General features: G+C 36.3%; 4 protein-coding genes and 1 long non-coding RNA gene across 6 annotated transcripts in view; 3 read left to right on the forward strand and 2 right to left on the reverse strand.

The window, feature by feature from the left end:
- The first annotated feature begins 8,703 nt into the window (after positions 1 to 8,703).
- On the forward strand, positions 8,704 to 14,907 carry LOC102803711 (uncharacterized). Its single transcript, XM_078006966.2, has 2 exons — positions 8,704 to 12,015; positions 13,042 to 14,907. The coding sequence occupies exons 1-2, from the start codon at positions 8,718 to 8,720 to the stop codon at positions 13,122 to 13,124; spliced, it is 3,381 nt and encodes a 1,126-aa protein (XP_077863092.2). The 5' UTR covers positions 8,704 to 8,717; the 3' UTR covers positions 13,125 to 14,907.
- A 3,687-nt stretch (positions 14,908 to 18,594) lies between these two features.
- LOC144345881 (P2R1A-PPP2R2A-interacting phosphatase regulator 1-like) lies at positions 18,595 to 30,958 on the forward strand. The gene is made up of 8 exons (XM_085500919.1): positions 18,595 to 19,027; positions 21,851 to 21,959; positions 23,352 to 23,443; positions 23,727 to 23,778; positions 24,002 to 24,127; positions 25,993 to 26,149; positions 27,266 to 27,347; positions 27,893 to 30,958. The coding sequence occupies exons 1-8, from the start codon at positions 18,897 to 18,899 to the stop codon at positions 28,044 to 28,046; spliced, it is 903 nt and encodes a 300-aa protein (XP_085357045.1). The 5' UTR covers positions 18,595 to 18,896; the 3' UTR covers positions 28,047 to 30,958.
- A 2,281-nt stretch (positions 30,959 to 33,239) lies between these two features.
- On the forward strand, positions 33,240 to 49,560 carry LOC100369371 (ras-related C3 botulinum toxin substrate 1-like). The gene is made up of 6 exons (XM_085500920.1): positions 33,240 to 33,425; positions 37,090 to 37,206; positions 39,164 to 39,278; positions 40,060 to 40,177; positions 40,517 to 40,677; positions 48,971 to 49,560. Exons 2-6 carry the CDS (start codon positions 37,091 to 37,093, stop codon positions 49,049 to 49,051), a joined length of 591 nt encoding a protein of 196 aa, XP_085357046.1. The 5' UTR covers positions 33,240 to 33,425; position 37,090; the 3' UTR covers positions 49,052 to 49,560.
- Positions 49,561 to 50,832: 1,272 nt separating this feature from the next.
- The window catches only part of LOC100366342 (uncharacterized), a 30,543-nt gene continuing 9,286 nt past the window's right edge, over positions 50,833 to 72,089 (reverse strand). For both annotated transcript variants that reach the window (XM_085500922.1, XM_085500921.1), the window contains exons 5-24: positions 71,984 to 72,088; positions 70,221 to 70,325; positions 69,673 to 69,777; positions 66,401 to 69,065; positions 66,170 to 66,270; positions 65,465 to 65,587; positions 64,834 to 64,929; positions 63,733 to 63,924; positions 63,479 to 63,571; positions 62,900 to 63,163; positions 62,478 to 62,603; positions 60,596 to 60,727; positions 60,359 to 60,489; positions 60,131 to 60,253; positions 59,480 to 59,582; positions 58,662 to 58,865; positions 57,755 to 57,955; positions 53,395 to 53,538; positions 52,590 to 52,698; positions 50,833 to 52,274 (exon numbers count right to left, since the gene is read on the reverse strand). In XM_085500922.1, the coding sequence (XP_085357048.1) occupies positions 52,207 to 52,274; positions 52,590 to 52,698; positions 53,395 to 53,538; positions 57,755 to 57,955; positions 58,662 to 58,865; positions 59,480 to 59,582; positions 60,131 to 60,253; positions 60,359 to 60,489; positions 60,596 to 60,727; positions 62,478 to 62,603; positions 62,900 to 63,163; positions 63,479 to 63,571; positions 63,733 to 63,924; positions 64,834 to 64,929; positions 65,465 to 65,587; positions 66,170 to 66,270; positions 66,401 to 69,065; positions 69,673 to 69,777; positions 70,221 to 70,325; positions 71,984 to 72,088 (5,190 nt within the window). In that variant the 3' untranslated portion in view covers positions 50,833 to 52,206. The remainder of the gene's footprint in view (positions 52,275 to 52,589; positions 52,699 to 53,394; positions 53,539 to 57,754; positions 57,956 to 58,661; positions 58,866 to 59,479; positions 59,583 to 60,130; positions 60,254 to 60,358; positions 60,490 to 60,595; positions 60,728 to 62,477; positions 62,604 to 62,899; positions 63,164 to 63,478; positions 63,572 to 63,732; positions 63,925 to 64,833; positions 64,930 to 65,464; positions 65,588 to 66,169; positions 66,271 to 66,400; positions 69,066 to 69,672; positions 69,778 to 70,220; positions 70,326 to 71,983; position 72,089) is intronic.
- LOC146750850 (uncharacterized) lies at positions 54,788 to 56,895 on the reverse strand. Its single transcript, XR_014929873.1, has 2 exons — positions 56,786 to 56,895; positions 54,788 to 55,028 (listed from the first exon to the last, which is right to left on the reverse strand). It is a non-coding gene; the product is annotated as an uncharacterized LOC146750850 (long non-coding RNA).

Here is a 72,089-nt window from a genome sequence, read left to right on the forward strand (position 1 = left end):
TTTAACCTGACTTCCTAGTGTTTTCATCCCAATCATGTTGCCGCAATGTATTTTCATACATAGTTTTTAAAAACATTGATTTGAATATTAGTTTTTTTTTATAGTAATTATGACAATATGTGACATTGCAAACCATTAATTAACCATTTTAGAATATTTCACTTTTCTATATTTCAAGACCACTTTAATTGATTTCTATTACCCGGTAGAAGCACGAAATACAAAACTGAGACTAGTAATTTTAATTCCGTCTATCCATCCATCCATCTGTGCATATGTAGCCAATTTACAATCATTTATTGACCAATTTAAATCAAATGCAGCACTAAAACAGTACTTGGTCTTATTTGTGCACATCAATAGTTTTTTTCATGCACTTTTAGGTAAAATTTAATTAAAATCCTCATAATTGAAAATTTCTGCAACTGTCGTTTTCAATTTAACTGTCTGGGGAATTTTAACAATGCTGTTGTTTTGTATATATCATTGAGAGGTGAGAAGATGTTTATTGTCGCTTACAATGTCATTTCAGGGGATTAGAACATTGTGAATAATGAATAACCAAATTTCATATCCTGTTCATATCATGGCAGTGAGGTGGGGCTTGTGAAATATCAACCCATTGCAGAGAGGCGGTTGAATTTGCATACAGTCTCTTGTTTATTTTTTGGTGTTTTTTTCAATAAAATAAAATATGATAAGAATGTGTAAATGGCGAAACCTGTGTTAGCGCGAAAGCCGGGTTACCGTGAAATAAACGAGGGACACTCTCTTGTGACGCCTTCTACCGACATCTGTGATGATTGTCACCGGTCTGGGTTCAGTGCAAGATGCAATGATTGACAGGCTCATTAACATTCAACCAATCAGCATTAACTCGTCAAAATAAGAACTTTGCATGCTTGCATTTCACATTATTGTTTGAGAGTTGTTATTATGGCATGGCATGGCAAGACAGTGTCGAAGTTTCACTGAAAATACTAGGTTATACATCAATTTGAGAATACCAACGAGAGATTGTTGATGCATACACTTCTGGTCGCTATGTTTGTGTGAGTGTTTGTCTATCAAATCACCGACTGCCTGAAGTCAATTTCCTGACACATGCATTTTCAGGCCAGCTTTGAACAGTCTTCTGCAGTTACCAGATTTTTGTATTTTTGACCCGCATACAAAGCAAATGCATTTCTGAGTTCTCTGTGACAGTTGTGAACCTTGTTTTTTGTCTATGTGCTAGCGATGTATTGAATTTACAAGAATGGAAACATACTGGTATATGTAAGCATGCACTGCCCACCATATCCTGTGACGTCATTGAAATGCTCATTTATAATAGCAAGGGTATCAAGTCTCTTGTTTATTTCGTGGTAACTCTGCTTTCACCATTTATACACTCCCATATTTAATTTTATTAAAAAAAGATGCCAAATTATAAACAAGAGACTGTATGCTTGTCTAAGAGGTGGTGCTCTTCAAGTGTTAATCCCTGGCAGAGAGGTGGAGTTCATCAAGCGAGGCATGTCAAGTGTCAACCCATGGCAGGGAGGTGGAGCTTGTCAAGTGTCAACCCATGGCAGGGAGGTGGGACTGGTCAAGCATCTACCCATAGTAGAGGGGTGGAGCTTGTCAAGTATCAACCCATGGCAGAGAGGTGGAGCTTGTCAAGCATCAACCCATGGCAGTGGTGTGAGGCTTGTCAAGCGTCAGCCCATGGCAGCGAGGTGGAGCTTGTCAAGTATCAACCCATGGCAGAAAGGTGGAGCTTGTCAAGTGTCAACCCATGGCTGGGAGGTGGAGCTTGTCAAGCATCAGCCCATGGCAGGGAGGTGGAGCTTGTCAAGTATCAACCCATGGCAGAAAGGTGGAGCTTGTCAAGTGTCAACCCATGGCTGGGAGGTGGAGCTTGTCAAGCGTCAGCCCATGGCAGGGAGGTGGAGCTCGTCAAGTATCAACCCATGGCAGAGAGGTGGAGCTTGTCAAGTGTCAACCCATGGCAGGGAGGTGGAGCTCGTCAAGTATCAACCCATGGCAGAGAGGTGGAGCTTGTCAAGTGTCAACCCATGGCAGAGAGATGGAGCTTGTCAAGCGTCAGCCCATGGCAGAAAGGTGGAGCTTGTCAAGCGTCAACCCATGGCAGGGAGGTGGAGCTGGTCAAGCATCTACCCATAGCAGAGGGGTGGAGCTTGTCAAGTATCAACCCATGCCAGAGAGGTGGAGCTTGTCAAGCATCAACCCATGGCAGAGGTGTGAGGCTTGTCAAGCGTCAGCCCATGGCAGGGAGGTGGAGCTTGTCAAGTATCAACCCATGGCAGAAAGGTTGAGCTTGTCAAGTGTCAACCCATGGCTGGGAGGTGGAGCTTGTCAAGCGTCAGCCCATGGCAGAGAGGTGGAGCTTGTCAAGTGTCAACCCATGGCAGGGAGGTGGAGCTTGTCAAGCGTCAGCCCATGGCAGAGAGGTGGAGCTTGTCAAGTGTCAACCCATGGCTGGGAGGTGGAGCTTGTCAAGCGTCAGCCCATGGCAGAGAGGTGGAGCTTGTCAAGTGTCAACCCATGGCAGGGAGGTGGAGCTTGTCAAGCATCTACCCATAGCAGAGGGGTGGAGTTTGTCAAGTATCAACCCATGGCAGAGAGGTGGAGCTTGTCAAGCATCAACCCATGGCAGAGGTGTGAGGCTTGTCAAGCGTCAGCCCATGGCAGGGAGGTGGAGCTTGTCAAGTATCAACCCATGGCAGAAAGGTGGAGCTTGTCAAGTGTCAACCCATGGCTGGGAGGTGGAGCTTGTCAAGCATCAGCCCATGGCAGGGAGGTGGAGCTCGTCAAGTATCAACCCATGGCAGAGAGGTGGAGCTTGTCAAGTGTCAACCCATGGCAGGGAGGTGGAGCTCGTCAAGTATCAACCCATGGCAGAGAGGTGGAGCTTGTCAAGTGTCAACCCATGGCAGAGAGATGGAGCTTGTCAAGCGTCAGCCCATGGCGGAAAGGTGGAGCTTGTCAAGCGTCAACCCATGGCAGGGAGGTGGGGCTGGTCAAGCATCTACCCATAGCAGAGGGGTGGAGCTTGTCAAGTATCAACCCATGCCAGAGAGGTGGAGCTTGTCAAGCATCAACCCATGGCAGAGGTGTGAGGCTTGTCAAGCGTCAGCCCATGGCAGGGAGGTGGAGCTTGTCAAGTATCAACCCATGGCAGAAAGGTTGAGCTTGTCAAGTGTCAACCCATGGCTGGGAGGTGGAGCTTGTCAAGCGTTAGCCCATGGCAGAGAGGTGGAGCTTGTCAAGTGTCAACCCATGGCAGGGAGGTGGAGCTTGTCAAGCGTCAGCCCATGGCAGAGAGGTGGAGCTTGTCAAGTGTCAACCCATGGCTGGGAGGTGGAGCTTGTCAAGTGTCAGCCCATGGCAGAGAGGTGGAGCTTGTCAAGTGTCAACCCATGGCAGGGAGGTGGAGCTTGTCAAGTATCAACCCATGGCAGAGAGGTGGAGCTTGTCAAGCGTCAACCCATGGCAGAGGTGGAGCTGGTCAAGCGTCAGCCCATGGCAGAAAGGTGGAGCTTGTCAAGTGTCAACCCATGGCAGAGAGATGGAGCTTGTCAAGCATCAACCCATGGCAGAGGTGTGAGGCATGACAAGCGTCAACCCATGGCAGAGGGGTGGAGCTTGTCAAGCGTCAGCCCATGGCAGAGAGGTGAAGCTTGTCAAGTGTCAACCCATGGCAGAGGTGTGAGGCATGACAAGCGTTGACCCATGGCAGAGAGGTGGAGCTTGTCAAGTGTCAGCCCATGGCAGAGAGGTGGAGCTTGTCAAGTGTCAACCAGTGGCAGAGAGGTGGAGCTTGTCAAGTGTCAACCCATGGCAGAGAGGTGGAGCTTGTCAAGCGTCAACCCATGGCAGAAGTGTGAGGCATGACAAGCGTCAACCTATGGTAAAGGGGTGGAGCTTGTCAAGCGTCAACCCATAGCAGAGAGGTGGAGCTTGTCAAGTGTCAACCCATGGCAGAGAGGTGAGGCATGACAAGCGTCAACCCATGGCAGAGAGGTGGAGCTGGTCAAGCGTCAACCCATGGCAGAGAGGTGGAGCTTGTCAAGTGTCAACCCATGGCAGAGAGGTGAGGCATGACAAGCGTCAACCCATGGCAGAGGGGTGGAGCTTGTCAAGCGTCAACCCATAGCAGAGAGGTGGAGCTTGTCAAGTGTCAACCCATGGCAGAGAGGTGAGGCATGACAAGCGTCAACCCATGGCAGAGAGGTGGAGCTGGTCAAGCATCAACCCATGGCAGAGAGCTGGTGCTTCTCAAGCGTCAACCCATTGCAGAGAGGTGGTGCTTGTCAAGCGTCAACCCATGGCAGAGAGGTAGAGCTTGTCAAGCGTCAACCCATGGCAGAGAGGTGGAACTTGTCAAGTGTCAACCCATGGCAGAGGTGTGAGGCATGACAAGCATCAACCCATGGCAGAGGGGTGGAGCTTGTCAAGCGTCAGCCCATGGCAGAGAGGTGAAGCTTGTCAAGCGTCAACCCATGGCAGAGAGGTGGAGCTTGTCAAGTGTCAACCCATGGCAGAGGTGTGAGGCATGACAAGCGTCGACCCATGGCAGAGAGGTGGAGCTTGTCAAGCGTCAGCCCATGGCAGAGAGGTGGAGCTTGTCAAGTGTCAAGCAGTGGCAGAGAGGTGGAGCTTGTCAAGTGTCAACCCATGGCAGAGAGGTGGAGCTTGTCAAGCGTCAACCCATGGCAGAAGTGTGAGGCATGACAAGCGTCAACCTATGGTAAAGGGGTGGAGCTTGTCAAGCGTCAACCCATAGCAGAGAGGTGGAGCTTGTCAAGTGTCAACCCATGGCAGAGAGGTGAGGCATGACAAGCGTCAACCCATGGCAGAGGTGGAGCTTGTCAAGCATCAACTCATGGCAGAGAGGTGGAGCTTGTCAAGTGTCAACCCATGGCAGAGGTGTGAGGCATGACAAGCGTCAACCCATGGCAGAGGGGTGGAGCTTGTCAAGCATCAACTCATGGCAGAGAGGTGAGGCATGACAAGCGTCAACCCATGGCAGAGGTGGAGCTTGTCAAGCGTCAACCCATAGCAGAGAGGTGGAGCTTGTCAAGTGTCAACCCATGGCAGAGAGGTGAGGCATGACAAGCGTCAACCCATGGCAGAGGTGGAGCTTGTCAAGCGTCAACCCATAGCAGAGAGGTGGAGCTTGTCAAGTGTCAACCCATGGCAGAGAGGTGAGGCATGACAAGCGTCAACCCATGGCAGAGAGGTGGAGCTGGTCAAGCATCAACCCATGGCAGAGAGCTGGTGCTTCTCAAGCGTCAACCCATTGCAGAGAGGTGGTGCTTGTCAAGCGTCAACCCATGGCAGAGAGGTAGAGCTTGTCAAGCGTCAACCCATGGCAGAGAGGTGGAGCTTGTCAAGTGTCAACCCATGGCAGAGGTGTGAGGCATGACAAGCGTCAACCCATGGCAGAGAGGTGAAGCTTGTCAAGCGTCAACCCATGGCAGAGAGGTGGAGCTTGTCAAGTGTCAACCCATGGCAGAGAGGTGGAGCTTGTCAAGTGTCAACTCATGGCAGAGGTGTGAGGCATGACAAGCGTCGACCCATGGCAGAGAGGTGGAGCTTGTCAAGTGTCAGCCCATGGCAGAGAGGTGGAGCTTGTCAAGTGTCAACCTATGGCAGAGAGGTGAGGCATGACAAGCGTCAACCCATGGCAGAGGTGGAGCTTGTCAAGCATCAACTCATGGCAGAGAGGTGGAGCTTGTAAAGTGTCAACCCATGGCAGTGAAGTGGAGCTTGTCAAGTCTCAACCCATGGCAAAGAGGTAGAGCTTGTCAAGCATCAACCCATGGCAGGGAGGTGGAGCTGGTCAAGCGTCAACCCATGGCAGAGAGCTGGTGCTTGTCAAGCGTCAACCCATTGCAGAGAGGTGGTGCTTGTCAAGCGTCAACCCATGGCAGAGAGATAGAGCTTGTCAATTGCAACCCATGGCAGAGGTGTGAGGCATGACAAGCGTCAACCCATGGCAGAGAGGTGGAGCTTGTCAAGCGTCATCCCATGGCAGAGAGGTAGAGCTTGTCAAGCGTCAACCCATGGCAGAGAGGTGGAGCTTGTCAAGCGTCATCCCATGGCAGAGAGGTGGAGCTTGTCAAGCGTCATCCCATGGCAGAGAGGTGGAGCTTGTCAAGCGTCAACCCATGGCAGAGGGGTGGAGGTGGTCAAGCATCAACCCATGGCAGAGAGGTGGAGCTGGTCATGTCAAAACCCATGGCAGAGAGGTGAAGCTGGTCAAGTGGCCACCAATGGCAGAGTTTACTATGAACCCCAATTGAAATAGCTCAGTAGTACAAAATATTGCACCAAAATTTGAATGTTAAAAATTCATGAGGTTGAGGGTGAAGACAAGATAATCAGACCGTGTTGGATCAGAAAACACATATTAACTTCATATGTAAAATCATGTGTTAAACGAATTCTATTTCTGACTATGACACCAGATGAACCCCCTGCCCTCAGTTAGTAAATCACTAACGTTTCACAATATACACAGCATATGAAAACACTATTCAAAACATAACCAACAGAGGGGAGAATCAAAAAAAATAGTCTGATGATTATAAGTATTGTACTGCAATATTTTTTATTTTATTTTACCCCCCCCCCCCCCCCGGTATTATTTTTTTCTGTGTACATACATAATATTTTGTGTGTTAGTTTAACTATCATTACATACACAGGTACTGAAAAATAAAAAATAAATGAAATTGGATTAAAATAATATTAAAGATATAAAATATATTTAAACAAGTCATTACTGTGTCAATTAAAATCAATTACAGATGTAGATTATAATTAAATGTTGCAGGATTATTCAGCATGTTAATGTGTTACCCATCGACTTTGATCAAAATCACCATAGTCATCTCAGAGAAACGGCTGAATTAAGAATTGAATAGCCAAAAAAAAATTGTAAAGTTTATCAAAAAAAGGGGAGAAATTATGTAAAAAAACAAAATTGCAGCCAAGCAGCAAAATTTGTTCGAATCGCAAAAAAAATTTATCATCATACCAACCTTGATCAAAATCAAAACCTACTGACACATTTGAGAATCAAAAATAGCAAATTTCATGTCTAAAACACACCTGTAAAATATTATGTCTTTGTGTATGGTTTGAATGAGATCAGTCAAAGTAATAGTCCCTAATTTTGGACTTTGTTCGAAACAGAGACAAAAAATAAATTCAAAAACAAACTACGATTCTATGTCTATGTTAATCAAATTGAGCGCATGTTTAATGTTGATTGAAAACTATTAAAGGTATATTTCTCCAGATATGTGTTCTCTAGTCTTGATGACTACAACACAATGAAATACAATAGAAATAATGACTATTAAACGTACTAAACATTGTGACACAGAGCTATAGTTTAGGCCATTTTTGGGCAAAAAAATACCATTTTTTTTTTTATTTACTTAAAAGCGCCCTCAACGTCGATCTTTTTTGAAACCCAGTTTTTAATTGGCTACAGAGCACTGCTACCCAGAATCCAGGTGAGTCCACGGGTTTCATCTGCGTTACATTTTCTTTCCCTCCGGGGATTGTGTTAGAGTCAATAAGTAAATAAATAAAACAAATCGTATCAGCATTTTACAGTGTGCACCACATGTTCAGTCTTTGTAGCACAAGTGCTATAAAATAGCTAGTTTCCGGCGTCCTTTACGCAAAACGAAAAGAAAATCTGTTGCTGGCGCAGAGAACGCCGGGAACCATCCAAACTTTGACCTTTGCTTGTTCTCGCGTGATTTGATACAGCCTGGAAATAAAACGCATCTTATCTTCATTTCATAAAATAATAATAAAAAGAAAATCCACTGCAAGTACAGTAAGCGTATTCTGACATAAAAGCATTTTCTGACTGTATTTTAAATATGAGTTTACGCTGGAACTGAAAATGACAGACACAAGATACGAGATTTAGATTAATGTCGTAGTGGGCGCGCTGTTTAACACAGGATTAAAAACTCGGAAAATGCAGACTTGACCCCGATCTGTATTGAATACGCGAATAAATATCGTCGCGAGGTTTTTAAACCTGAAATTGTGACAGACGTGTTCTTATATCGAAGTACAGCGCAATATCTGAAGGTCAGTATGTCATAGATTCTAAAATTTGGCAAATACTGGTACTAGTGGCTTACCTCGGTTTTAATTTCTTGACCGGCTTACAACACGATAATGTACTAGTATATATTATCCCGGACTATTAGATGCAAGTCAATTGTCAGTCGCAATTAATTAAATTATTTATGTTGCACTCGCTCTAAATGATAATAATAATAATAATAATCTTTATTTGATATTTATGAAAATATTGTAGTTCCATTTCGAAACTTTTGTTTAATGAATTATTCCACATTGATAATTAACTCGGTGTTCTTTATTCTGATTTTATTTACATCAATGTGTTGGATATTTCATGCCTTTGATTAAAGTTTCTCAAAATGGCTTAGCACTCTTGGACACACTCATCAACATGTAAAAAATATTATTGATAGAATGACCAAGCAAGTTGACGAGCCCCTGTATAAGTTATTTTGTATATATTTTAATATATTATTGTCGCTCAGAAAAAAAGTCACTGGAAATAATCAATATTTTCTCACCATGCAGGTGAAGTATATATGTTATAAAGCAACATATTCTTCTTTACAGGTACAAGGTGAAATACAATCATGAACTCTTCAACTGTAGCAGCAGGGGAGACTGGACAAGATATAACAGAAATTGTAATAGAAACACCAGAAATTGACAGGCTTAGACACCAGACAAGACTTTCCGGTAGTAGAATACTGCATTCTGTATGTGAAGTATGTGGGTATGAAGCCCCCAGTCATGCTTGCTTGGTAATACATATGCGCACACATACAGGTGAACGACCTTTCAAGTGTGACTTGTGTGATTATGCTGCGGCCAAGAAATGTAATTTAGTTCGACACAGGGATACCCATTCTGAAAATAAGTTGATGTGTGCGGTATGCAACACTTTGCTGAAAGCCACCTACCTGAGAACTCATTACAAAATGAAGCATCCAAATTTGCCAATTCCAGATAATTTTGCAGAGATGCCGCAGAGTATTGTTGTGTACGAGGAATCACCAAGGGGAATGGTCTGGACAAATGAAAATGGCGAGTTACCATCAAATGCCAGCTTTGCCACGCCTATCCAACAGACATGCAATTCTCGTGATTCAAAAAGAGAAACTGTGGAAACCTATCAAGGTGAACAGTTTTGTGCCCCTGATAAAGAGAGTTTTTATCATGCTACCAGTATCCATGCTGAATATGGTTCAACAGTTCCCAGTAATACAACTACAGATATAACATATGTAAATTATCATAAAAGTTTCACTCAAGAAAATTCACCAGTTCAGAACAGAGGCTCAAGTGTTAATGAAGACCAGAATCCAGTTACACGTAATCTTCCAAACACGCAATGGTCAACAGCAAATGCAAGCTTTGCTTCGAACAATCCTCCCCCTAATGCTCAAAATATACGCGAATTACCACATGATCTCCATGTTGGATTGTTATGTGACACTGTTTTAGCGTTCATTAAGAATCACATGACAGGATGTAGTCACTGTGGTCCAGTTTTACAGCACAGACAATCAGCAAGGCAAGATACAAATCCAGGAATTCATCCAATTCACATACAAACTGACCATCAAGCCAGGCAATCAGGAAGTCGTGCAATTCATCTACAATCAGACCAAGTCCAGCAGTCATCAGTGGATTCAGATCGTTCTGTAAGAAGTGGTGAATTGAAGTCTCCTTCCAGAATTACTGAAAAGCAGTCTAGTAGTGTCCAAAACCATACTGACAATTTGCATCATAAACCTGAACAAGATAATGTTGAAAACATGATTGGTGGTGAAGGTCAAAAAAAGAGATCAGGAGACGATATTGATGTTGGTAAAAACAAGACTCCTATTACAATAAAGTTAGAATGTATTGAAAAACAGACGCATGAAAAACAAAATGATCAAGTTAGTAGTAAAAAATTTACTGCAGAAGGGAAGAAGAATGATGACTGTTTGCAAGGTGATGATAACGCTGAAAATGTAGATCATGGTGCCGGTAATGTTGATGTTGCTTCTGCTTCAGCTTCGCATCACATCGATGAAAATGATATTGCAGATGACGATGATGATAATGAAACCATAGATTTGGACTATGAACCTGATATACTAGGAGAAAGTGGTAATGAGGATGAAATTGGTGGTGCTGATGACCCCAGAGATGAAGACTATGAACCTAAATCTGGAAAACAATATCAATACAAGTATAAATACAAATACAAATACAAAAAATCTGGCAAGTATAAATGTGAGAAGTGCGGACTGGTAACTCTGAACTCTGCACATTTAAAACGCCACATGAGATGCCATCTGAGAATCCGTCCATTTAAATGTACCATATGCTCATTCAGCACTTCAACTGGATGGAATCTGAATCGCCACATGAAAAGCCATAAGAAATATTCTGAATTAATCTCTTGCCCTCATTGCTCTTACCATGGAATAAAGCAGTCTACTGTCAACAGCCATATCAGCACAGAACATCCAGGGGAGAAAAATAACACAGCAACTCAATCTGATGAAGGGAAACTGCACATTTGCATACACTGTGAGGAAAGGTTCACATCTACACAAGAACTTCGGACACATTCTGTAAGTATGCATAAAGGTGAAAAATGGAAATGTGACCACTGTGACTACACTACTAACAGATATACTAATGCTAGACGTCACCAACAGAAACATGTCAAAAAAGTGATAAAGAATCCATCAACTGTGGATGAAACTAAAAAAAACGATTCACATGTTGCAAATCAACAGTGGAAATGTGACCAGTGTGACTACGCTACAAACAGATATAGTGCAATAAAGCATCATAAGGATGTCCATGATAAGCTTGGACACAAGTCTGTAACCTGTCCTACCTGTAAATGTGTCTTCCTCAGTATTTCATACTTGCGTAAACATGAACTACAACAACATGGGAAGATACCTGAGAAATACAAATGCACCTACTGTGATCAGTCATTCACATGGGAGATTGATCTGCAGTTTCATAAATACCTGCATGAACAAGAGAAACCATACAAATGTCCTGACTGTTTAACTACCAATAAGTCTATTGCAGGTCTAAAGAGACATTATTTTAAAGATCATCACCCAGAGTACGGTAGATGCAGTGCTAAACGCACATTGCTGTGTCATTTATGCGGATATCATGCTATTTCAAAGTTCTTTTTGACAAAACACATGAGATCTCACACTGGTGAGAAACCTTACAAATGTGATCAGTGTAACTTTGCCTCTGCAACCAGTTTCAGTCTCACAAGGCACAAAGCAACCCATAAGTCTACAAATCCATATCACTGCTCTGAGTGCTCCTTCATAACTAATGCTCAGGGCTTACTTACTAGACATATTAGAGTGTTCCATGGGCGGAAAGATTTCCAGTACAGCCATCCAGATCACAACACGTACATTTGCGATCAATGTGCAGCAGTGTTTCATCGTAAATCTGCCTTTGTTACCCACCAACGAATACACAGTGGAGAAAGACCTTATAAATGTAGTAAATGTAATTCTTCTTTTCGTGATAAGTATGTTTTGAAAAAACACAACTTGGTTGTACATGAAAAGTGTCGACCACATGTCTGTCAAATATGCAGTTTTAGTACAACAGACTCCTGGAAGCTGAGACAGCATGTACAGAAAAAACATGGAGTACAGAGTGGAATGATGAGCAAGATGCTACAGCAGCAACGTAGGGAAGATCAGAATGCTGCCATGACTATTTTTGGGACTTTGCAAGAAGAGAGTACGAGTAGCAATGGTCAGGAGTCAACAGAAAGTAGTGATAATCAAATCAGTATTGACAGCATGGAAACACAGAATATGAATACAACTGATCCAATAATGCTGAACCATCCTTCTCCAACTTGGGCACATTATAATGGTGAGACTGGTATTGTAATTATGTCTACAGAGAAATAATATTAATGTTTGGCAGGAAAATTAGTGTTAAACTGTCATTTTAATATGTGATAAATTGCCTCCAAAACCAATGACATACAATTCTTAAGGAAAAAAAAATGGGTGCATCATTTTCAGATTCTGAAACATTTACAGAGAAAAACCTCACCTTAAAATTCTCTGCTATGTGGCTCATGATGACATCAATGCTTATGATATTATGCATCAGTTTGTATGGTGAACATCAGACATTTTCAATGTTCCTGAAGTATTTTTAACACTACCAATTAATTTGTTAATACTGAGAAAAGTCACATGACTATTACTTTTATCGCATTAATTCTGTCTTGAGGCATAATTTTCAATTTCACATTCAAAAACATTTACACATGCAGGAACGTTTATTTTTTTCAAAACAAAACTGATGTGAAAAAAAAAATTCAACAACTTTAATTCAAACAAAATTCATTCAACAACTCAAGCCCTGTGTTTTTTCGATGTTCTTATAACTGTTTATGACCACTGATTGACAACACTCACTGTAGAGTGAGAAAAACAGAAATCATGGCATGTGACGGCACTTTGCTGGAGTTGAAAATCGATCAGGGCAAATTACTGCTTTACATTTGGAATGTAGTTTAGTAAATTTGCATAAATCACACTTATATTAAGGCCACATATTGACGTACAGACAAAATTGTTTCTAAACAATTCAGCACTTTGCAAAATCATTACAAAAACAATTTACAGTCATCATTGTATGGCTAGTTTCAAATTGAGCATGTGCAATATTATGAGTTTCCCATCAACTGTGTATTGTTCTAAACACTTAGACCATGAGCATGTATGTTTGTGTCTGTGTGTCTTTCACAGTATGCTTACAGTGAACACATTGAGTACGGCATCTAATTCCAATAACATAGTCTGCTGTGAAATCATCTGTTTTTCTTATATGACACGTATAATTCATCAAGAGATTATTACATAATTTTTTTTTTTTCTGTTTTAGCATCCAGCGCTGCTATGGATATGATAGGTATGACAACACAAGCATTTCCATCAACGTCTACTACTACCTATCACTCTATGTAGAAAAGATTCATGTCAAAAGTTTGTTTTATGTCTTACCAAGTATCTGGCTGTTTTACAGAGTTTGATTCAATAATACAGACTTCATTATTAACATTGCCTATGATTGTACAATAAGTGGGAAATTTAACTTGCAGTATTTGCTACAGTAAAAATAAATGGCATTTTACAATAAATATACCGGTACTTTTGATTTATGTATGCAACTATTAAAATGTGCTTCTAATGGAGCGAACACAGTGATTATGACAATATATTGGTGTGTATGAAACAATAGCTGTCGTATTGTCTTGCACAGCTCAGGTAACAAGGTGGTTTGCACATAAATAGCATACAATTGCAGACATTCGTATCTTTGCAACATCTTGTTCAGAATGTAATTTTAGGTCATGGGTTTGGGGTAAAATCTGCAATGTGTGCCTAGCGATAAGTTTTATATTTGATAATAATTACCATTAACATGTTTAAAATAGCATTAAATTTTTTAAATAATTCTTAGTACTGTATAGCCATGGTATAACTGATAGTAACTCTTATTTTTATGTTGTATGCATGTTGAATTTTAAGATTAAAATGATAAAGATTGATATACGACAGCCTTTGTGGAAAATGCACAAGCTGTTTTGTTTTCCCCCTGAATATTTCCACCTTGTATTTTTTCCTGGTAGTCATGGGGTTCTAGTATTAAAAAGGAATGTGGGTAACATAAACTGTGAAATGTCAGCAGGTCTAGTTCTCACTTTCATTGTTGTTTTAGTAAGTCTTCTTTTTTTTTTAAGTTGAAAATGTGTTTCAAATTATAGTGTTATTATTGTAACAATTGTCTACTAGATCAGTAACAAATAGTACTGAACTTTACAACTATTGTCATATTGTGCTAAAAGTTTTCTTTATTTAAGCCAGACTTTTTTTTTATTCCTTGTTTCTCGAGTTTTTATAAGGAAATTTTTTCAAGGAGGGCGGGGAAAAAAATAAAATTCTTTTTTTCCATTAAATTTGTGTGATTCTCAAAGAATTGTAAGTGAGATCATTGATCGGAGAGAAGAAATGAAATAAAATTTTATTCCATGTATAACCTTGTTTCTCATCTGCGCGAGACTTTGGTACTTTGATCATGATACTCCCACGAAAATGCAACTTGGGTTTGTTATGCTTCGGGCAGAAAAAAAATGTAGATAAAAATAATTTTTTTTGAGCAATTTTTTGCACTTACAAGTCGGAGGGCGCGAGAAATTAGCTGAAATAAAATTTCATTTTTATTTCATTTTCGACTCCTGTTCATTCGGCGGGTTCGCGATACAAGGGATAATAAAAGTCTGGCCTTACAGATTTATTTTACCTATACATATTTTTAGTTACTTGTAAGTTCTTGCATATGGAAGGGCCATTGGTAATCAATGGACTGTTCATTCATCAAAATTCTGTCAAATAGTCAGGTGATTGTGGTTTAGGGAATAAACAAGTTCCTGTATCAGGAATACATTTTAAATCTATAATTTCACTACCGGTAATGTTTATTTTAATATAATGCAACATCTCCATTTTATCTTCTTTGTTTGTAAACAATCTATTTTAGCTTTGTCCGAGGTTGATGAGTGAATGAAATGTGTGATTGTTTCAGAGTACCAATCTCACCTTTACCTATTGAACCTTGGCAGATTGCTAACTTGGATTAATTGTTGATTGATTTCTTTGTAGAATTTGCACAGGGAAGTACTAGGTGCAAGTTTTTTTTTAAATGTCTTTTTTTAACAATTTATGAAATAAAGCTTCAGGACATGTTTTATCTTGAGAGTCTGTATCTAATACAAAGCTAGCTGACTTTTCTACTGTCATCGCCATAAAGCAGCCACATTGCAAGCTAAATTGCCTGACTGGTTTGCTGTCTATGTCTAGAGATCGTTGCATGATTGAAACTGTTGTATCAAACCATTTTTATGATGGTGTGCCATTTGGCTAAATGTGAGTAACACAAGCTTATTTGTCTAGTCTTGAAACGGATATTGTTTTTAGTCATTCTCCAAAATAAGTTTTTAATAGTAGTTTTTATCTGAACTTTTTAAATTGCTTCATCAAGTTAAATTTTTGTGTGTAGTTTGTGATATTTTACAAACTGATTGAAAATATGGCTTTAATATATATTTACTGTACTCGGAGTGATACTAATTACTAAAAAATCATCGAAAAATTTCTTGAATTCCAGAACCTGATCTTAGTCGTTTATGGATGGGTTTTGTTCAATCTTGGTACCAGTACATGCATTAGACATTATTGGTCCTTGATGCACTTCATTTTGTTTTTCAGATCAGATTCAAAATGGCTGACTGGCGGCCATTTAGTTTTAATGAATGCAATTCTAGAGCCATATCTGTGACATGCTTTGACTGATTGTGTTCAAATTTGATATATTCATTATACATTATGTCATAGATGTACAGATATATTGGTTTGACGATCTGATTCAAAATAGCCAAATGGATGCCATTTTTGTGCTAAAACAATTATCAAAATCAGGCATTTCAGAACCCTGTTGTTTATGGATAGAATTTGTTCAAACAAACTAATACATTGGACATTATGGGACTATGATGCACATCAATTTGTTCTCCAGGTCAAATTCAAAATGACCAACAGATGGCCAGTTTGTTTTAATTAATGCTGTTCCAAAGCAATATCTCCCAATATGGACAAGTTGACGATCAGATACAAAATGACTGGATGACAATCATTTTACTGTTAAAAAAGTCATCATAATCAAGCATTAGCTTCTGAATCCATATCTCTGACATGTTTATGTACAAACTATATTACTATAAACAAAACTATATTACTTAAATTTAATAACAGGGACTGTTTTTTTATGCATGGCTTGTTATTACGTGGTTTTTGACTCTTGTGTGCGAAGCACAAAAAGGGAGTCTTTGCAGTTAGTGTGTCTGTATGTGTGTGTGTGTGTGTGTGTCCATCTGTTCCACTGATATCTCAAGAATCATACATCAGTTTTTGATGAAACTTGGTGCATAGATGCTCTGGGCCAATGCGCAGATTTGATTAGGTTTTGGTAAAAATCCATGCATATTAATTACCTAATTTGCATGATAATTCGCTGATTTTTAGCTGTTCCACTGATATCTAAAGAACCACTCATTGGATTTTGATGAAACTTGGCACACAGATGCTCCAAACTAATGCGCAGATTTGATTAGTTTTGGGTAAAAATCTGTGCAATATTAATTACCTAATTTGCATAATGATTAATCAATTTTCGGCTTTTCCACTGATATCTCAAGTACTAATCATCACATTTCAATAAAACTTGGTACATAGATGTCATAGGACACTGCACAAACCTGATAGTTTTTAGGGTAATATCAGTATATATTAATTAGCTAATTTGCATAATTAATTTTCAGCTTTTGATATTTCAAGTAGTAATCATCACATTTCAATGACACTTGGTACATAGATGTCATAGGACACTGCACAGACCTGATAGTTTTTAGGGTAATATGAGTACATATTAATTACTAATTTGCATAATTAATTAATTTTCAGCTTTTGATATATAAATTAGTAATCATCATATTTCAATGAGACTTGCTACATAGATCTTCTAGGATTATGCAGACACCTGATTAGTTTTAATTGGATATTAATTACCTAATTTGCATAATGTTCCACTGATATATAAAAAAAACACAAATTGGATTTTAATGAAACTTTTAAAGAGAACTATGCAGAAACCCAATTAGATTTTGGTAAATATTTATGCTTATTAATCACCTAATTAACATAATTAACACTGATATCTCAATTACTGATCATCACATTTGAATAAAATTTGGTACATAAATGCTCTAGGACAATAGACAGGCTTGATTAATTTTGGGTTAATTTTTCATATTAATTCTCTAATTAGCATAATAATTCATAATTTTTTTTGTTCTGTTCTATTCATATTAGTTACCTGATTTACATAATTAGTTTTCAGCTTTTCCATCAATATCTCATGTACTAGTAATTTTGAATTAATTTTTAATGTGTCTTCAATACTCTCACCACACGGGAGTTCTTTCTAAGCTTTCTTTGATTCAATTTGTGCCATGTGTATGTGCTCTCATTGACTGCCAATAGGCAATATACGGATGAATTTGTTTCTTGATTAAAAATTGCTTTTTTTCTATGAATTTAATCATTTATGATAATTGTTCTGAACACTAAATGGTAGTGATGTCGTCATTTTGTTTCCATGTTTTTCTCAAATTAATTTCAGAGTTTGTTTTTAAATGACAACAAAATGTAATGTATTTTATTCTGAAAACTCAATTTTAAAAACTGTCTGATGTCCAAGTTACTTGGGTAATTTTTGGTGTCTGTTGAGAGCACAAAGACAGACTAATGTCATTTTGATCTCCTTATGGTGATGTGTCAAATATTCAGTTGATTGGGATGCAATTTGGATACTTTGTGATGATCTAATTAGATTTTGGTACAAACCGATGCATATTAATTAGGTGATGTGTATTCTAATTAACTTCTTTGAACATGTTTTGTTGATATCCAGTTAATACTTGTAGTTAATATTTTGTAATTGATCTGCATATGTTAATTAGCTAATTTCCATACTACTTGTTACATGCTTTCTGTTTTTATGTCTAACACTAATTTGAAATAATCCACGTATGTTAATTAGCTAATGTGCATACTAATTAACTACTTTCACATTTTGAATGTTAATTCCTGCTTTTTCATACAGGCACAAACTAAAAAGTGTACTACACATACAGATACTAAATTATAAGATAAATATATTCCCACTAAAATTTATTTCTGGTGTAATAACAAGTACAGCAAATTTATTCGCAATCATTATTAAATGCTGTCTGACAGAAAATAGATTCTAAAAACACATTTGGTGACTGAATACAAAATGTTCAAACAAAGTGTTTTATTTAAATGTATTCTGTAATCGTATAAACTATGGAAGAGTCCATCCTGTAATATCCAGGATTATACAATTTTTAAATTGCATACATTTTAGAATGTTGACAATAATTTTTGCACCAGAAATGCGAGACCTCATTTAATACTTATATTGAGCAATTTCATTAACCATTAAAATACAATGTTAGCAACACTTCCGCAAAAATGCAATACCCAGTGCTCAATATTGTTCGTTCTCGCACTTTGCGCGAGTTACTAATCGAGGTTTTCTCTCACACGTCAATGGAGACTGTCAGTGTCACGAGTCTTCCTATTGGCTAGTGATGATTAGCGATAACTGATTTGTTGCCTTTGTGGCAGTCCTTGGTCGATTAGATTTGGAGCAACTATCGACACTTTAAAATTTGATATATTAGAAAGTTCCTATTTCTTGTAAAATCAAGAGATCGAATATTATTCGCAACATATTACTTGAACGGCTTTTACGATTTGGCCAATCAAATACATTCTATTACCTCAGAATATTGTGTTGGCCTACGCTTGCGCAGTAAACATTTACTCGCATAATAACAAAACCTGTGAAATTATCTGAAATTGCTGTTTTTCGCCCGATTTTCCTTTCATATCTACCGGCTCGGTAAAGTTATATTTTACATAGTCTGATTAGAACAACCTGGTACTATATCTGTCCGCGGTCGTCTCTGAGGGACAACTTTTGTCAGCGACGAAAACAAACTAAAGTTCGTCCTGTTGTCCCGGAGTTGCAGAGAAAGCTGGTGTTCCTTTGTATTTTGTATATATTTTGCCACCCTACTTCAGGTTTTGGTGGCAATGGAATTAAATGCGATGGAAGTAGACTCTTACGAACCACCATGTTTCAAGACCGGTGGTCCACTGCGGCGATCCAGTAGTTTACCGTCGGTGTACACTGATTCATCGAGGAGTTCAAGCTCGACATCGAGGTGAGTACATCGACAATGGAACCAATGTTTGATCTGTGCAGTTCATAGAGTGGTCTGTGACTTCGTGTGTAGTGAGTACTCGTTTTATAACTATCAGGGCTAGTCATTCACTATGCCTCGATAAATCAGTTACAGTAATATGATTAAATAATAATATAAAGCATTTGAAGTGTGGACTAAGTTTTGTCAGTGGTGCAATGTGGATTGTTGTACACTAAATGTGACAAGCCCATTCTAGTTTGAATGAAGGCGAAGACGTTTTGCTTGTACGGTCACGTTCGCATTGGTGCTTTATTTTTATTACATTTTTATAATGGTTATTCGTGAATATTTATACCGAAGTCAATGCAATTTTCTGTGTTCTGTGCTCTGCTGGTGTAGTTATTTTAATTTATTTGCAAATACGGTTTTACAATATTTTACATTTCACATTCATCTTGTTATAAAAATACCTATACTAGTTGTAAGTGCAATATTATGAAACGTAATTTAAAAACATTGGGCATTGTATGATCACATTAGAACAGCGATTGAGTAAAGTTGCACAAGTTTCAACAAGTAAAGCATCAGGTTATAAAATAGTGAGGCATTGCTATGCTATGTTATTCACAAAAAAACAGAATTTATGTCAGAGTCAATCTTACAGCGAAAGTATTGTCCAAGACGCAAAGTGCTGAGGACAATGCCATAGCATACTATGCATAAGGGCATAAATTCCAATATTTTGCATATGACCTTATTAATATATGCCATTTGTTGACTCAAATGATTAAAAAAAACAAAAACAGTGCAGTCTGAAGTTCTGTTGTACAGTGTTGGGTTTGCACCTGACAAAACTCATTTGCACCGTCTCCTCATCGCCTATCAGTATGGTTTGCTACTTCAATCTCAGTCTGAGTTTCAATGGGACACTTTTCAGCACTGCTTATCAACAAATTCGGTACAGGCAGCAGTAGCCCCGGCTGCTGATTTTTAAAGTTGATCACATCTTCTGATTGTTACTACTTGTTATACATGTAATACTTTCTATAGATGTTTGTAATGCGACTGCGTAATTAGATTTGCCAAAAATTTTTTATAGCTCTAATAAAAGCATAAGTGAATGGTTATGTTCTGATCAAGTATGAAATAAATGCTCAAAATTTGCATTAGTAGAATGCGTGCATATTGTTGTTTGATTATGCGAATTTCGAATACATCACTAACAGTGCCTGGTGGTAAACAAGCTCTGAAAGCGAAAGCGTCTTACAAAAAAAAAAATGTACAATAAGGTTACAAAATACCAGAATTTACCTTCTTGTACATTGTATGCTTTGAAATACATGTATATGTTCCGTGATTATTTGGTTTGTGTTTTAATTGATCAGATGGAAAGATCAAGGGTCAAATACAATAACAATAACGAAAATTATTTTTAACGCCATATGTTACAGAGCTAGGCATATAATAAAGTCTATTTACTGTAATCATTTTTCAAAACCTGGCAACATTATAGCATTCAAATTGATCAATCACTTCAATATCCAATTACCAAGCGGTTCTTTTTGAATAACGGGTTGGTTGCAGTTACTGCATCACTTGAAGCATTGTATGTACATTTTAGGTGTAGACATTGCTGAGTGCTTGGTCATTATTACTACCAATCGATGCATTTCCATTATTGGATAAAACAAAAACGCAGGTCAAAACACACTTAACCTGAGTCTGCCATGTCTGCATTATTGTCAAGGCCTAGAATACATTAGTGCTTGCCAGGATGTGTCAAATATGCGAAGAACTTATGTTTTCAGTAAATTGGAAATTGATAAATGAATCAAACTTGCCTAGTATTTCATCACACAATGCTCATTACAGAAATATATAATAATCAATGAAGCGTTTTCAGTTACTTTGTTTATTAATTATAAACTTTGTATGCCCCCCCCCCCCCCTTTGTATGTCATGGAAACACATTAGTAAATTGTCCGCAGTAGTAAATATTTGAATGAAAGTTGAGGATCTATATTGCATAACTGTGTTCATAAACTGAGGGACAGGTTTTTGTCGTTCACGAATGTTTTTTACAAAAATTTATAAAATATTTATAAAACATTTATTCTATAAGGATCTGGTGTTCCATTTTAGTTTGAAGAAGATGTTTCTATTGCATATAAAAGTCATTTAATAACACCCATTACCCATGAGTCTTTGTGGGTTTCTTTTAATAATTGGCTGATTTACTGCCATGCACATGAAAGATATTCTATACAGGCCACTTGTATCCGCTAAGGCATTGTGATTGGTCGAGTCGTATTTATATAAAAAACATTCAACCCTATATAGAGGGTCGCCAAGGGATATTTTTGTGAGCTGCAATCAATTGTGTTTTTTTTCGTAATAATGTGATTTAAATAAATAATAAACGTAAATTCGTAGACATAGGCAAGGTGTAAAAAGTAATCAGCTATTTTATTCGTTCGTAATTTGTATAAAGATCTTATTTTTTGTAAGCGTATAAAACATTCTCCAAATTAAATGTTATAAAATGTACCTGTAATTAGGAGTTTGCCTTATCTGTAAAATGTAAAAATCTATTTTTTATTGTAAATGGAACTTTCATTTTAATTTCCTGTAAAAACGTTTTTATTTCCAGTAACCTGTACCAGCTAATCCCCCCTTGCCCCCCTCCCTCTTATATGAAATACATTTAAAGGATTTTTTTTTATTCCACTTAAGTGAATAACTCTGTTGTTCAAGTAGTTGAGTTCACTTTGCTTATTTAGTAACTGATATTAGTATGGTCAAGTGTTGTTTAAAATGTTATGTACTATCTTCTTTCTTTAGTGATGACATTTCAATTTTTGAGCCCTGTGGACGTGTCCGGAGATATAGTACAAATTTATCTGATTCATCAGGAATAAACAATAATGTTGGCAAAATGTCAGAAAGGGTGGTAAGTAGACAATATATTGTACATGTAATTTGTTTGTAGCATCATGGTTGTGCTAAATGATCTGAGATCAGTATGGCCCAAGTGTAAATAATGCCAGAGGTTAAAGAGAGACAATACAAAGAGTGTCCTATAGTGCTACTTTAAAAGAGAAAGGCCAAAGCCTCTGGCTGAGTTTTACTTACAGATTTAACATTAGGGAAACCTTTACAAAATAAACCTGCATAACTATTCCATATGTTTTTAATTTTTATAAGACATGTAACAAATTAAAAGTTAGGTTTGTTTAATCTAGCGCTTATAAATGTTGCATGAATTTGTTGATGGGAGGAATTTTGGCCTCCAAAGGGTTAAGATGATTGCATGCTTGACGTGGTTGATGTGAGGATTGTGCATTAACCATTTGACCATCACAAATTTTACAGCCACAACATGGTTGCAACATTTTGTTGTTAATTTTAAGATGAATATAATTGGCCACTGGTCTTTATCAAAATTTTTAAAATTCTTTAGGTCAGACTTTTATTATCCCTTGTTTCGCGAACCCGCTGAATGAACAGAAGCCAAAATGAAATAAAAATATAATTTTATTTGAGCGTAATTTCTCGCGCCCGCCGACTTGTAAGCGCAAAAAAATGCTAAAAAAAATATAATTTTTATCTTCATTTTTTTTACCGCCTGCCGCATAACAAATCCAAGTTGCATTTTCATGGGAGTATCATGATCAAAGTACTGAAGTCTTGCGCAGATGAGAAACAAGGTTATACATGGAATACAATTTTATTTCATTTCTTCTCTCTGATCAATGATCTCACTTAAAATTCTTTGAGAATCACACAAATCTAATAGGGAAAAATGAGTTAATTTTATTTTTCTCCACCCTCCTCAGAAAAATTGCCTTATAAAAACTCGCGAAACAAAGAATAAAAAAAGTCTGGCCTTATCCAAATTCATTCTGTGTATGGTGACAAAGATTGCATTCAAAGAGTTACTGTGATTTGTTAAAAAATATGGCCACATAACTCTGTCATGTATTCCCAAACTTTGTTATGGTTTCTGTGGCAAAATGTACTTGATGCATTCAGTGTTGTCTTGACTAGCACAAGAAGAAGTGTATTTTAAAAGTTAGTGCTATTTAATTGTGTTGTCAGGTTAGCTTTTTTATAGAACCTTACTATTCAAATTGAGCAATTCAGTTAATAGCTTTGTGGTGGTGTATACAGTTTAATTCAGTACCTTGTTTCTATATAGCAGAGCATATGGGTTCTTGGCTGAATGCCATGTCTGAGTAATCAACTGTAATCAATATATTAATGACAGTTCAACTTCCCGGTACTAACTCTTTTATTTCCTAGTATAACTTGTCTTATACAACACTTATTTCTATTTTCACAGTCATCAGTCCCTATAAAAATTCCATCCAGAGTTACTCAAATAAAACAGGAAGAAAAAGCAGATATAAATAGAAGAGAAAGTCTACATGAAAAGTAAGTTCCTAATTCTTGTTTCCTCTTGCAATAAATCTGTGAATTTAACTTTGAAACTCGATTCCATTGCCATCAGAACCAAGAATAGTGTACAATGAAGAAACACATGTGAAACAAAAAGAATCACGGCATTTAGTACATTACTTTAAGCTTTGCACAAAAATAAATTTTGAATAAATTTTTGGTAAATTCATATTGCTATCTAATCTTTGTGTCCTCTAATATCAATATCCTGTACCATTTGTCTTTTCAATACATTCTCTTTAAAATTGTTTTTAAATAGGGAAGTTACAGCATCTTTTCAACTCAGCCATTCTTGGGAAGAATTCAATATAGTAAGTACTAATGTGTTACTGTAAACTTTTCACAGGAAATTTCACAATTTTGTATTATTGAACACCTTATTGGGATCTTTAAGACGATCACAAAATTTTGTTTCCAACAATTCACAGCAGCAAAAATTAAACTTTATATGAAACTAAAATCTGCATCATGATAAATTTTTAACAATTTGTTGAATTTTATCAAAATTATAATTTATTTTTTTTCCTTTAACAGAGTGAGTCTTCTAACAATAGATGTGACAAATCTTTAGGTAAATTTGCAGAACCGTTAACTATATTTCCATCAACCTTGCCACTATCAGCCTCTCCATCACCATCTCCAACGAGGATTACAGGCAAGGTTTGTATTATCAGAACTCTGTATATTATTTGCTTCATATCACATACTGTCTACGATTGCTATTGTATGTTTTGTGTACTAGGTGCACAGTCTATTTCATATGAGTGGCTGCTACATACACCTTGTTTAAATGACGGCCTTCGACTTGAGCCAGATCTAGTCAAGTTTGGCTCAGATAAATTCTTTGGGTTGAGCTCAGATAGAACTGGGCCCAAATATTACCCTGATCATGTAAATACGTCAGGCCAAAATCACACCTCTGAATTCAAGTTCTAGTTTATTTTCTTATTGGGGCTCGTGAAATGAAAATACTGAGTCGATGTAATTTGTAATTTCTGTGTGAAAACTGTAGCTGCATGAACAAATTACAAATTACACAAAAAATAAGTGTTGTTCATTGGCTAAATTGTTACAAATCATTTGCTGCATTCTTGCATGTTTTCCCTGAGCGTACCTGTTCCTCAAAGAATGTAGGGTCTGTCTGAGACTTTCTCTGTCACACTGACTTAAACATGGTGTCATGCACTGAAGAATATGTGTAAGACAGTACAATCACCAACAGCCATGTTTATTTATGTAATCACTTACCATCTGACAAAATGACATCAAGGTGACATCAATATCTAAAAAATATCTAGATTTTCAAATAGTGAGAATATAGTTTAAAGGACTGAAGATTTGTCTATTCTTAACAAGTTTGAGCATTCCTCAGCCCGCGTAACCACTGTTCTTCGTTGTGTGAACAATGTTGGCCATGAATTGAATTTTATTTAAATAGAAAAGTAAACATTACCACTATAGATTAATAGGCTCTCATTAGTTGCGTTCACGCACAGCTCCTTAGCACGAGCTAAGAGGTCAAATTCCTTAGCCCGTGCTAAAAAAACGTGCGTGAACGCTTAGCACGGGCTAAGGAATGCTAAGTACGTGTTAAATCTGATCCGAATTTAAGACGCGGTCTAGACCTTAGCACGGGCTAACGAAGTATGCGCGAACGCTTAGCCCAGGGCTAAGCGCCCTCTGCGGGACCTTTGGGTGTGACAATTGTCCCATGTTCGCATAACGACACTATTCCACCAGTCATTACTCCGCGCTCACTTCCACACTAATCGGGTCACTGTAGTAGAGCGTACAGCAGCTCCAATCGTAGACAAAATAAATTTGGTTTGCTGTCTACAACATGCATTAATAAAACGCTGTATTCTGTTACGCCCGTTGTATACTGTTTATGTGCATCCAAATAAGTGGTCCGTCTTCTCTCCCGTTCCTGTGCACGTCGCTTCAAAATTAGAACGAAACATGCCAGCAGCAGAAATAGAACCTCGCGCGTGTCATCCATTTTTCGTTCGTAAATAGCGGCTTACCAAAGGTCACCGACTAATGACATGCTAACGACTGGCCCTCCCTGTGCGTGGACGCAATTGGGTCTAGCCGAAATGCAAATATGCTAGATAAGCCTAAATCAGCTTAAATCTTAGCCCGTACTTCGTGTAACGTGAACACAACTATTGTTTAATTTTGGTGCTATCTGAACTTTATTGAAAAAACATAAAAGCAAAGCGACCACTGATTAGAAATTGACTGAATCATTTCTAACAATCACAACTCATTAGAAAAAACAGTAGGATAATCTGGTTTGGTTTAATATTCAGGAAATATTGAGTTCTTATAGCTTAGTTTCTGCATAACATGACTTTTGTATGTTACTGTAAAAAAACTTTATTTTAACTGGAATTTATTATTGCTAAAAAGACTTTTTGGTGTTTTGTATGGAGTTGAATGTAAAATATAGAAAAAATGGTATAATCTCTGGAATCATTGAATCATCCCTTCATGTTTATTCACTTTATGTTTTTTATTTGCAGCAATGTTACTCTCCATCAATGCAAATGCCAATCAGAGGTAATTCATTAACTCCAAGTCCAACACCAAGTCCTACTAGACGAACATTTACAAGTCGTAGAAGTATGAGTCCTATTACAATTAGACCTAGTGTTTTAGCAACAACATTGAAAAGAAAATGTAAGTTATATTATCACTGGTGGGAATGACCTGTTTCAATAAACCATGGAGGTATATACCTCCATGAATAAACTAAGTTACCTGGTAGATCATTGATTCTTGTCTTAAATAGGCTTGTAAACTTGTTAAAATTAGTCTTAGTATTTATGATTTATTGAACAGAAGCATATGTTTTGATAAAACTTGGTGCATATTAATTCTCTAATTTGCATAATTAGGAATTTTTTTGCTTTTCTGCTAATAAGTACTAATCATTACATTTTAATGAAACATCCTACATGGATGCCCTGGGATATTGCACAGACCTGATTAGTTTTTGGTTGAAATTCATGCAACTTAATTATCTAATTTACATATTAATTTAAACGTTTTCACTTATTTCTCAAGTACCATTCAACAGATTGTAATGAAACATGGTATATATATGGTCTGGAATAATGCGCAAACCTGATTAGTTTTTGGTTGAGATCAGTGTGATATAACTAATGTTTAAAAGACTATATGAATATGGTCATGTGACCTCAATAATATGCATAACTATAATATCTTAAGTTTTGTTGCAGATAGGGACAGGCAACTGGTGCTGTTATTTTGTTGTATCATATATGGTCATTATTAGAAGCACAATTGCTTACTGTATATATATATATATACATATATAGTAAATACAGTATTCCATGTCTGTCTGAGTGCATCCTTGTAATAATCTTATTATTATACATCTTCCAAGGATACATCATGGGAATGCCGAAATCCAAAAAGTTTAGAACTGAATCAACGAACTCCTTTGTGTGGAGTCCGGTCAAACCCTGGTGGCAGCCATGTTTGTTTTTATTATCAGAGGACGCTTACGCGCGTAATCATTCCATATTTGGAGTTCGCATTTTCTAATATGGTAGGATGAAAATACCCCATAAAATACCACAAAATTATGGCACGCTGTAACTTATGGCGTTAAGGTGACAGATGTATAATAACTAATATTTAAAGACACTGTTGTGAGCTTGTTAAACATTAGCTGTAATTGCTAACACTTCCTATACTGGAGTTTTACTTAAGTTTATTAAATGTCATATGTTCTTTGTGTTATTGACTCACAAATTTATTCCATTTTAGTGGGTGAAGGTGATGTTGAAATGAGTCCATCAAAGAGATATGCTACAGTTGATAATATTCCATTTTCGTCACATCCGCATAGGTAAGTAACACAATCTTTTATAATTATTGTATAGTTGCAGTGAGTCTCAATATATTCATTGATTAAAATAAGCTACTATGGGAGTCTCAATTTGCTTTTTATTCCTATCCTTGAAAATCATAGGTGATCAACCATACACACAATATGACTGAAGTACAATGTAAAGCTCTAGCTAACAAAGTCATACATTTCATTCTGTTCGTCTATCTTGCGATTCATTTCTAGAATAAGGCAGTCATTTGTTAATTAATTCAGTTTTATCCTGTTTGTGCAGTTTATATCATAGTTCCCTGGTCATAGGCCTCTCTGGTGTACATCCACCCCTTATGTTGATAACCTCTGGGCTTATTACAGGGAAGTGTGGTAGATACTATTGGCATTTGCAAGTGTAATTGTGTGATCTTATCCTGGACAAACATATAATGATCCACAACACCAAAATACAGGGTAAATTTGGGCTTGTGATGACATTCTGTTAAAGTTCATGTGATCCATTTTTGATTCAACAATTTGATTCTAATGTCAGTGATGTAATTGTATTTCAGTTCATCAGATAGCAGTATAGAAGATCCCAGTCCACTAACACTAACAGTGCCATCAGGAGCAGTTTCAACTATAACAACCTCAACATCAACGACAACAACAAACTCAACATCATGTTTTAATATATTTAAACCAGTAACTTCACAAAACAGTTGATATTATCAATTTATTAGCATTATATTGTATAGAATAGATGTATAGTTAGAATAGAGGGAGATACCAGAGCTTTATATGTTTTACCATGTTCCTGTGTAGTATGTGTAATATATAAACCAACCAGGAGTGAAATATTCACACTCCATGTGCAATTTTAGCTATTTTCATTGTACTTAAAAATATGAGGATTGTCTTGCCACATTCTATCCATATGATGTAAAGTTATGAGTTTGTTTTATTTATTTCCATGAAGGGAATGTAGATAATGTAAGTATTTTATTCATGGCATCTCCTGTGCTTGATTTTTTTTGTGTGGATAATGTTTTGCATTTTAGAGAATTTTTGAGATAGCATTAACCTATTGAGCACGTAATATGACAGAAAAGGCTATGGTATCATTTTACCAGGATACAAGCTGTATATATAATATGAATTAGTTGAGAGATGGTAAACAATCTTTGAATATTATCAAAATATAGAGCTGGAAGGGGAAAATCCTCGAAGTTGCAGGTGTTTACTTTTTAGTTATGTTTATTATGTTATTTTTATTGCAATCAATGATGGATGAAAATACTGTTGTCATAAAATGTTTCATGAATTTTAATTCAGAAAAGACAAAGAAACATAATTGTTGAACTCTTCTGTGTGAATTACATGTTTCCCAATACTTTTTTGTTCATAATTAGGGGAAACTTCTCATAGTATGAACAAAGAATGCTGAACAGAAAAAGTCGAAAATAGATTCAATAGTATTTTATATCTATTTTAGTTTTTTTTAACCAGTCAAGCTTTGTTCCTCATCACAAAATTTCATCAGTTTTTATTCTTGCTGACTTGTTTGTAATAGCCATTGATTCTAATCTGGGAAAATTCATTATATAGATATAGCTATGATTAAACATATATCAAAAGCTAACTGATCACTGCCTCAGTAGCATAAAATTATTATTGTTGTCATTTACAAAATTGATGTCTTATTCATAAAGTATCTACAGTTAATTAGATACATGCTCCATCATTCTAGCATTTATGGTCTCTGTTTCTATTTATGTGATCATCAGTTGATTAACATGTTCTCCATGTACCATATTTGCTCTCCTAGAATCACATATGTAAACCATAAAGCGTATTTTAGTTTACACGCCAGATGTGTTTTGTAAATTTTGACAGTTCATTTATGTAAGCAACTTTTATCTAATTGAGCAGCTTATAGTATGTGTGAAATAAATGGATGCATCTTGTAATGGTGTCAACTTTAAGACATTCTTTTAAGTCCAATGAGTGTACTGTAAAAAATGTGTTCAAATAGCTACATGCCATTCTAGCAAATTGTATTCAATACATAAATTACCCAATGTGCCAACAGTCTCATTGTGAGAATATACTTTATTTCAAATTAGAAAATTAACAGATTAGCTCAGCTAGCTAAAATAACATGCTAGCTAAGGTGACATGTTTTTACTGTATGTCATCTGCAAACCATGCTATAATGACATAATTTATTACATCACACTAATGTGGAGTGTTATATTCAGACCACTGTAAGTGATGATTTGAATGAAATTTCACAGAAGTCACTGAATCAAGTATACCAGTGAAATGTTTACTGCTTCATTTCATGATATTCCAGAGTCGCATACAATTCATGAAAGTTAGTCCCTTGTAATATTAAAGCTAGTCACAGTATAGGGATGGTGTATTTGCTTATCACAATTGAATCATTGTATGTGTGTGAGTAATACAATGTCAGTTGGAGCATCATTCCTTGCACTCATACTGCTTTTTGTACATTCTGAAACGATTATTTTATCTTGTAGAGTATTTATCAATACCTTCTGTACAAAAATGAGTATTACAAAGAATTTTTATAAATGATAATGTGAATACTGCTTTTAAAGCAAATACCCTTTGTTTTGTATTTCCATGTCATAATTTGTTGCTATGCCAATGTAAACACAGTTTTTAGTTTAGGATAACTGCAAAATTTTGTAGCTGTGAAAATTTGACTTGGGTTCATTACACAGGAAGGTCTCAAACAAATTGTGAACATTTTAGGCATCACAACTGTAACTGTACAATATGTATGCTCTATATTTACTCTGTTAGTATAACAGACGTATCCATGTTTCAAATAAGTCATATTTTAATAATCCAGCATACTGTGCTATGTATTTGTTGACTTAAACTTGGTCTCAATGATTTTGAAAATAAGCTATTTATTGTGTCATTGTCCCTTTCAAGGGACTGTGATATTGTATATACGTAAATACATCATTAATCTATTTAATAGTAAACTATCTCTCCAACAAGTTTGGTATTCGATAACATATGATCACATTATCTAGCCTTTAATATGCTAGTTGTAATTATAACATAGACTCTATGATTAATTTCTTTTCAGAAATAAGGTTAAGCAGGGCATTACATTTTTAATCTTACTTTTTAACACCACTTTAGTTATAGAATTTTATTATACTTTTATTGAATATGCTTTCTTAGTAAAGTATATATTGCATTCAATGTATACTGGTACATTTTTCTGTACATATTCTCATATCCACTTTTTGATGTGTTTAACTTGTGTAGTATTTTATACCACTATTGGTCATGTAACATTGTTTTGACCATGCATTTGCTGTGGCAATCTTGCACATGAATTTGTGTGTCTATTCAAACCTTGGTTGTTTTTCATATGCATCTTGGTAATTATTTTGGTTCATGTATATTAGTAAACCAAAACACTTGTATGCCTATTAGTGAATTCTTAGGCATTTCTGAGAAGATTGTGTCCAAGTTTGAGGCAGAACTATGTTTGAACTATGACTTCAAGATGGGAGTAACTACCTATAATTCCTATTCTATGATGGATCTTGTTGGGAGACCACGGTACAAATAAACATGTAAAAAATACAGTCACTGTGATGTATATAATTATTTGTTACTGAACTAACTACTATATGGTGCTACTGTTCATGAAGCATGCTGTTTTTTATTTTCAACCATTGCTGAAACTTTTAGCCATTGGTCAGCGTGCCCTCTAAGCTGATATGATGCGCTCAGAGATTTCCCATGATGCAACTAGTTGTGCTAATTCACTAATGCAACAGAAAAATCACATTGACATCTTACTATATACCGGGGGTGGGGGTGGGGGTAGTGCTGGAATTACTATACCAGTATGTAATTTTAGTAAAATGAGATTCACATTTTATAAACAAAATAAGTGTAAATACAAAGCAAATCTGGACACAACATTTTTGCCTGTGTTTCAAGTCACCTATAAAATCACATACAACTTTTCGTGTTTTTTTTGAAGACAAACCTTCCCAGCAGTCAACAAGCTGACTCAACTTTATTTTGTGCGATTCCTACAAAATCAGTTCTGTTAGAATGGGGAAATTTAAAATCACTAAAAAATTATTTTGCGAGTGAAAGATATCATCAAATAAATAAATGGGTTCCTGAACTGGTTTCCTTGAAAATTTTCCTATAGTATGACCATTTTGAGTTGAAAATTAATCAACATGCACCCAACTCTGGTTCGTAATTCAGAAACTAGTTTGAGTACCTCAAGTGTTTCCTTTAGGCTTTCAAAAAGCAAGTCACTGTGAACCTTGCTACCATTTCATAAAATTTGTGTGTCGTAATTTAATTTTGTTTGTACTATTTGTTGAACATCCTGGATCTCACTGTCCATGCATAAAGACAAGGTTTCAAATTTTGAAATACCAACCATTATGTTGGCCAAGATCATTCATCTGAGCTGCATGAATTAAAAATTAAAAATGGAAGGGAAGGAACCCACATATGTTTTTTGGCTGCCTGATCTTCGAATGAAATATTATTACAATGTTCACTGAAATATTTATCGTGTTGAGTCAGATTCTTGGATTGCAAATATACTGTAGTAAGTCAGTGTTATGGACCTGTATGATTGGGCATGCATGCATGCTTGTTAGTTTAAATTTATGATCCACAAAGATATTGGGCATGTTTCATTCAAGGTCTGCTCATTCTTTGTTCATGTCTACACACCGTAACATGTGCATTCAACTTTATAACTTCAACAGTCACGACAAAAAGACCGAGGGTTGATGTCCGAACTCCTACTTTTTTTTTTTAGTGATGAACTATGGTAGATGGATGGTTCATTACTGAGTAGCATGGTGAATTTTTTCGTTAAACATGCTCTTTGAACAGATACTTCCGTTGTGTTTATGGCATTCAATTTGAAAATAAACGTGTCTTTTACTGGAATCCTTTTAAGCCAGCCAACTTGGATGTTGCGGCAATGATCACCTAGGCAAAACTTAGTGAATTACACTGCTCATAGTATTTAAGTGTGACAAGGTAACCGTGTAAGTGCGTTTGTTCTTTTAGTGGAAAGACCGCGGTTATCATTGTTAACTGTCTGTTGTTGTTTGCCCCAAAACAATAGTTTGATCTTTTCTTTTATTTGATTATTTATTTATTTTTATTAGTTTTTGAAAAGTTTATGCCACTTTTTAATTGATTCGGTTAATACTTTCTGAAGAAATTTATTTTTAATACCAGTCACTTTTTAGTTTTTATAACTAAGTATGTGATGTTATTAATCTATTCAATGGCTTGCTGGTTGTATTTGGTAAATACACAATGTACATATTACTGTTGGTGTAACCACGATTACTAGAAGAAGTTCTTCTAGTGACCGTGGTGTAACAAGGGCATTCTATTATCTTTCTCAAACGAGCCAATCAACGAGCAGTGTGCAACAACCACGTTTCAAAGCGTTCCAATGTTATTCAATCAGCCAATTAAAAACCTCTCGTTACAGGTTGAATTGTGATAGTATAGTATAGTATATTTTATTTGACACTAAATAATATATTTTGTTACATTATCTGTGATATATATTTATAAAGATGAAAGAATTCCTTTGTTGCGCCGAGAGTATTGTTATTTCTTTATTGAGGGATATAAAAGCAGATACATGCCATATATAAAACAAACGTTAAAAATAATATATAGTACAAAATGTAGTAGAAGACAAAGCAATTATTATACGTTACAAACAAAACTGGCTAAGCAGTAACAACACTGGGGGGGGGGGGGTTCAAAAACATCCGACGATCAGCTGATTCACAGAGTATCCTGGCTGAGTGCGCCCTCTTTAGGTGATTGGTCGGACTGCGTGGACTTTGTTCAGTGATTGGCAGATATTTATAGCGTAGCTAAAAAACTTCATTTATACTCTGGTACTTTGTGCACAGTGTACGTTTCACTTCCTGGTATTGGATAGGTAAATCACGGTCACAAATATTAATATTAGTTCCGTCAATTACATTTTTGACGTTAATACGTAGGTGACAACTGGATTTGGGCTTGAACGAGACAAAGGTAGGATATTCGTGATTTTTCGGCACATAAAATCGTCTTTGTTTATGCCAACTGTGGACAGCTAGGTGTTAAACTACTGTCATGGGATTACCGTCAGCCGGGATCATACAATCTATGTATCTGTCTTATCAAATTACAGCTGTACATTTATGTTGGTATATGAATCTCTCTATAGCGGTAACCCCAACTTGTAACGGCATGAAACAAGACGCTTTGCGTGGGCCAGCTAACCATTTGGTGTTCGGGCGTGGGGTGTGACGAAGAGTTTAATTACATGACTATTGTAACTATCTATTGGGGGGGTCCTTTTCATCCATTTGTCTTTATGTCACTCTATTTTAACGAGCTTCTACATAGTGTCCCTGATGGCCCTGGAACATTACATTGTGGCTGACATACATATCATAACTGTACGCAGATTTAAGTATACTTAATGGGGACTGACAACTGTTATCGACATGTAAAACACTCTGAACTCACTGAGTCATGTAAGATTTGGGTCAAAAGTATACACCCCGATTCCGCGCTACTAGAAAACGTTCATTATTTAAATCTGACGAACATGGTCTGAAACAGATATAAAATCGATTTTTTGTTTATTTTAATGTCTATCCTGCTTGTAACATGACCTATTTAAAACAGAGTCGTTCATTGTTATACTAATACCTATAATATGCTTTGTCAAACTAATATCTGCTGTCATAGTACATTTCTCTCAACTGTTAATCCTAAATCCTCGATGGACGTATCTTTAGTGTCATGCTTTGTACAATTGACCTATTATCGTTAGGTCTACATCTCAGTGTGTTTAAGGCGGATACAAAGTTCAAAGGTCAAATGAAAATTGTAATTATATTCCAGTACTAGCATAACACATACTGCGAGTTGAAAGTTTATCTGCCCTGGATACTGTTGACCACACACGTATCTATCAGGAAGTGTTTTAATACATATATCAGATAAAAACAAATATGTCAGCGATGGTCACACATAAGGGCAATTAGAGATTTCGACCAGTGGTTGTATTATATTAATATAATAGAATAATTTATTTTCATCTTGAAGAAAGTTTGACATTAATTTTTAGTGTATAAATGATAATAATAATTATTTTTATTGTATAAATGATAATAATTATTTTGTTAAAACAAATCAGCAGAACATTTCAGAGAAATGGATGACGTAATAATACAGTTGTCATGAATTTCAAAATAAATTAACATATTTTCTCCGAAAGAACCTGTTTTCGTTCAAACGCAACATGAATGTAGTTAATTACCTTTATACATGTAAAAAATAGTTTAAGACGAGTTTTCGTTCGCCTGTGTATAGTTTGCAATTGCATTGAGTGATAAAATGAATTTCGTTCTCAAGTATTACATGAAGGGCATTTTCTTTCGCTGATTTCAGTTCTTGGTCTAGTTTGTCTCGGTCCCTTCGTTTGATAACGGTTGAAAAGGATTATATTACGACGAAAAACAAATCCAAGACAAAAAAACATAGTTTGTATCTTTCGTTGAGAAATTATTTCCTAGTTTCTCGGCTTTAATGATTAATTGTATTCTTTATTGGTAATATTTGTTACTTGACACAACAAAATGTTGTCTGTTTATTTGTAAACACAAATCAGTGACGTCCAGTTTAACTTTTCAGAGAGTGATTGCCTAAGCTTAGAACAGTTTCGTATTGTTTAGACTTCTGCATGTTATGATTCGTTGCAACTGCTGTTGTCACAGTCCCCTTTCCCCTGTCCTTAATATCGTGGTTTCTTGGACTCTTTGTTTTTGAAATTATATCTATCATGAACTTCGTTCAACCAAAATGCTCAATTGCATGACTTTAGTAATACATTTACTACATTTCAATGTCTGTTTTGTATGAACAAAAATACTTGCGCTAAGAAGAAATCACCAAGGCTGGAACCAACCTCGGACTCACGAGGCTCTGCGCAATACACGCCGATCAATACACAGGACTATATATTTCGTTTAGAGTTAAATCATGAGTTAAATTCATACGTTAGTTATTACGCAATTCCTTCCTCAATTTCAAGAGTCAAACATCTGAGACAGTCGCCGACTTTTACGTACGTGTACGTACATGTGGCATATGGCATAATATGTAATATTTTATATAAAACTGGGGACACGGTTCCTAATGCCTGCTATGGGTCTAAGATCTTCTGGGCATCGGACTCGTATCATGACGGACTCGACCCCAAATGAGTCTTCGTAATGGGAGTCCATCTGCTCTATGTCTTAGAAATACATACGAGAAAGCGTGAGTTTGTCAAATAGTGATTATAATAGGTGTAATGTTGAAGTTATAATACCCATGCTCATTAATTCCCAGCCAGACATTCACGAAATAACGTGTAATTATAATGCTATATTGTAAAATGAATGCTATTTTATGCACGCATGCCAATTCATGAGATGGTTGCCTGCCTGTTATCTCGTACACCACGCGGAAATGATTATCGGACGCCGCGACGTCACGTGATTAGAAATGTTGGCAAAAGAAATTTATTAAATGTTATATAAATATTGATTTTGTATTAACATTACATTATGTTGTGTTACTATTCGACGTTTATTTAAACATGGTATTTTGTATTGAAATAGACAATGTCTATATTCCCCTGACACAGTATATTTAGATACTTTGAATACTTATTCCGCAAGAATATGCCAGTTATCCCCTTAACAGTCTTTCCTCATGGCCTCATCTTTACCTTTTTAACAACCTTTATACTTCACATAGTAAAGTCTATGGATCATAAATGTTGTTGCAATAGTCAACAAATATTATTTTAATTTTCCCACCACACTTTTCTAATTGACATCGCATTCGGTTCACCAGTTACTAGTACCAGTCAATTCTTATACATGTAATTACGTCATTGTTCTGTACAGCCGCCACCTGTTGAAATATGTCGGCTGTAACGTCGTCGGAGATAATCATAGCCCCTACGGTATTATATTATCGAATATAAACTTGTATTGCGAGCCATGTCGTTCTATGAACACCCCCTCCTCCAAGTAACGATTATGGAAAGAATGGCATACTTTCTTTTGTTAATAATGATCACGTTTTCGTCAAATGTGTCACTTTTTTCTCACCAAATTTGTGTCAATCTAATTTAATACAGAGTCGAAATAACTTTTACCACGTGACTGTAAAATTTACACATGGGTTTGTGTACGTTATTGCAATAAAGCCTATTGCCCGACATTGTGTTTTTTGTATTCACACTAACTTTTACGCCAAAATGGGCTTAGGTGACCCCAAATAGTTGATTGATTGATTGATTGATAGATGGATCGTATTGATTGCAAATGAACTTCAAATGACGTGCAAGTGATTTCTTGGCCATGCCTTCACACAGCTTAGCCATTCACCACACACGTTCCACACTAACCCTGTTTATTCCTGGGTATCGTATCATGCAAACAACGTCCAAGCATGGACTCGCAGTAAATCAGTGCGGGGTCCAATCGTTCCGCTATACATGTATTTAACAAATGTCGGATATGTAACCTCTGATCTTTTAGCATAGTCGCTTGAACTCGTCTAGTTATTAAAGTATTTCTTCTATGAGAAATGCGTGATTCCGGGTTGGCATAGTAACGTCATTTATATGTTTCATCATTTTATTTCACAGCATGTCGGCAGCCAGGAACATCAAGTGCGTTGTTGTCGGCGATGGCGCTGTTGGCAAAACGTGTATGTTGTGGGTGTACACTCACAACGCATTTCCGCAAGAATACGTCCCGACAGTGTAAGTAGTATATTCAACATTTCAAGCAAAAGTTTTGATCGCTGGAATACATGAATCCTACCAGGCCGGTCATTCTGGCGGTCCGGGTTCACATCAAGTGATCAGACATGTTTACAAACACTGACGAGGCATTTGCAACATCCCAAGACACTTCCCTAGATGCTCCAATGATCGTTGCGTTGTAGACGCAATAAAGTTACATACATACACACCTACGTGACAGTTAATCAAAACAACGGACCAGCGTTTCAGATGGGTTCAACTATTACAACGTGTAAGCGTCCAGTCAAACATTCATCAAACAATCATGTTTTACTCATGTACTGGAGTGTCTAAGAAACTGTCTGGGGATGTTGCAAAGTCCCTCGGTGATTGCCTACCGGGTGCGGGGGGTCTGGTGTATGTAAATATCTTGCGCCCTCTGTAATAATATTTTGTATCATTTGTCATTTACATTTTTTTTCCTAAGGCCACACTGATTTAATTTTATGGATGACATCCTCTGAAGACCCTAAAACTAATGCGAGAGGGCGAAAAAAAAAATCGGCCAAAAAAAAAAAAAAAAAAATGCTGCTAAACCCACAGGATTACGGAGCTATTATTACGAATTTAACCACAGTGTATCAAAAAACAACAAGTCTTTATTTGTAGGAAGCACATGTTGATGTACACATCTCGTACTGTATTACTGTCACAGGTATCATCACCTTTGATTTTGAAAAGGCAAGAGGATAAGGCAGATGTTAGCTGTGCCAAAGGCATACACATCAACTCAATAATAAAGAAAAACTTACTGTGTTGTATTGAAAAAAAAATAATTAAAAATGAACAATAAGTTTGTCAACAGCAACCTGGAAATAAACTTCTTTGACATTCAAACTACAGCTTTTAAAGTGACACTTCGAATAGACTAAGTGTAGACACAAATGCTCTAGAACTACTTCAACTATGTAACAAATTATAAGAGGCTTGATATTAAAAACAAACAAACACCAACGTCACCCCGTAAGGGGACTTCGGCCAAGGAGCTTCTGCTGCTTTCGTTGCAGTTTTGTCGACTTCAATGCGGACAAAGCAACCGAACTGATTTGTCGCCTGACCGACTTTTAGGCCACCATACACCTCCACTCCTCTCCCATTTCTCTCATCATTGCAGAAGAAACGCGGGACAGCCACTCTGGACAATATGTTCTCAAAGTTGTCTGGGCGAAACTCGCTTGCCGCTACCGACCTCTTGTATAGCTGTGTAAACGTCTCCCTTGCCAACGTCTACAAAAATCCCTCCGTTTCAGCTCTGAACTTTTATGCTCACGTATTTTGGTGGTGTGGTCGCCATGTTGGATCATTTATGGCAACATTTGCATGTTTTGAGGCAATCTCTTTCCCATAGGTCTTTGCGCTTAGCGTAACGCGCATCTAACTACTGTAAAGGGGGTAATTATTCACTGGGTTTTAATTTAGCTTATTTCGCTGACTGGAAAAATGCGCTAAATTAAAACCCAGTGAATATGTAAAATTTAGCATAGAACACATTATCTAAATGATAAAACCGTGAATTTAAAACCCACTGAATATGCCTGAAATGGTAAATCAGTGAAATTTAAACCCAGTGAATATTAGTCATTTTACAGTAGTTTGGTTTTGAGGTAGTCCAAAACGAGTTTTACGACAAGTCGGCGCTTTGCGACAATATGAGTCGGCAATTTCCGGACAGAAAACCGATCTGTGGAGACTCGTCGTCGGAGATTTTTTTTTTTTTTTTTTTTTTTGAGAACAGGCGAAAACTAATGCGCGCGCGGATGTCATCCATAAAATTAAATCGGTGTAGCCTAATGGCTGTCATTTTGTGTATTGTAGCGGCAGCGTGCAACGCGTCTAACGTACATGTAAAATACATTGATTGCACGTAGTGCCTGTCTATAGAAAAGTTTTCATATATAAATCGTTGATTTTGCAGCTTTGATAACTTCAGTGCTAATGTAGTGATAGACGGAGAACTCGTTAACGTTGGATTATGGGACACAGCAGGTCAGGAAGATTATGACAGATTGCGCCCTCTATCGTATCCACAGGTGAGCACCAATGAGTATGACGACTACGACGTGTCTGTGCTAGTACGACTGTTCCGTGGATATCAATCGAACCGCTGATGATATTTCTTTCCTGGTACACAATGCACAGATGTGATTAGTTTTGGTTTAAAATGCCTGCATATTAATTACCTAATTTGCCTTTCCATTGATATCTCAAGTACTTACCGTCCCATTTCTATGAAACTTTGTACATAGGTGCTCAAAGACAATGCAAAATCCTGATCAGTTTGGGACTAAAATCCCTGCATATTAATTACCTAATTTGCATATTAATTAACTTTTTTGCGATTTTTTAAAAACTAATCATCACATTCTAATGAAACCTGTACATATGCGTCCCATGACAATGCACAGACTTGATTAGTTTTTTGGCAATTGTCTTGCATTAGGTTGGCATTGTCTTGACATTTTTTTATATTGTCTTTGCATTAGGGTGACATTGTCTCGACAATTGTATATTGTCTGCATTAAAGTGTCATACTTTACAGATAATCTTTTACTGGAGAATCAAGATGGTGGATTGCATGATACTAATGAAAAGTTGAAACTAGAGAATGTAAATTGCATTCTCCCATATTTGTGGAGCTCCTTTATCTAAGAGCATTATGTAGTTTGCCTGGTCTTTCCCTTTAATACAGACAACGCCAATCTAATGCAAAGGCAATATAAAAATGTCAACTTAATGATAGTATAACAAACTTGGAAAGTTCATGCATATTCACGTTATCATATCATTTATGTGGTTTTAATTAATTTGCAGACTGATGTATTTATAGTGTGTTTTAGTATAATTAGTGAACCATCATACGACAATGTAAGCGTGAAATGGAATCCAGAGCTTACAAATCATGTTCCCGAAGCACCAAAGATTCTTGTTGGTAAGTAAACAATACTGAACGCTAATCAAGGACGCTGCCATCTACGTGACCTAAGTATATGTTGCTTTCAAATTCGACCACCATGCTCTAAGAATTTTCATGTTTGTACAGACCATTAGTTTATTCCTGTGTATCTATACCTGCTCTCTTTGTGTGTATAAAATTAGAAAACCGCTACACACTTTACACAAAGGTATCATCTAAATGCCACACTTTTTATCATTTGGAGAGAATTAAAAGGTGTGATTCAAACAAACAGAGAAACATACAGCCTCAGAATTCTGATTTGGATTTTCCCTAGTGTGATTACCTATACAAACATGATGCAATTTCTTCTAGGAACAAAGATTGATTTGAGGGATAACAAAGAAATAATCTCAAAACTAACAGAGAAGGGAAAAGCTCCTCTGAAAAAAGAAGCGGGTGAGAAACTAGCCACTCGTATTGGCGCAGTACGATATATGGAATGCTCTGCACTGACACAGCAAGGTATAACGGAGGTAAGTAAGAGTATATGACTAGTATGTGTGGTTGTAACATGTATTGGTACAGTATGGTATATGACGAGTATGTGTGGTTGTCACGTGTATTGGTACAGTATGGTATATAAATAGTATGTGTGGTTGTCACATGTATTGGTACAGTATGGTATATTAATAGTATGTGTGGTTGTCACATGTATCGGTACAGTATGGTATATGACTAGTATCTGTGGTTGTCACATGTATTGGTACAGTGTGGTATATGACTAGTGTGGTTGACAGTATGGTGTGGTACAGTATGGTATATGACTAGTATGTGTGGTTGTCACATGTATTGGTACAGTGTGGTATATGACCAGTATGTGTGGTTGTCACATGAATTGGTACAGTGTGGTATATGACCAGTATGTGTGGTTGTCACATGAATTGGTACAGTATGGAATATGACTAGTATGTATGGTTGTCACATGTATTGGTACAGTGTGGTATATGACTAGTATCTGTGGTTGTCACATGAATTGGTACAGTGTGGTATATGACTAGTATGTGTAGTTGTCACATGTATTGGTACAGTGTGATATATGACTAGTATGTGTGGTTGTCACATGTATTGGTACAGTATGGTATATGACTAGTATGTGTGGTTGTCACATGTATTGGTACAGTGGTATATGACCAGTATGTGTGGTTGTCACATGAATTGGTACAGTGTGGTATATGACTAGTATGTGTGGTTGTCACATGTATTGGTACAGTATGGTATATGACTAGTATGTGTGGTTGTCACATGTATTGGTACAGTATGGTATATGACTAGTATGTGTGGTTGTCACATGTATTGGTACAGTATGGTATATGACCAGTATGTGTGGTTGTCACATGAATTGGTACAGTGTGGTATATGACTAGTATGTGTAGTTGTCACATGTATTGGTACAGTGTGATATATGACTAGTATGTGTGGTTGTCACATGTATTGGTACAGTATGGTATATGACTAGTATGTTTGGTTGTCACATGTATTGGTACAGTATGGTATATGACTAGTATGTGTGGTTGTCACATGTATTGGTACAGTACAATATATGACTAGTATGTGTGGTTGTCACATGTATTGGTACAGTGTGGTATATGACCAGTATGTGTGGTTGTCACATGAATTGGTACAGTGTGGTATATGACTAGTATGTGTGGTTGTCACATGTATTGGTACAGCATGGTATATGACTAGTATGTGTGGTTGTCACATGTATTGGTACAGTGCGGTATATGACCAGTATGTGTGGTTGTCACATGAATTGGTACAGTGTGGTATATGACTATTATGTGTGGTTGTCACATGTATTGGTACAGTGTGGTATATGACCAGTGTGTGTGGTTGTCACATGAATTGGTACAGTGTGGTATATGACTAGTATGTGTGGTTGTCACATGTATTGATACAGTATGGTATATGACTAGTATGTGTTGTTGTCACATGTATTGGTACAGTGTGGTATATGACCAGTATGTGTGGTTGTCACATGAATTGGTACAGTGTGGTATATGACTAGTATGTGTGGTTGTCACATGTATTGGTACAGTGTGATATATGACTAGTATGTGTGGTTGTCACATGTATTGGTACAGTACAATATATAACTAGTATGTGTGGTTGTCACATGTATGGGTACAGTATGGTATATGACTAGTATGTGTGGTTGTCACATGTATTGGTACAGTATGATATATGACTAGTATGTGTGATTGTCACATGTATTGGTACAGTGTGGTGTATGACTAATATGTGTAGTTGTCACATGTATTGGTACAGTGTGGTATATGAATAGTATGTGTGGTTGTCACATGTATTGGTACAGTGTGATGTATGACTAGTATGTGTGGTTGTCACATGTATCAGTACAGTATGGTATATGACTAGTATGTGTGGTTGTCACATGTATTGGTACAGTGTGGTATATGACTAGTATGTGTGGTTGTCACATGTATTGGTACAGTATGGTATATGACTAGTATGTGTGGTTGTCACATGTATCGGTACAGTATGGTATATGACTAGTATGTGTGGTTGTCACATGTATTGGTACAGTACAATATATGACTAGTATATGTGGTTGTCACATGTATTGGTACAGTACAATATATGACTAGTATGTGTGGTTGTCACATGTATTGGTACAGTATGGTATATGACTAGTATGTGTGGTTGTCACATGTATTGGTACAGTACAATATATGACTAGTATGTGTGGTTGTCACATGTATTGGTACAGTGTGGTATATGACCAGTATGTGTGGTTGTCACATGAATTGGTACAGTGTGGTATATGACTAGTATGTGTGGTTGTCACATGTATTGGTACAGCATGGTATATGACTAGTATGTGTGGTTGTCACATGTATTGGTACAGTACGGTATATGAATAGTATGTGTGGTTGTCACATGTATTTGTACAGTGTGGTATATGACTAGTATGTGTGGTTGTCACATGTATTGGTACAGTATGGTATATGACTAGAATGTGTGGTTGTCACATGTAGGTATTGGTACAGTGTGGTATATGACTAGTGTGGTTGACAGTATGGTGTGGTACAGTATGGTATATGACTAGTATGTGTGGTTGTCACATGTATTGGCACAGTGTGGTATATGACTAGTATGTGTGGTTGTCACATGTATTGGTACAGTATGGTATATGACTAGTATGTGTGGTTGTCACATTTATTGGTTCAGTATGGATATGACTAGTATGTGTGGTTGTCACATGTATTGGTACAGTGTGGTATATGACTAGTTTGTGTGGTTGTCACATGTATTGGTACAGTATGGTATGTGACTAGTATGTGTGGTTGTCACATGTATTGGTACAGTGTGGTATATGACTAGTATGTGTGGTTGTCACATGTATTGGTACAGTGTGGTATATGACTAGTATGTGTGGTTGTCACATGTATTGGTACAGTGTGGTATATGACTAGTATGTGTGGTTGTCACATGTATTGGTAAAGTATGGTATATGACCAGTATGTGTGGTTGTCACATGTATTGGTACAGTACAATATATGACTAGTATGTGTGGTTGTCACATGTATTGGTACAGTGTGGTATATGACCAGTATGTGTGGTTGTCACATGTATTGGTACAGTGTGGTATATGACTAGTATGTGTGGTTGTCACATGTATTGGTACAGTGTGGTATATGACTAGTATGTGTGGTTGTCACATGTATTGGTACAGTGTGGTATATGACTAGTATGTGTGGTTGTCACATGTATTGGTACAGTGTGGTATATGACTAGTATGTGTGGTTGTCACATGTATTGGTACAGTGTGGTATATGACTAGTATGTGTGGTTGTCACATGTATTGGTACAGTGTGGTATATGACTAGTATGTGTGGTTGTCACATGTATTGGTACAGTGTGGTATATGACTAGTATGTGTGGTTGTCACATGTATTGGTACAGTGTGGTATATGACTAGTATGTGTGGTTGTCACATATATTGGTACAGTACAATATATGACTTGTATGTGTGGTTGTCACATGTATTGGTACAGTATGGTATATGACTAGTATGTGTGGTTGTCACATGTATTGGTACAGTATGGAATATGACTAGTATGTGTGGTTGTCACATGTATTGGCACAGTGTGGTATATGACTAGTATGTGTGGTTGTCACATGTATCGATGCAGTATGGTGTATGACTTGTATGTGTGGTTGTCACATGTATCGATGCAGTATGGTGTATGACTTGTATGTGTGGTTGTCACATGTATCGATGCAGTATGGTGTATGACTTGTATGTGTGGTTGTCACATGTATTGGTACAGTACAATATATGACTAGTATGTGTGGTTGTCACATGTATTGGTACAGTATGGTGTATGACTTGTATGTGTGGTTGTCACATGTATCGGTGCAGTATGGTGTATGACTTGTATGTGTGGTTGTCACATGTATTGGTACAGTGTGGTATATGACTAGTATGTGTGGTTGTCACATGTATTGGTACAATGTGGTATATGACTAGTATGTGTGGTTGTCACATGTATTGGTACAGTACAATATATGACTAGTATGTGTGGTTGTCATATGTATTGGTACAGTATGGTGTATGACTTGTATGTGTGGTTGTCACATGTGTCGATGCAGTATGGTGTATGACTTGTATGTGTGGTTGTCACATGTATCGATGCAGTATGGTGTATGACTTGTATGTGTGGTTGTCACATGTATCGATGCAGTATGGTGTATGACTTTATGTGTGGTTGTCACATGTATCAATGCAGTATGGTGTATGACTTGTATGTGTGGTTGTCACATGTATCGATGCAGTATGGTGTATGACTTGCATGTGTGGTTGTCACATGTATCAATGCAGTATGGTGTATGACTTGTATGTGTGGTTGTCACATGTATCGATGCAGTATGGTGTATGACTTGTATGTGTGGTTGTCACATGTATCGATGCAGTATGGTGTATGACTTGTATGTGTGGTTGTCACATGTATCAATGCAGTATGGTGTATGACTTGTATGTGTGGTTGTCACATGTATCGATGCAGTATGGTGTATGACTTGCATGTGTGGTTGTCACATGTATCGATGCAGTATGGTGTATGACTTGCATGTGTGGTTGTCACATGTATCGATGCAGTATGGTGTATGACTTGCATGTGTGGTTGTCACATGTATCGATGCAGTATGGTGTATGACCTTTATGTGTGGTTGTCACATGTATCGATGCAGTATGGTGTATGACTTGTATGTGTGGTTGTCACATGTATCGATGCAGTATGGTGTATGACTTGTATGTGTGGTTGTCACATGTATTGGTACAGTACAATATATGACTAGTATGTGTGGTTGTCACATGTATTGGTACAGTATGGTGTATAACTTGTATGTGTGGTTGTCACATGTATCGGTGCAGTATGGTGTATGACTTGTATGTGTGGTTGTCACATGTATTGGTACAGTGTGGTATATGACTAGTATGTGTGGTTGTCACATGTATTGGTACAGTGTGGTATATGACTAGTATGTGTGGTTGTCACATGTATTGGTACAGTACAATATATGACTAGTATGTGTGGTTGTCATATATATTGGTACAGTATGGTGTATGACTTGTATGTGTGGTTGTCACATGTATCGATGCAGTATGGTGTATGACTTGTATGTGTGGTTGTCACATGTATCAATGCAGTATGGTGTATGACTTGTATGTGTGGTTGTCACATGTATCGATGCAGTATGGTGTATGACTTGTATGTGTGGTTGTCACATGTATCAATGCAGTATGGTGTATGACTTGCATGTGTGGTTGTCACATGTATCAATGCAGTATGGTGTATGACTTGTATGTGTGGTTGTCACATGTATCAATGCAGTATGGTGTATGACTTGTATGTGTGGTTGTCACATGTATCAATGCAGTATGGTGTATGACTTGTATGTGTGGTTGTCACATGTATCAATGCAGTATGGTGTATGACTTGTATGTGTGGTTGTCACATGTATCAATGCAGTATGGTATATGACTAGTATGTGTGGTTGTCACATGTATCAATTCAGTATGGTATATGACTAGTATGTGTGGTTATCATATGTATTGGTACAGTACAATATATGACTAGTATGTGTGGTTGTCACATGTATTGGTACAGTATGGTGTATGACTTGTATGTGTGGTTGTCACATGTATCGGTGCAGTATGGTGTATGACTTGTATGTGTGGTTGTCACATGTATTGGTACAGTGTGGTATATGACTAGTATGTGTGGTTGTCACATGTATCGATGCAGTATGGTATATGACTAGTATGTGTGGTTGTCACATGTATCAATGCAGTATGGTATATGACTAGTATGTGTGGTTGTCACATGTATTGGTACAGTACAATATATGACTAGTATGTGTGGTTGTCACATGTATTGGTACAGTATGGTGTATGACTTGTATGTGTGGTTGTCACATGTATCGGTGCAGTATGGTGTATGACTTGTATGTGTGGTTGTCACATGTATTGGTACAGTGTGGTATATGACTAGTATGTGTGGTTGTCACATGTATTGGTACAGTACAATATATGACTAGTATGTGTGGTTGTCACATGTATTGGTACAGTATGGTGTATGACTTGTATGTGTGGTTGTCACATGTATCAGTGCAGTATGGTGTATGACTTGTATGTGTGGTTGTCACATGTATTGGTACAGTGTGGTATATGACTAGTATGTGTGATTGTCACATGTATCGATGCAGTATGGTATATGACAAGTATGTGTGGTTGTCACATGTATCAATGCAGTATGGTATATGACTAGTATGTGTGGTTGTCACATGTATTGGTACAGTACAATATATGAGTAGTATGTGTGGTTGTCACATGTATTGGTACAGTGTGGTATATGACTAGTATGTGTGGTTGTCACATGTATCGATGCAGTATGGTGTATGACTTGTATGTGTGGTTGTCACATGTATCAATGCAGTATGGTGTATGACTTGTATGTGTGGTTGTCACATGTATCGATGCAGTATGGTGTATGACTTGTATGTGTGGTTGTCACATGTATCAATGCAGTATGGTGTATGACTTGTATGTGTGGTTGTCACATGTATCAATGCAGTATGGTGTATGACTTGCATGTGTGGTTGTCACATGTATCAATGCAGTATGGTGTATGACTTGTATGTGTGGTTGTCACATGTATCAATGCAGTATGGTGTATGACTTGTATGTGTGGTTGTCACATGTATCAATGCAGTATGGTGTATGACTTGTATGTGTGGTTGTCACATGTATCAATGCAGTATGGTATATGACTAGTATGTGTGGTTGTCACATGTATCAATGCAGTATGGTATATGACTAGTATGTGTGGTTATCACATGTATTGGTACAGTACAATATATGACTAGTATGTGTGGTTGTCACATGTATTGGTACAGTATGGTGTATGACTTGTATGTGTGGTTGTCACATGTATCGGTGCAGTATGGTGTATGACTTGTATGTGTGGTTGTCACATGTATTGGTACAGTGTGGTATATGACTAGTATGTGTGGTTGTCACATGTATCGATGCAGTATGGTATATGACTAGTATGTGTGGTTGTCACATGTATCAATGCAGTATGGTATATGACTAGTATGTGTGGTTGTCACATGTATTGGTACAGTACAATATATGACTAGTATGTGTGGTTGTCACATGTATTGGTACAGTATGGTGTATGACTTGTATGTGTGGTTGTCACATGTATCGGTGCAGTATGGTGTATGACTTGTATGTGTGGTTGTCACATGTATTGGTACAGTGTGGTATATGACTAGTATGTGTGGTTGTCACATGTATTGGTACAGTACAATATATGACTAGTATGTGTGGTTGTCACATGTATTGGTACAGTATGGTGTATGACTTGTATGTGTGGTTGTCACATGTATCGGTGCAGTATGGTGTGTATGACTTGTATGTGTGGTTGTCACATGTATTGGTACAGTGTGGTATATGACTAGTATGTGTGGTTGTCACATGTATCGATGCAGTATGGTATATGACTAGTATGTGTTGTTGTCACATGTATCAATGCAGTATGGTATATGACTAGTATGTGTGGTTGTCACATGTATTGGTACAGTACAATATATGACTAGTATGTGTGGTTGTCACATGTATTGGTAGTGTGGTATATGACTAGTATGTGTGGTTGTCACATGTATCGATGCAGTATGGTGTATGACTTGTATGTGTGGTTGTCACATGTATCAATGCAGTATGGTATATGACTAGTATGTGTGGTTGGCACATGTATCGATGCAGTATGGTGTATGACTTGTATGTGTGGTTGTCACATGTATCGGTGCAGTATGGTGTATGACTTGTATGTGTGGTTGTCACATGTATTGGTACAGTGTGGTATATGACTAGTATGTGTGGTTGTCACATGTATCGATGCAGTATGGTGTATGACTTGTATGTGTGGTTGTCACATGTATCGGTGCAGTATGGTGTATGACTTGTATGTGTGGTTGTCACATGTATTGGTACAGTGTGGTATATGACTAGTATGTGTGGTTGTCACATGTATCGATGCAGTATGGTGTATGACTTGTATGTGTGGTTGTCACATGTATTGGTACAGTGTGGTATATGACTAGTATGTGTGGTTGTCACATGTATCGATGCAGTATGGTGTATGACTTGTATGTGTGGTTGTCACATGTATCGATGCAGTATGGCATGCTCTTAGGAATTAGATTCTCTTAAATTGATGATTTTTCATATTTTAACAGGTTTTTGAAGAAGCAGCAAAAGTCGTGGTTCAGCCAAACTACAAGAGAAATCATAAAAAGAAAAAATGCATACTGTTGTGAATGGCAACCAAATATTAATTACAACAATTCTAAGAGAACATGACTTGTGGGATGTTTATATTAAAGGAAATACATACACTATCAAAGTTAGCATTTTATACTTATATAATTAATTCAAAACGTAACAGCTTTAGATGGGTGTTTGAGTATATCTCAAAACATGCTTAAAAGACTATCATTGTCAGTATTCCATTCAAAATTAGGTAAACATGATAGTTTAGTAAATATTCATAATAATCAGTAGTGCTAAATAAATATAATTTGCAAAGAAAACTGATAGATATAATGTATTTGCTCTATTAGTAACATGCTCTTATGTCACAGGTGTGCATATGAACAAAATCCTGTTTTAATGACCCTGTGTCCAGTAAGTGCAATTTTGAATTAAATGTGATTTTATTAAAGGTCTATTTCTAATAGAACAAATATGGTAACTGAGATTGTGTAGAGGTCATGTGATGAAACGTTGAAATCTAAAAATAAAGGTTTTCAGAAATGCTTCACTTGTCATTTTAGACGAGTCACAATCACGCGAGTGATACCAGTTTTGTGTAATCTCTGAATGTGCTTAAAAAAATAACAATCAAGTACTGTAAAATTAACTATTCACTGGGTTTAAAATTCAGGCATATTCAGTGAGTTTAAAATTCACAGTTTTATCATTTAGATAATGTGTTCTATGCTAAATTTTACATATTCACTGGGTTTTAATTTAGCGCATTTTCCAGTCAGCGAAATAAGTAAAATTAAACCCAGTGAATAATTAACACTTTTACATTATAAAACAAAGCCATACACAAGAATTTTATTTTAATGCAACTTTCATTATTTGGGTTATGCGATGGAATAGGGAATGCTTTCGGGAATTTGTTTTTGCTCAACATTAAATTAGAGTGCATTGTGAAAAAAAATGTTTGGCGCTTAAATGAATTTTGAGCATATCCAGCCTAATTATAATGGATATGGTCATCAGAAATATACGTCTACAAATGCACATTTTCTCCTACATTATGCCCAAACAAAATTGCTGCAAGTCTTCATAATGAACCATCTCCATTTAGAACTTTCAATGTTAGTTTATAACGAAAATGTAAATAACTTTTCATCAGGGCTGACAATTAAGTGAAGATATAATATTGTATCATTTTTAGCCCTTTTTTATTATTGGAATATGAATAAAAATTTTGTGGCTATTTTATCAACTATTGACTCATTTTATTATGTACATGTAATAAAATACTTCATTCAAATATTGATTCACGTCATTTTGCTTCTCAGATGAGATTCAAAATGGCCAACAAATGCTGTTCTAGAGCAATATCTGACATGCCTTGACCGGTCTTGTTCAAACCTTGTATATAAGTCAAGACACACAAATTACTTGTGTATTAATTGAACAATTAAATTCAAGATGGCTGAACGGTTTTAATGTGAAAAATTCATCAAAATCAAGCATTTATTCCATTCTGGAACCAGATCTTAGTTGTGTATGAACAGATTTTGTTCAAACTTGGTATGTACATTAAACGTTATGCAATCTATGAGATTTGTCAGATCAGACTTAAAATAGCTGACTGGTGGCCATTTTTTTAAAAGTGAATGCAGTTTTAGAGCCATATCCAACTATTTTTGTTCAGACTATACTTTTCTTAAACTTGACGATCACAGGGAATATGTAATGCAATTACTTAAACTATAATTTTGACTGGTTAATACAGGACACAAGACCACACTATAGAAGTCGAAATATTTTTGAAGTCTTTAAAAAAAAACAAGAGATATTTATTCCCATTTAAAATGACCACTTTATTTAACCTCTGGGTACAATATGTCACAACAAACCCCCAATCACTACACCCATCACAATTCATAATATGTACATCCTATGACAACCCACCAGTTGACAATTTAAGTAGATGTATATAAATATTTTATTCTGTGATATTTGACCATTCAACACCCCATAGTCATTGTTGGCAAAACCATACATATTTGATGCCTCGCTAAATTGCAATCAGTTATTGATATAAATGCGACTCGTTCACAAATACCATCAAGTCTTGCATCGTCTCTGAAAAATTGTAGCCACCATCCATGTTATCTGAATTTTAAACTCCGGCCAACTATAAAACTAATACCAGACACCATTGGTACAGTTTTTATAAATTTGTGCAGATTGAAAAACATCAATCTGATACAGGGTATAGACTCTAATTTCTTTTTTCCATTTTTCATTCATTGTTATTTTGGTTTATTGATGACTATCTCTGTGGTTTTATTTGCTATATTAAGCTTTTTTTTATAAATCAATAACGGCAAAACCCCCTAAAAAAATATCAGTCATAAATAAAGTAAAATATTGAAATTATCCAAAAATTTTTAAATAATTGGAGCCTATTCCTATTCCTTGGATTACAATCAGATTGGGAAAACATCACCATGTTTTATATGCCTGAAATAAGTGTCTCACTCAATCCAGGCTGTTTTTTTGTTTTAATCAAGTTTATAAGTTCTTTTACCCCCTATTTAGAACAGAAACATGAATCAGTATTTTGTGAAGTGGTTAAAATATTGAGTAAATTTCCCATTTTTCATTATGTGAACTGTATCTGACATATAACCCCAATGACTTATAGTAAATATAAATCTTGATGATACCAGAATAAGTAATTCCTGCTATCCTACTGTATTACACTACAATTGATAAATCACAATGCATTTTTGAATGGTTATTGGTAACACGCAATTTGAGTAATTGCACACTCTTATGAGTGGAATGCAAACCATTCTACGGTTGGCACACATGTTACATACTTCAACATACTGGTGTTCATTAAATAATTTTGTAGTAGTACTGTTAGCCATAGTGATGCTTAACATAAGCCAACAAGCCTGACTAGTGCAAAGGAGCAGTTTTCGGAGTTATGTACTGGTATCAGTCCCAAATAAGCTGACACCAGATTGGCAGCATAGTATATTGCATGGCTACAACCGGTAATAATATAGAGCCTGAAGTCCACATGAAACCCAAGTGTTTAACTTAATTCCACTGTTGCTATTGCTCAATATAAGGTATTTCTAGGGAACCAAATTTGTCACCCTTTCTTTCTTAAAAGCTAGTGATTTGAATAAGATTGTCACATTGGTTTATATTGTTATGAGACAGCACCAGACCATCTTGGTAGGTATCCACCCCATCCTGAAGACTGTCCACTGCTTTCAACTGTAAAAAAACAAAACAAACCAAGTAAACTACCCAGAACATCTTATTGGTAGCATTGACACATGACACACAATACAGTATATAATCACAGTCCTAACTAGGAATTCTGGAGGGCAATGACCGACAAGTCTGGTCAGGCAAATGACTGACTGCCTGACTAGAGAGAGTCTGGCCATGTCTAGGGAGTCTAATCAGGCCAATGACTGACTAGAAAGTCTGGCCAAACGCAAAAACTGACAAAAACGTCTGGAAAGGTAAATGACTGACTGGAAGACTGGCCAGGCCAACAATAAACTTGGAGAAAGGGTTATTTACCTTCAGCAGCAGAACAAAGTTTCTCATTTTCCTCTTCACTGAGTCGTAACATTGTGTTCAAGACAGGGATTAATTGACGCTTCTCATCACAAGGCTGCAGTGTTATGAACTGTAACAAAGAGAAACATAAACACATTACATGAAGTACTCCAGTCAATGTTTGATAAAACACGAGAACTCACATCAAAGCTCACTAGTGAAAGCAGTCAACTGATATTATAATTCACTTAAGATAGAATGCTACACAAGAACTTTTACATATGTCACAAGGACAAAGAAAATGGAATAAAAATATTTTATTTTTAATTCAGAGAAAAGCGATGCACAAAATGATGTGAAAACAGCATGTTTTGTCTGTTTTAGGGCATTTTACCATTGTGTCCTATGAAACGGATATATCAACAAGCCAAAGAATCAAAGTAAATGTGTTTTCATTGTGGTCTATGGAAACCATTGCTAAAATGACATTTTATGCATATCATTGTAGAATTGTTCTCCAAAAACAGATTGACAGTGAAATAAAAACATACTGTTGATTAATACTTAAAATGAATAATTGTGGTTAGATTTTGACACAAAATATTGCTACTGCCATATGGGCTAAATATGTACACATGTGAAAAAAAATGCGAGTACTTAAATTGCCTATTGTACCTGTTGTAACTAATGCGTGTATTATGGGCTGGGAAAAGTACGCATTTATGGTGACGTAATCAAACTGAAATATCACCAGCAAATGGTGTATTTGAAAACATGCAGCCTTTGGATGTGAACATTGCAATCAATTATCATCAAGAATTATTACCTTCATAGTAACATTTTTCAAATATTCCAAGTTAGAAACTGATTTATCTCGTTCTTGATTTCTTTCTAGTCTTCGGATTTCACCTTTCAGCACCTTAGCTTGCTCAGTGAGTCTCATGATTGTCGCTTCATTATCATTTGTAATCTGTTGATACAAAGATACTCAAAAATGAACATTTAAGGACACAGAAAGATAAGCAGCCATTCTTGATTGAAGACAGGATACAACTGTGAACACAAGTTATTTACTAAACAAGCATGGAAAGCCCTGTTCATCTGCGAAAATTATTCTGGACACAATTACAGACTGCGAATTTTGGATTTCAGACAAAATGACTGTCACATGAAATTACACAACTACATATTACCGGTAGTATACTACTTATGTACAAACTTTCAACTGAATCATGCAATATATTAGTGACGAATCAGCATGCACAACAACAAACAAAATGGTCATCAGTCGGACATTTTTGTTCGAATCTTGAAAAACAAGACATGACATGTCATGTCATAGCCCCCGCTGAGAAAAAAATTTAAAAACTTATATTAAACTTAGTTTGTGTCAGAGTGAATTAATTCATTATGAGCTGTATTAAAATTCTGTTATTAAATGTTCAGAATTGATGTGTTACAATTTTAGGGGGTGGGGTAAAAATTTATTCATTTGGCTTTTCTGAGACAATTTATAACTTGTTAAACATATAATGCGATGTGCACTTGTAAACAATTATTACCTGTCCCTGTACCAACTTTGAACAAAACTGGATGACATAACCGAGAAAAAGCTGTTAACAGCTAGAAAAAGCTTGTTTTTTTTAGATTTTTGAGGGAAAAAATGGCCTCCAAGTCGTAAAACTTTATCCAATCAAACAGGGCATGAATGACACTGAAAGTTGCAACATATAATTTGTCCAGTTTTTGGTTTGGATGTAAATTGGCAAACATGATTTCTATGGCATTCTCAGCAAGAACACCAGAGAGCAACAAACAAGTACAACAGGTAAAATGACATGCAAGTATGCAAATCAGATCTGCAAATATGTTGAAGAGTCAGTGTTGTGTCTGTTTGGATAAACTTCTTTGTACAACTGTATTCCTAATACAAGAACACTGTCAATCACAGAACTGTTCCAGCGAAAAACTTCTGATATTTCAAACAGTAACAGAGCAAAGATACTGTTTGTCATACAAGTACTAGCACCAGATGAAGAACTGAGAAACTGCAATGATCCTTGGTGTACATTACCTGTGTCAACAACTTTACTTCCCATGTACTTCATGTACAGATCTACATGTAGTTTATGGCCCTGAATTAGTTTCAATATCTCTAAATAAGGACAAGAGTACTTCTCATATGACAATGATACAAATAAAGTGCAAGAATCGAGAAAAAATATTATCAAGTTTTTATTATCATACATTAATATTAACAAATCATGTGAAATTGAACTTTTATGTACAGAGAAACACATATTTATGCTTTGGTTGACAGCACTTCTCAAAAAAAAAAACAGACGACCTGCAAAACTTTATACAATTGTCAGACATGCAGCGAATAGTATGCTTTTGTAATACATTGTATATGCAGTTTCAGTGGCTTTGCTTTCCGAGAAAAAAATTCTGGCTCTGCACCTGAAAAAAACAAACAAACATTTAGTCAAAAGTAAGCAGAGATTGTAGCATATATGCTCCCATTAGCTGCAAGATGTAATGAAGTAGCGAAGTAGTCTGACTGGCTGGGAAAATGCAGTACATACAAAAATGTATGCTCATGATATATGAGCAGCTCCACCAAATATAAAAATATTCTTTTCATAGTTATGACTCTAATGTGAATGTGATTTTCCACTCCTTAGCAATAGTAGTTAGAGTATTGTATTGTACTGTATCGTACAAGTTTATTGTGATTCTATGTGTTTGTAATATTATTTAGCTTTATTTAGCATTCTGTTTAGTTGGTTAACTTTACTGTATCTTAATGTAGTTAAGTTATTTTTATACGACCATAGAACAACTCACTGTAGTTTGTTTTAATGTTGAATAAAAATTAAAATCAGTCACTGTATAGTGGTGACGTATTGCGCAAAATTGTTGCAAGGACAATACTTTTCTCGATTTGCGTGTCGTCGTGCGTCGATAAAAAATGCATGGAATAGTCGGCAGTATCGATCAAGTTCGTCTAGTGTGACATTCGTGGCTGGCGACAAGATGCCGTATAATCGTTTAAATAGGCATCAAGGAGGAGTGAAAAGCCCTAATTTGGTGCTACAATAGATGTCATGGAATGTTGGAAAATTACAGTCAATCAAAAAAACTGTTCACATGACAACAACAAATATTCACTATGCATTATTTTTTTGTTGGTAGCACGGTACGGTAGCTTACTTGTTTTCGAAGTGTTGTAATTGTTGATTAGTACTCAGTAGTGATTATATTAACGTACAAAAAATAAATTCGTTGAATTGTTATGAAATGCAAGTAAAATTCAACTTAGTTTTATCGTAAGCAAATGTTTTCGGTTACATGTTAACGCTCGATGAGACAATATCCGCCATGTTATCCATGCCCACGACGCGTGTTTATAATGACCAGATAGGTCAAGTCGCTAATCAACCAATCAAAATGCTGGATGGTGCCCATGTGCTCAAATTACCATAAAGCATTTAAATATGACAGTTCAGCGACCTCATGGTGAAAGCAACACAAAAGACCAGATTTACTGATGTTTTAGTGCGATCTTTTGGCTTCGTTTCTCATGGGGAAAAAGGCAGGATTTTTTTAATCGGATTTAGAAAAATAAATAAACGTACCGTCCCAAATAAAAATGTGCCGGATGGAATTTTTCTGTGGAAAAAATAAACGTACCAGTACGTTTATATTGGGACATTTAGCGTTGTGGGCAAGCTCTCCTGAGTAGCGACATATTTTTAACTTCGCCTACTGCGTGATCAGTGGATTACGTAAATAAACCAACACTTTCAATGAGTACATGCCGACCCAACTAAACTTGTTTATGGCTGTTTATGAACAGCGAGGACGCATCTCATAGAACAATAGCTGTGGAAATCATAAACAAATGTAAATGTTACGGAAATCAAGCATGGCGATAATGATTTTGAGCGAGGCAGAGTCTGGCAAGCGTCTCAGAGCAGCATTGCGCCGACACCACCACGACGTTTGAATCCCGGTGAGAGCACTGCAAACCTCTTAAGTCACGAGGTAAACTTTCAATTTACACAATACATAATCAGTTCCTACAACCATAATAAAAAGGCAGTTTTTCTGGCGAAACTCTCGCCAGGTTAGCAATAGTTTCTCACGATCACCAAACCGGAGACACAAACGATAATACAAAGTGTATAAATACCATAACAAGCACAGTTTCTTACCTTTGAAATTGACGAGACACAATTTTGTCCATAGAAGCGTTGCGCAAATAAAGATTCCGGGATACAATATCCTCACAAAATTGACTGATTTCCACCGAGACGAGAACTGTGTAAGCGTCATCAAAACTCGGATTAAACTCGGGTAATTTCGGGAAAAGTCGGATTTTGAAGGAAAAATGTTAAAAATCAAGGAAAAACACAGTGAAACTTTGAAGAATCGAAAAAATAACTTGATGTGCACCATAGCACCATCAATTTCTGTCTCTGTACCAACTCTGAACTTAATTGGATCACACATGTGTGAGAAAAAGCTGGTAACATGAAAATGTGCACGCACATTGCACAGACACAACCCAAATTAATACCCCCCCGCCCGGAACGCAGATCCGGCGGGGGCTAAAAATATGATGTGCACCTATACCTCAATATGCACGATGATGATACAAATTTTAAATGAAATTACCTTGTTCATCTTTCACGAGTGCTACCGGACACATTTAAGTATCAAAATTTAGCAATTTTGAGGACCAAAATGGTTGTTACATTTGAATGTGATCAGTAAAAGCATGTTTGAGAAATGGCTTCTGTCAGACAGACAGACAGACAGACAGACAGACAGACAGACAGACAGACAGACCGAACAAACAGTCAAACCCCCAAATTAATAGTCTCTGATTTTGGACTTTGCCAGAAACGCGGACCAATCTGTGAAAGCAATTCATAGGCTCTGTAAGAATAAGAGAAGTTAGATCTATAATCCCACAGTAATCATCAACTTGTTACTTGATCAGAACAGAAACAACAACTCAGTACTAGAACCGGATGGAAACTCATTATTAGATCTACCCAGTATGACCGTAATTAGCAACTCATTACTAGGTCAGAACAGAAACAGTATGCATGTTTTAAGTTATAAATTTAAAGTTTCAAAATGAAAAATCTCTCCTGGAATATACAGCAATAACTTACCTCAGAAAAATGTTCTAATTTCTTCAATGCTAATATCAGTTGGTGTTTCAGTTGCTCTTCTTCTGCTGAAGTACTGACACTTGCAACACTTTGTTTATCATCACCAGTTGTCAGTAACTGATCTAATGGCAACATAGAGGGGCTGGTAGGTATGGGTGTATGGGGCACATGAGCTGATTCCAAATCTGGATGTTCCATTCCCTAGAAATGACAAGAGAGAAAATGCAAATTTTAACAACAGTTCTTATTTTGGAACAGCTGGTGACCCTGAAAAGTGCAGTTCAGTTCGTCAAATATTTTGTCTTGACGTATTCATACTCAGCGGCTATATGCATGCACCTAGACCATGCTGGGTTAAAGTCTTAGCAACAGCAAGCTCGGTTAACTGGAATGAAAATTCCCCATTACCATGTAGAAATAAATTCAGGACATGAAGCAGAACTTGACGCAAAGTTCAAAGCAAAGACATTAAATAGTGGACTGTATGACATTGACAAATGAAAGAAGCATGAACACTGATGCAGAAGTGACAGCAGCTGACAATCGAGTCCATGTTAGAATATGGCCAGGGGTTAGCAACGCAATTTCTAAGAAAAAGTTCTACAAACAACTTTGTTAAGGTCTAGAGAAATTGCTAAAAATTTGACAACAAATTAGAAAACAAAGACTACAAGTATGTGAATGTTTACATGAAAAAAATCATTTGAAGAATAATTGAAATGGCTGTGAACAGTTCATTCTTGATTTAGTACACCCACTGGTTTTTAGTTTATGATGTACCCTCTATGCAAACCTCAATGTGTTGCCTCTTGTCTCACACACCTGACAAACTGCAGATAATTTTATGCAATCACATCATCACAACAATTTAGGAATTAGCATGGTAACAGTGTTGCTAGGTAATTACCTCTCCCTCTTCTCTTTCTTCTGCATGAACAATCATATCTTGCTGCATTTCTTTCATACTTTTTTCATGCATTTGTACAAAATGTTGTTGCTGCTGTTGTTGTTCTCTTTGTACTCTGTATAATTCATTCTCTGTGCTTTCTAGTTGTCTTTGTAGACTATCTATAGCATGATGGTTATCTTCTTGCAGGGATCTCATCTGAGTCTAGAATAAAGTTATACATGTATTATACATCTGTCAACATAATGCCAGAAGTTACGCATGCAGTCATTTTACAGTACAGTATTGCACTGGCTATTTGCATCTGACCATATTAGGAAATGCGAATTCCAAATATGAAGCGATTATGCGCTCAAGCATCCTCTAATTATAAAATCATTGCAACCCCCCCCCCCCCCCCCCCCCCCCCGGTTTGACATGACCCCACACAAAGAAGTTTGCTGATTCTGTTATAAATTTTTGGCATTTCGGCATTCCCATGATGTAAACTTAGGAAGAAAAGATGTATAATAAGGTTATTGCAGGATACCGCAAAGTATGCACTCAGACAGTACGCGGTCACATCAACCTCCTCTGCATGCCGGCCGATACTCTGGCTGTACTCTCTTCATACATACTTTGCGGTATCCTATATAAGTGTCTATTTACACTACATATATACTCTGTAATTCAATGTTAAAGTAACACCAATGACTTATTGTTTGGCGTAAAAACATTACCGGTATGTCTTGGTGCTTTAATGCCAGTTACAGGCACATCTATTCAGGCACATCATCTTTTCACTAAACAATTAAACATGTCATTTTAGTTGTACACACCTTTACAGACTCTAGTAAGTTTTCGTGTTGTAATGCTAAATGTTTCATGGCTTCTTCATTTTCATATTTGGCTGTCTGTTGTTCCATTTGCACTCTTTCAAACCTAAAATTTATAACGTATATAATTGTATTGAGTCATGTGAATGACATAAAATTTGTGTTATAATTTGAAGATAGACAGCAATAAATGAACTCATTGTAAGCGTCAATATCATGCTATACAACAAACATTTGATTTGAAAAACTGTGGTAACCTGTGTAAATTTAGCATAGCTGGTTGTGAAATGACTTCAAACAAGTGTAAATATCAAACAGGAAGTTGCATGTACCTAAAAATCTCAAATGGTCTACTGAATTGGCTTTAATAGCAGCACATACATTCACATGTTTCAACAGGGGACCTGTTAATGATTTAGTATTCAACACATGTCACTTTTGGTTTATATGCACTTCTATTGGAGATGTGCTTCTAATAGAGATAATACAGTACTATTGCAGATTTGTTGTCATTTCATCCATTCTTTAGACATAAATATCAGCATTTTTTTTTATCAGAATAGTATTATTTTTTCAACTATACGTAAAACTTGATATTTTACATAGGATGCATAATTCAGTTTAGCAAGATAAAATGTTATAGAAGCTTATTACCTTTCTCTCCACATGTTGTCTTTTCTTTGACTATCTTGCACCACATCACTGTGTCTGTCTGATAATCTAGCATGCTCCTCATGTAGCAGTTCCAACTCAGATGACGTAGATGACAAAGTATTACTATCAAAAAGAAATGTCAACAATTCATTATACAATCCAGACAAACAACTTTACAATTGATAGACATAGAGTATCAATTTCTGACTCATCAATAAATTCACTCACGTTACTTCTTGAAGTTTATATTTCAATTGATCAATGACTTTTTCAAGTTTTTCTTTTTCCTGTTTGTCAGCTTCAGCATTAGCCTGTGAATTTCCTTTCTTCTGTGATTTCAGTACACTATGTACCCGTACCTAAACACAGGAAATAACAGACGTATTATTCATGACACAGGCAAACAAAAAGATGTACTGTTTATACCAATAATAATGTTGGAAGCATCTCTGGTATTACTAGTACCTTGTAACTTTCATAATCAGCTTGGCAAGACAGCAACTCTGTTTTAGCCATCTCATTTTCTTGTTGTAAAGATGATATCTTTGCTTCCAGTGATCTACTTGTACGGAGGTGAGTTTCATTGGACGTATGCAACTAATAATAAAAACACATTCATCAGTCTCCAGTAATAGCTAAGAACAAACAAGGACAAGGCGACTATACTGTTATTCGTATGTTATTATAAAGTAATATTATATCTGAATAGCCATATCACCTCAGCTTAAAGAATCAGTAAAAGTGAGTTTATCATCAAACTAAGTTTTGATAATGCAGTAAGCAGCAAATGCATTTTTAGCACTTCTATTTGAGATGAGCTTGTCAAAGAGAAAATGTGGTATACTGGTAGTTCATTATTTCCTAAAATAATAACATGTGTTGCAATGGCACAACCTCATTGGTCGATTGCGCCATTCATTAACATAAAATTTCTGTCATTTTGAATATGATCTGTAAAATTTTATGGTCAGATTACTGTAAATTGTCTAATTTAGGCATCAGGAGAGAGTGAAAGTGATTTTAATGTAATATGCAATAATTTTAATTTTGTTGGTAAATGAAAAGTATGTATGTAAGTCTGTAGAATTTTCAAATAAAACAAACACGAATGCATTGCTTAGATCACGGTAGCACAATCCGGTCATGCTGTGTTTCACAAGTGAATATATTATATATTATCAGAGGTACATTACTTGGGGTTTGCAACTCGCATAGTACTGTATGGTGACATCATGTCAAGATCCCATTCAAGTCTCTTCTCGTAGATAGCGAGACTGAGGCTACGACCTTCTGACATGACGCATATCAATGTTCAAGGTTTGTAATGAAAAAAATAAATTTTTCTTGTCACTATCATAGTGAAAAATGTAATACATCGAAAATGTACAGAAAATATAGTTCTCGTAATACGTCATATCGTGGGCAGCTATTTTGATCCACCTGGACATCCCAGTATCCTAGTTACCTCGGGCATGCGCAATCGCATTTTTTCTGAGTTGGAACGCTCATGCGAGAGCGAGATTGTGACGGGATCTTGGTATCATGTCACCGTAGTTACAAACCCCAAGTAATGTACCTCTGATATTATATATATATATTATATATATGTGTTGTTGCTTAAATAATAGGTTTGACTGCATCTCATCTCACCCATTCTGGCACACATCCCTCTCCTATTATCACACACTAATGAGCAGCGCATCATTTATTCTCTAATGACTCTTCCCTATTTCAAAACATCAGGCAGATACATGTTACAAGCTCACGACTGAAAGAACATCAATTGAATGCATTTAAATCTGACATTGCAAGTGTCAACTGCAGTTGAGAATAAGTTTACACATGCATGTATGAAATAACAATGTACATAGACAGTGATCACCAGCAAGTTTCCAATATTAGACATAACTGTACATTATTATACATCTGTCATCGTAACGCCATAAGTTACAGCATGCCGTAATTTTGCGGTATTTTACAGGGTATTTTCAATCATCCTACGTGCGTAAGTGTTTACTAATAATAAAAACAAACATGGCTGCCACCAGCCTTTGATCAGACTCCACACAAAGAAGTTCGCTGATTCTGTTCTAAACATTTTGGATTTCGGCATTCCCACGACTTATCCTTGGAAGGAAAAGATGTAAAATAATAAGGTTATTACGAGGATACCTCAAAGTATGCACTCAGACAGTATGCAGTTGCATCGACCTCTGCTGCGCATTGGTCGACACTCTCGCTGTACTGTTTTCGTACATACTTTGAGGTATCCTCATAATAACCTCATAGTATAAGCCACATATTATATTAACAGTAAGCTGCATGTAATAAGATAAATGAAGATTACCTGGTCTTTCATTTTTTGGTTTTGTGACATGATGTCTGCAATTTGCACCTTTAATTCTTCGCATTGTTGCGTCAGGTACTCTAACTGTCCACGTAATGCAGCATCACTACTCTTCTGTTCACTCTCCTATATACAAATACAATTTATCAAGAGTTCAGGGTAGAGTAGGAAAGCATAAACTTTTAACTTGAACCTAAAGATTGCGTCCCCTCTAGTCACTCAACAAAATACAAAAAAATTATTTGCTATGTTTATTAATACAATGTATAATAAATTACTATTTGTTAATTTCAATCAAGATTCAAATCAAAACACAACAGTAAATAAAGAATACATTACACTTAGTGATGCTGACATATGTTTGTGCATCGTCATAGCTTACTCTTTTTAAAAGAATAAATAAATAATAAATCTTTACTCACAGCTTTCTTAGAATCTGCTAGATCTTTCTTTGTTTTAACCAATAACTGTTTAAGCTTAGTACTCCTTTCATCAGCTTGCTGTCTCTGAGTCTCCTTCATTTCAAGTTGTTTTTGTAAATTGTCATTGATCTTCTCTAGTCGTTCTAATTCTTCAGCACTTTCTGACATCTTGGTTTCATTCTCTGTGATTACAGCATTTAAACTAGACACAGTACGCTCATAGTCAGCTATTTCTAAATTCATTAGACTGCTATGGGAGGCTTCCTGGATGGTGTGAGAATGTAGTACAAACACATTATTACATGCACTTTCAATTAAACATGATATATGAAACAAATTAATTTTCACCATTAATAAATAACCTCAGTATGGACAAAAGCAGACGAGTAGAATTGTGAAAAATTATCACAAAAAGACAAATTTAGAAGTAAAATGTACAAGACATAATAAACTGTTCATGAGAATTGACCAAATCTGTACACATGAAATATATATTACATGTGAATGTAACAGCATATAGAAAACAACACAATAGAAATTCTAAGCTGATCTGTCTTCACAACTATGAAGATTTTCTACCTTTTTGGCTTCTTCTAACCTCTGTGTTGCACGTTGGTATTCTTCTGTCTGTTTAGCCAGCTGATCTTCCAGGTCACTAATCTTGCTTTTCAGCTGAGAAGATCACACAAAGTTTAGTTTTACTTACATTAGAAACTTGTCATTGAAAACATAATTATTATATCCAAAGTAGTAAAATTATCCAAATAGTGAAAAAAAAAAAATAGAGATATCAGACTGAAATGACAGATTTGATGCTATTTTTTTCAAGGTACCTCTGATACTTCTTCTATTATCTGTTCTTTTTGTATCTTTTCTACATCTCTCTCCCTTTCAATGCCACTCTTTTCTTTTTCTTGTTCACTTATATATAGCTGTAGTTGGTCTTTAAGTTTCTCAAGTTCCTCACAATGGTTGTTTTGGTCTTCCTTGGCCTGTTTGACACTGGCACACTCTTCCGTGAGACGCTAGCATATAAGAAAAAAGTCATTGTCAATGGATGGTTCCCATCTGTATTATACATGTACCCGGTAAATGCAAGATGTATAACGTAATATGTTATGTACATGTGAAGTTTTCACTTGATTAGTTCGAGCACGTTTGAGATACGACTCCATGGAACTGAAATTGTTTAAACAAGATGACCGCCAGTCAGCCATTTTGGATTTGATGGTGACAAAAATGCATGTGTGTTTGTCAGATATGATGTCTGATGTATGTATGAAGTTTGAACTTGTATGTATACCTTATATGAATTCGGAAATTGCATTTGTAACAAAATTGCTACCAGTTGGCAATATTAACACTGGCAATCAATAGCAGAAGGGTTAAAGGCCCCAGATTAAATGTTGAGCAAATAGACTTATAGAATTTTGATGGAAAAACATAGTTAAACTATTGAACACCTTGCCTTTAACTGCTAGTGAACTATAAAGAGAAAATGATGTATAAATAAAACAACCATAAACTGATAATTTAATTGTAAAGTGATAACTGAATAGTGTATCAGACAATAAAATGATAGAAATTATGTTCGAGAATGGCAGACATTCTCAACTTTTAATAAATATCAGCACTAAAATGAAATTTGATCACGAAAGCATGTGCATATATGTGACATGTTTGTGTGAAAATTGAACATGATCAGTTAAGGCATGTCAGAGATTTTGGTATGGATATGTCCCCAATTTCAGGCAAGGAAACAATGTGGTCATCAAAAAATATTAATCTGCTTGTTTCTCAATTATCATTTAAATAACCAGAAATAATTATAAATTTTATCTTAAATGAACTCAACTGGTTAGAACTAAGAACTTCTAATTAGTTATATGTCTGCATGTGAAGTGAATGACAGATGAAATTATCAAAACAATTACCTTGACTTCATTATTGGCTTCTTGCAATTGTTTTTCCACTGCTTTTCTTGCTGCTTTCTGGTCATCGATGTCATCAAGTAATTTGTCATATTGTATCTATAAAGGGATACCAAACAAAACATGGTTATGAATACATCTATTGTCAATATACTAAATTTGATTTGAAGTTTAAAGCAGTAAGACTAGCTGACATGAATACAGGCAATATTCTGCCATAAACTATTGTCAATATGCTAAATTTGATTTAAAGTTTAAAGCAGTAAGACTAGCTGACATGAATACAGGCAATATTCAGCCATAAAGATTGCCTTTGTATCAACCAGTAATTTTTTTTATGATAGATATGGAACAGTAAGGTTCACAATTAAGAAGTGCTTGATAAGAGTCATATTTAAACAACTAGATGGCCACCAGTCAGCAATTTTGCATCCAAAGCAGACGCAGCTATGCATGCCCAAGAGCTGATTCTAGAATTGTAAAAATGCTAGAGTTTGGTGTACTCCATTGCTAAAATGGTCACTGATAGATAAAAAATACCTTTCATAGTGTGGGTTCTGTCATATTACGGCAAGGTCAGTCATACATTGTGAATAAAAGATGACCAAAACAATCAGATATCATTGAAACATACCTGATAGCTTTCAATTTGCTGCTGTCTGTTTCCATCACTCTCCTTCAATGTATTGTCCAGTTTCATCTGTAACTTGTCTTTTTCAGAAATCAATGATGACATCTCTTCAGTTAAAGTTGCTATCTGTTGAAATGAAATATAACCCCGCGTAATAATTTTTCATGTATAATGGGGATGTCACCACATCCATTACTGAGCTGTATGGTACTGTGTGGTGTGTTTTATAATGTCTTTATAAAGTGTTTAATCTAGGGTTAGTTTTTGAAATTGTGATAATTGCAATCCATGTATGTCTATAACCCTAGAGGTCTACATGCAGTAATTCACATTTCAAGATTTGTACTTGGCCATTTTATTGTATTTCTATATTATACATATATTCAGTATGTATACCAAAATTACTAACACAGCACAACAATTAAAGCCTTACCCAAAGTATATTCACTGCCTAAACAGTACTACTGCAAGGAAGTCAAGTGGTTGCTTAGAGTTTTTCAGTTGCAGTGAAAATACAGCAAGGTAGCAATCACTTATTCCAATCTACCAATATACTTAGTACCCAGTATGTCATTTACAGACAGGAGTTAGAGGAATATTCCAAGTTACCAACAAGTTACAGTTGGAAATAAACAGTGTACACTGTTATGATACGGCTACCTGGGAAAACACATTATTAAACAACATATACCAGAATATACACTGTACCTGCTTCTTAGCTTCACCCAATTCTTTCTTGGCTTTCACGGCAACAGCTCTAAACTTTAGTGATTTGTCTTCAACTTCCTGTAATTTGCTGTTAACCATTTCTGTTGCAGTTAGAAGAAAACAAACAAAACTTGAAATCAAAACAGTCGCAACTACATTTTACAATGACTGTATCAAAATAAACATCACTACAGGACATGAAATTTGTAACAAATCTGCTGACATACTTACTCAACTCTTTTTCAACATCTCCTTTGTCTCCTTGTTCTGTGGCTAATTGCTGAACATGTTCTTCTGTTTTCTTACGTTCATCTCTCATGATTTCCAACTCTTTCTGAAGACCATTTTTCTCCTCAATTGCACTATCTAATTGCATCTTAAGATCTTTTATCTCATCTTGTAATGTTGATGATTGCTCAAGTTTGTCATTTCTTTCCTCCAGTTGCTTCATTAATTCTGTATTGATTTCCTCCCTTCTATTCAAGTGTTCTTTATTGATTTCCATATCAGACTCAAGTTTATTATTCATTTCTTTCATAGATTTCAACTCTGACTCTAAGTTTTGCTGCTGACTGGCAGTTTCCTGCAGCCGTTCTTCCAGACAGCATTTCAGTTTCTGTAGCTGATCATTTTCTGATTTCACACTGGAAAGATCCTCTATTAAATTTTGAGTTTTCCCGGTTGTATTTTCACTCTGCTCCTTCAGCATACTCAATTCAGTAGACATTTTTTCTTTCTGCACCTCTAAATTACTCACTTCCTGTTTCAAATTGTCTATTTTCAGCCCACACTCAGATATGACCTTCTCCTTTTCTTCTTTCAGTGTTTCAATGTCATGTATCAAATTCTCATTATCATTGCTAACTGATTTCACTTGTTCCTGCAGACCTTTTAGCTGACCTTTGACTTCAGTTTGTTCATTAACACTTTTCTCCAATTTCTCTGTAAGTGTTGCATTGGTTCCCAAGGCATCCTGATATTGCTTTGTCAAAGAATCGACTTCGCTTTCAAGATTTTCTACTTTAGATTTGAATTGATCTCTTTCTCCACTTATAGAAGCCACTGCATTTTCCAACTCTGATTTAGCTGCATTTTTCTCATCCTCACTCACAGCTAACTGCTTCTTTGTACTTTCGAGTTCACCGTTAGTTTTCTCAAATTTTTCCTGCACTTCTCCAAGTTCATTTCTAACACTTGTCAGTTCAATCTGTAGGTCACTTGCTGAACTTGCATGATCCTTCTTCAAATGCTCTAAATTGTCTGATAATTTTTGGTTTTCGTCTTTCAATATTTTTATCTGAGACTGCAACGTATCTCTCTCTATGTTGAATTTCTGCACTTCATCCTGAAGTCCAGACATTGATTCTTCCATGTTTTTATTTGCAGTTTCCATTTCTGTAGTATATCTATCTTTTTCTTCAATCAGAGAACTGACTCGTTGTTTCAATTGATCTCTCTCATTGCTAACATTTCTAATCTGTTCCTGCAGGTTGTTAACAGACTCTTCCAATTTCGTACTAACTAGATTCATTTCACCAGTCCATTTCTCTCGTTCTGTTGTTAATGACTCCACCTTCACTGCTAATTCATCTCGTTCAAATTTAACATCACTCAGCTCACTTTGTAAATCACCAGATAAGTCCTCCCTTTCTTTCATAATTAATTCCAAATCATGTTCAAGTTTTTCTTTTTCAGTATAGAGTGATTCACAATTTCCCTTCAGATTATCCCTGTCTTCCTCAATGAGTCTCAGTTTCTCTTGTAACTCACAACTGTCCCTATCATTGCCTTCATGCAAACTATGCAAATCTTTCTCAAACTTATTTCGTTCATCATTTAGAATATTTTTTTCTGATTGTACCTGATCTAGTTCTACTTTTAACTCACTGACAAGCTTTTCATTATTTTCCTGCAGTTCCTTCAAATCTTTATTTAGTTTTTCAATTTCTCCAATCAGGTTGTTTTTTTCAATTTGTAATTCATCAATGTCACTTTTGAGCTCACTCACAGATCTTTCACTCTCTGCCTTTAAAGTCTCCAGTATTTTAGACAACTCCATCTTTTCACACTCTAGATGGTCGTTCTTTGCTTTCAAATCATCTCGATCTGTTCTTGCTTTGTTTAATTCCTCGTCTATCTCGCTGCTAGATTTTTGCTGATCATGCTGTATTTCATCTAATCGAGTAGTCAATCTTTCTTTCTCTGACATCAAACAATCAAAACCATTTTTCAATTCATGCTTCTCCTTTTCCAAGTTACTTTTCTCAGACTTCAGTATTTCAAAGTCATCAGAAAACTTCTTATTCTCATTTCTCATTTCTTCAATCTGTGATAAAGCAGTATCATTTTGCTCTAAATTTTGATTTAGCTTTGTCTCCATCTCAGAGAATTCTGTTTTATGTTTATCACAATCTTTCTTCATGTTTTCCAACTCTGATGACAAGTGATTTATCTGTGTCTTCAGATCCTCATTAAGTCCCTTAAGGCCTTCTTCATTTTCTTGATGTTTTATTATCTTAGATTTCAACTCAGCATTCTCCGCATCCTTCTTTGAATATCCATCTTTTGTAATCTCAAACTCGCTTCTAATTTTCACTAACTCATCAACATTCATTTTCAATTTCTCATTCTCCTCCATAGATTCTTCTAATTTCTTGGAAGATTCTTGCAACTGATTTTTGTAAGACTCTGCCTCTTCTGCAAGACCCTGAAGGTTACATATCTTATCAATTGCCTGCTGTAATTCCGATTTTGCTAAATCTTTTTCCACTGTCAAGGCTTCTATCTGGCTTTGCATCTCGGCACCTGTACCTTGTTGTTCTTGCCTCATTGCTTTCAAAGATTTCACAGTTTCATCTCTTGCTGTTGACAGAACTTCAACTTGTTCTTCTAGCTCCTAAATGGAGAAAAAAAGAACCTCATGTGATGAATAATAACCAAATAGCTCATAGTAACAATCACTATGTGATGACTCATAGTAACAATCGCTATGTGGTAACTCATAGTAACAATCACTATGTGGTAACTCATAGTAACAATTGCTAAGTGGTAACTCATAGTAACAGTTGCTATGTGGTAACTCATAGTAACAATCGCTATGCCCTAACTCATTGTAACAGTCGGTATGTGCTATTTCATAGTAACAGTAGTTTAGTTCAATGTACACAAGGGTGTTTATGGACTGTTGATGTAATGGTACGGAGCGAGAAATCTGCAAATATCTATTGGATGACAATATACTAAAAAGATTGCAAAAGCTGAGGAACCCAATTAAATCATGGACAAATATGAATCAAATCCAAGAGGTAATATCCAGTGAATATGAATTTTAAATTAACTGCATTAAATGGTGTACAAAAGTTGAATGCAAACATTTTTTTTAGATAATTCAATTATGCATGATAAACAATTTGTTCCATAAATATGTGATTTCATTTCACATAATTTGAATGGAACCTTTAGTGCATGCCTGAAAGCAACACAAAAGCATTCAAAATGCCTACTTTGTTGGCTTCTTTTAGACTGTGACACTCCTCTTGTACACACTGGAATGTGGTCGTCATGGTTTCTTGCTTCATCTGCATGCATTCCAATTGTTCCATAATATCCTAGCAACCATGAAAGGAAAGGATAAGAGCACCTTAATACCAACAACACCTGGACACAAAACCCCTATATACACACCTGGACACAAAACCACCATATATACACCTGGACACAAAACCCCTATATATACACCAGGACACAAAACCTCTATATATACACCTGGACACAAAACCCCCATATATACACCAGGACACAAAACCCCCATATATACACCTGGACACAAAACCCCAATATATACACCAGGATACAAAACCCCCATATATACACCAGGACACAAAACCCTCATATATCCAAACTTTTAGGCATTATGACTATCACCCATCACTATTTCTACAATACAACCCATGTATACACTACAAGTTGTCATGATTACAGACAATTCTACCACAAAACATGCAATATAAAACATTACCAAGTCAGAAATAATCAATTCACGAGCTATTACCTGGTTTTTCTTGACCATAACGTTGTATTGCTCTTCCAATTTGTTCTTTTCAGTTTCAATGTCTTCATACTTGGTTGTTAAATCACTAATTTTACTTTCCAATTCCTAGACAAGAACAAATTTAATACAGTGAAATTATTGTTTTTAGTCAATACTCAAATACCATTATGATACTTCCACAGTCATAAGCCCCTCCCTCGGTATAAGCCAATCCCGTATTTTGTTGACATTTACCGTACTCGACCGTGGCATTAGCGCCCATGCCCTGTCAAGCGACCACCTCCCACTTTTGCACAATTTTCATATTCGGGGTCACATTCGGCAAAATGGCCACTCCTTCAAAATGCAACTACCAGTAATTTAAAACTTGGTCTTTGATAATTGCATAAAGTTTTTATATGATTACAGCGTGGATATCGACCGCTGTGATTACGTTGTGAATACGTAGAAAACGGTAACCGTACGTAAACTACGCTTCGACAATGACCTGTTAAAACAAGTAAAATGCAGTAAATATTTCATATCATATTCAGTTTACCTCTCAAAAATTGCTAGTTACCAGTTTTTCGGAAAAACCATATAATTTATTCGCTGAAATCAATTCCAACAAATCGTACTTCGATATCGATAATTCTTCGAGAATTTCTGAAGAATTGCATCAGTACAACACAGCATTCTGATTGGTTAATAACAGACTTGACCCATTAGGTCAAAGGACGTTGATGCAGGTCAAATCATGCATTATGGAGGAAAGTGATATTCATTGAGAGTTTGCGTACGATCCAACACATTCGTCAGTGGAGATAATGATGAGAATTTTGACTTCGACTGTTTTCCAACAGACTAAAATTTTTAATTTCTCAATAAAATGTTCATATTTTTTGTGATCATTTCTGTTTCTTCATTGTAAAAGTCAATGACGACGCAACTAATTTCGTTATTTTATTTTCCCTCAAAGACGTAATATCCCCCTCAATCTGTCACATGATGAATCAAAATATTTATTTGCTCTCTTTTCCGAGGGGAGTGCATGAGTAAGCCCCTGGGCGCTAACGCGGTCGAGTACGGTAAGTTAAGGACATCCCAGGTTATATGCCAATGAAAGGTGTTTTTACTAGACTAGAAAATAAAGATGTTGCTGAATCATTAGGTTTTTTTTTTTAATGTCACCATTTTTTTGATGAACTTAGTACTAATGTATTTCAACATCCTTGTAATTCACTTTAACATTGCATTAATAACTGGCCATCATGGTGGAAACTATTTTAAATCTACGGTTTTTGTATGATCAAAAACATTCCACTACAAAAATAATGATGAAGATTTCATCTTCAACTGTTTTCCCACAGACCTTAATAATTCACACCGAAAATTATGATGGTACATGTAGTTTATTTTAAAAAAGCTTTACTAATAATAAAGCTTTAATGTCAGATTTCATTAAGGATGTAATAAAGCATTATTCTATTCTATTCTATTTATTTTTCCAAAAAATTAAAATTTCGATAATTGTTTGATAACATGGTTACAATGTAAACGAAATATGGTTACAATGTAAACGAGTAAAAGAAAGATCTTTTCTGAGGTGGTCTTTAGGAATACACCCACCCTTTATTTTACATGTTGAGGTCCCTGAGCCTATGACCGGGTAATTAGTTTTTACTACAATAAATGTAAACATGTACAAATGCAGGTAAAAATAGTTTATTTTGTTTCCTTTTATAGACATGTAACATTGAATTAGTAAAACTGTAAAAACCAACCTCGTGTAGATGTATTGAACTCTCTTGTTGTTGTTGTACACCATTGTAGACTGTCAACAGCTGTTCATGTTCTGATTTCAAGTTAGACAACTCATCTTCCAATTCC

The sequence above is a fragment of the Saccoglossus kowalevskii genome, chromosome 1 (genome assembly GCF_978046115.1).
Source record: "Saccoglossus kowalevskii chromosome 1, keSacKowa6.1, whole genome shotgun sequence".
In the NCBI taxonomy this organism is placed as follows: Eukaryota; Metazoa; Hemichordata; class Enteropneusta; family Harrimaniidae; genus Saccoglossus; species Saccoglossus kowalevskii.

Excerpts from the sequence above, each read along its gene's own strand:
- LOC144345881 (XM_085500919.1), top strand. The coding sequence starts at position 18,897 with ATGGAATTAAATGCGATGGAAGTAGACTCTTACGAACCACCATGTTTC. Across the intron at positions 19,028-21,850 it reads AGTTCAAGCTCGACATCGAG|TGATGACATTTCAATTTTTG; the intron begins GTGAGTACATCG and ends TTCTTTCTTTAG. Across the intron at positions 27,348-27,892 it reads TTTTCGTCACATCCGCATAG|TTCATCAGATAGCAGTATAG; the intron begins GTAAGTAACACA and ends ATTGTATTTCAG.
- LOC100369371 (XM_085500920.1), top strand. The coding sequence starts at position 37,091 with ATGTCGGCAGCCAGGAACATCAAGTGCGTTGTTGTCGGCGATGGCGCT. Across the intron at positions 39,279-40,059 it reads GCCCTCTATCGTATCCACAG|ACTGATGTATTTATAGTGTG; the intron begins GTGAGCACCAAT and ends ATTAATTTGCAG. Across the intron at positions 40,678-48,970 it reads CACAGCAAGGTATAACGGAG|GTTTTTGAAGAAGCAGCAAA; the intron begins GTAAGTAAGAGT and ends ATATTTTAACAG.
- LOC102803711 (XM_078006966.2), top strand. The coding sequence starts at position 8,718 with ATGAACTCTTCAACTGTAGCAGCAGGGGAGACTGGACAAGATATAACA. Across the intron at positions 12,016-13,041 it reads AACTTGGGCACATTATAATG|CATCCAGCGCTGCTATGGAT; the intron begins GTGAGACTGGTA and ends TTTCTGTTTTAG.